Here is a 72,089-nt window from a genome sequence, read left to right on the forward strand (position 1 = left end):
AATATATCATCGTATAGCCTAGCATAAATTAGCTTAAATTGCCTTAACGCAGACAGCTCATTAAAACCAACTGTCCATTGAAACAATGCGTATAACGAGTAATCATATATTCACATATGACATATGAAGCAATCTGGAAAGATATAGATGTTTGACCTTTCGCGTAAGTGTTTGTTTCACTTCCACCAACAACCATATCAAGCATAACCATTAACTTTTATTCAGCTATGGAATGCAGCGATGGTATGGTTTATCAAAAATGTGGTTCATCATGTACGAACACATGTGTAAATCCGGAAGCCACCAGTAACTGTCCAAATACAGACTGTGTTAAAGGATGTTTCTGTCCAATTGGCACTGTGCTTAATGATGACACATGTACTGACCTGTTGGAATACGGATGCTATAAGAATGGGCAATATTATCAGGTGAACCAATTATAATTCGTAATGCATAAAATGATATTTGATTACACAGTATTAAATAAATATTTAACAAATATAATCTGGCGCTGCTTGAAATATTGTTCCAATAATAAAATAATAACAGGTATGTGTGCATGTGTATAAATTAGATTGGCGATATCATTGTTGTCCCAGATTGTACACAGATATGCAACTGTACAGAAGAAAAAAACATGGAGTCTACATCTATAGAATGTGATGAGAATGCTTCTTGTGTGATTGATGATGGCATAAAGAAATGTGTATGTGATGAACCCTATTTTGAAGGCAATAGTTTAGAATGTACTGGTGAGTGGTGCAGATTGTAAAGGTCAATATGAACTTTTCAGTCTCTTTTGCTGTTGTCATCATTGACAATTCAGCAACTGTAAGAGACCGAGTTTTAACATAGCAATTGTTGCAATAATTAGTATTACTTTGTTCACTACCAATATTCAGACACCATCATCATATCGCCTTATATTATATTTGATTTGATACTATAGAAAAGTGTACTGATCCTGGTAATCCAACCAATGGTGGTCAATATGAAGATCAGTATCTAATGGAACTGAAGTATCATTCTATTGTGATACTGGTTATGCCCTTTATGACACTGATACTGAAACATGTCTTGATGAAATAGTAAGTATGTGTACAGATGGAGAGTGGACAGAACATGTGAGGGAACAGATGTTGCATTTGATGTAGTGACAATCATGAACGTCATGGAGAAGAAATACTGACATGTGAGGATGGTGAATGGAATCACCCAATCCCTAGTTGTAATCCGACATGTGAAGATCCTGGGGCCCCAAAGAATGGACATCAAATTGGAGACCATGAATATCCAGTTTCAGATGGTAGTGTTGTGGAGTTCGGTTGTGATGATGGCTATGTGTTATTTGATATGGAGACCCTTGAATGCATGCAATATTCAAACATAACATGTGGAAGTGGAAGTTGGAGTGATGACCTACCACGTTGTAAACAACCTTGTGATGACCCTGGTACTTTAGAAAATGGGCGACAAACACCAGAGGATACTGAAGTGTATTTTGATGTGATGAGGGGTACGCTTTACATGATTCAAATACAGATGAATGTGTAGAAGAATGGCTGACCGTTTGTGAAGACGGTTCATGGACACAGCCATTACCATCTTGTAGACTAGAATGTGATGATTCAGGAACTCCAGATGATGGACAACAGGAGGAAATGCATGAATATCCAGTATGTTCTAGCACATAGGTAACATATACTTATAATGACCCATTACATGAGTTGGTGGGCTCCGATACTTTGACTTGTGAAGATGGATCATGGGACCATGGAGTTACAACCTGTGAGCCACTGTACCAGAAAATGGTCATCACGTTGGACAATGTGAATATCCTGTTGATGAAGGTGTTACAGTTTATTTTGCCTGCAATGAAGGGTATTCATTGCATAACAGCGTCACAGGAGAATGCATTTCAAACTCTAGCACTACATGTACTGATGGTTCATGGACAAATCCTCTTCCTGAATGCCGACCAAACTGTGCTAATCCTGGTGCACCACCAATCTGATTAAAATCTGATGTAGTGTACGGGCTTTAATTATTTTGGCTATAAACTTATTTTAATTTTATTTTTTATTACTTTTGTTATTAATGCCCTTTTATTTTATTATTTTACTTTGATTTTGATTTTGAGATTTTTTTAAATTCCGCCTTACCTACATCTGACCCGATGCCTATGTAACGAGATTTCAACGAGACCCACTATCGACGATTTTAGTCAACGAATCACAGACCTCCTTATATAGCGCACATGATGACGTCACCGGGCGGAGTCGGGTGGCAAACACACTCAAATGAAATGGCGGATTATACCGACGTTAGCGACCGAGAATAACACGGCTTTTCGGTAAGTTTATCATTGTCAAATGCAACGAAAGTCATTTTTATGTTAATATTGTGGCTCGAATGGTTCGACTTTAGATCGTTATTTTGCATATAGTTATTCTGGGAGTGACGATTTAGTTTCCACCGTTTCGACCGAACACCAGTATCTTTTTCCAGACGCCTGCCCTGGAGACGGGTGATGTTTTGTTGACGATCGGGCCAACATCGTCTGCGGTATTGAAGCCGTAGCTGTAAATATTCATCAAATTGTATCAACATTTTGTACATTATACAATAACTCTTTATTAAAGTAATTGAGCTGATTTGGACTGGAATAAAATATTTTTTATTGGAACACATCGCAATTGATCAGGAAATATTTTTTTGCTCCAATTTTCTGCGTCGATGCCGTGGGCCGGTGACCGTTATACAATATAAAATCAGTTTGCATTGTTTACTATAGCTGTTTACAGTGCTCTAATCATTACGATTTACTTATTTTTTGCTTCCATTCTAGATAATTATGCTCAGTGATGTAAAATTGAAGCGATGACTGAATGAACGAACCTTGGCTGGCGAAGATGTATCTGGAAGTGTACACATTTGTTGGAAGTGAAACAAATATTCAATGTAATGACAAAAATTGTAAAATGCTGTGGAATTTCTTTTGCAAATAAAAATATACTAGCAATTTTCTATTAATGGTTTATTCAAGTGGGCAAAATATAATGTACAGAAAGATTGCCCGTAGAGTATCGCTACACTGAAAAGTAAGCAACCGACAGCCTGTATAAAAGAGGGGCTGTGATTGGCTGTTACTTACGCGAGATTTGAACGGGACTTACATAGGCGTCGGATCAGATGTAGGTAGGGCGGAATTAAAAAAAATCTCAAAGTCAAAATCAAAGTAAAATAATAAAATAAAAGGGCATTAATAACAAAAGTAATAAAAATAAAATTAAAATAAGTTTATAGCCAAAATAATCAAAGCCGTACACTATGATCAGATTTTAATCAGATTGGTGCACCACAAGATGGACAACAAGTTGAAGATCATTGCTATCCTGTTTGTTCTGGAACTAATGTTACATTTGTTTGTGATGAGAAACATACCCTCATTGGTTTTCATATATCCACTTGTGTGGAGGGAGTTTGGAGTAATCCTCTACCGACCTGTTCTCCTCTGTGTTTGAATCCTGACTCGCCAGATTATGGTGGCCAAGAAGGCAGTTATAACTATCCTGTGATTGATGGAACTGAAGTCTTCTATACTTGCGATAATGGCTACCACCTCCATGATCCAGTAACATGAGTGTGTCGAATCATATTTGAGCACCTGCAGTGAACATAACTGGACAGATCCCCTGCCAGAATGCTATATGGAGTGTGAAATCCCAGGTACTCCCACTGATGGTAAGTAGGTAGAGAACTATGAGTATCCTGTATGTTCTGGAACAAATGTAACATTTGAATGTGAGGTACACTATTTTATGGATGGAGGGAGTTCTATAACTTGTAACAATGGTGAATGGAGTGATGTGATTCCAGAATGTTATAGTGGATGTGATGATCCCGGATCACCAGATAATGGACATCAGGATGATGAGTACACATATCCTGTTCCACCTGGCACTATTGTACGATTTTGCTGTGATGATGGTTACGTTATGAATGGGGAGCAAGCAATTACTTGTGGTGAAGATGGTACCTGGTTTGGTGAGCTTTCTACATGTGAACCAACGTGTAGTGATCCTGGTGCTCCAGAGAATGGTTATCAGGTAGGAGAATACGACTATCCTGTTTTAGTGAACACCACAGTCACATTCGAGTGTAATGATGGCTATGAGAGACATGGAAAAGGTTATACGCAATTTCAGGATACCATTTGGGAACCTCCAGTGGATGAAACATTTTGTGCAGGTAAAATATATTGTTACTTTATTATATAATGTTCTGCTATCAGAATTATTCGAATTAGTCATTTGTACGCACATTTGTCATTAATGTCTAATTGCATTTCTATATTTTTCAAAAAGAGATTGAAGAGTGCTGCAGTGAACCTTGTCAAAATGGCGGAACATGCATCGATGGAATAGATAAATACGACTGCCTTTGTCCTCGAGGATTTGACGGCCTCAACTGTGAACAAGGTTAGTGGTGACACGAGTAGATCTGTTATGGGCATATTAAATGGTTAGTCTTTATGATGTTCTTTGATTACAATTGATCATTGTCCTTGCCTTTATAGTTAAATAACAATTAACTATAATTAATAATTAACATATAATGTAATGACCACAATTAATATTTTTCAGAGTACAGTGTATGCTATGTTTGGGGCGATCCTCATTATATCACATATGACGGAGTGACATATGATTCCAAGGAGATTGTATTTACATTTTGTTTGAAAGTGCTACGTATGACATGACGTCATTCAGAGTACTGGCAAACAACGAAGAATTCTATGCAGGATATGAGTCTTTAAGTGTCACACAAGAGTTGATAGTAATCGTTCATGGACAGGTAAACAAACTTATTCAATGCATTACAACATTTAAGTGAAGATAACCATATATTGTTTAAAAAGACATTGTGCAAGGAATTGACACAAATATTTATCTCTACAGGAAGTTAGGCTCATGAGAGGGGGACACGTGAAAGTAAACGGCGAACAAGTTACTCTGCCACATACAGTATCACCAGAGTTTGAAGTGAGAATGACAGGACGCTATGTTTATATACATCTAAACAGGCGTGTCGATTTAAGTTCTTTCTTCAATCATTTCAACTAATCTTCATTTTGTTATTTTTCCTTCCAGAGTGTTTTTGTTGATTTTGGTCTAGTAGTTAGATGATATGGCTAGACACCTTGCGAGATTCGTACATCGTGGAGTGTGTATATCTGCAATTAGTTTGAGTTCATTCTCTCGATATCACTGATGAAAACTGTTACTGAAATGTTATTCTGGATACTTTACTTTACTTGTTTCCATTTATTTTATCTAGGTGACTGTTTAGTTGACGGAGTTCTTTATTCAAATGGGCAAAGTTGGATGATTAGCAATATATGCCAAATGTGTACATGTCTAGAGGGTGTTGCAGAATGCGCCACAGATATCATACAAACTGTAAGTAACAATTTTGAGCCGTCTGTTTAGGCGTTTCATCTTGTTTGTGAGTTCAAGTCTCTGTTGCGCGTTTATATGTTTGTAATGTGCCTGTATTATATGTACACAATACAATATCCAAATAGATAATAAATATATTGCCAACTATGATTACGATAATTTGGTTGGAGGAGTAATTCGTAAATCTGATATTATACGTTTTCCATATTTTTGTTCGATCCAGAGAATCAATGGTCATCTGATCTGTGAGAGTGACTTCGACTGTCCATTTGACAGTAATTGTTTGCTGGAGGACGTGAATTGTGTTGGCTATTCATGTAGCAGTATTTGTTCCGACAGTATCCAAGACAAATCTGCTGATGACAGACCATGTGCGGATCACCGAGGTGGTTCGTCGGATGGATGCGTTGCTGTCGACGTTGTCGTTGACTCAGTATGTATTGTCCTTAGATATTTTTGGGACGATGACATTCTATGTCCATGACTAATGTTTGTGTATACTTCCTTAATTAATTCATGAATTAATGCATATAACTTGTAATTACCATATTTGCAGTCTACTTCAATTCCCCGAATATGCGACGAGTTCGAAGATTATATTCGAAATAATGTACCAGGCATTTCGTCGTGCAGTGATGTAGATTGCTGGGAAGAAAGTTCAAGACGTCGACGAGAAACACATTCCGTATTTCGTGTTGTCATCGTAAGTAAATTAAGTACTTTAGTTTGAACACCAATACAATTTCCAAATACAAAATATATGTCGTAATGATTTGTTAATGTCGTTGTACTTAGGATGTGGGCAGGCAAACCGAACACAATATAGAATCAACCTTCCAACAAGACAAAGCAGCTGGAACTCTGCCCGGTAAGCTCTGTGCTATCCAACAAGTCACTGTCATCGTTAACGGGGGGTGGGGTGTATGGTACGAGAGCACTGTGGACTGTGTGTGTGAAGACTCACGGGAGATACCTTGCAACGAGCATGCATGTGCCGGTGAGTTATTTACATAACTATTTTCACGGTCACAATAGTTTTACTGTAAGAACTTATTACTTCTGAAGTTCATAATACTGAAAACATCCCATCTTTTCATAGATATCGCAGACATAGATATCTCAGCCATAGATATTGCAGACATGGATATCTCAGTCATAGATATTACAGACATGGATATCTCAGCTATAGATATTGCAGTCATGGATATCACAGTCATAGATATCGCAGACATAGATATCTCAGCCATATATATTGCAGTCACGGATATCTCAGCTATAGATATTGCAGTCATGGATACCTCAGCCATAGATATCGCAGACATGGATACCTCAGTCATAGATATCGCAGACATGGATATCTCAGCCATAGATATCTCAGCCATAGATATCTCAGCCATAGATATCTCAGCCATAGATACCACAGACATAGATATCTCAGCTATAGATATTGCAGACATGGATATCTCAGTCATACTTATTGCAGACATGAATATCTCAGTGTTACGTACCTGTACGGAGTCTAAGACGATTCTTAGGAATGACAGGCTTTTATAGAAAGTTTTGTAAGAATTTTTCAGATGTTGCAGCTCCACATATTGATTTACTTAAGAAAGACGTGAAATATATATGGTCCGATGCATGTCAGCGATCTTTCGAGAAAGTGAAATCTCTGTTGTGTAGCGAACCAGTGCTAATGGCTCCCGAATTTGGAAGACCATTCAGTTTGTCGACCGACGCCAGTGATATCGGTGCTGGTGTTGTCCTGTTTCGAAATGACGACGAGGATATCCAACGTCCAATAGGATCATTTTCTAAGAAATTCAATAAACATCAACGAAATTATTCTACTGTGGAGAAAGAGACGTTAGCATTGGTTATGGCTGTACAACACTTTGATGTTTATATCTCTGCCTCTGTGAAACCTGTAATAGTTTTCACCGACCATAATCCTTTAGTCTTTCTAAATAGAATGAAAAATAAAAATAGAAGATTACTTAATTGGAGTTTACAGCTACAAGAATATGATCTTGATGTAAAACACATCCGTAGCAAAGACAATGTATGTGCCGATGCATTATCTAGAGCTTTGTAAATAATTAACAATAAAAACAAACAAATAAATAAATAAATAAATAAATAAATAAATAAATAAATAAATAAATAAATAAATAAATAAATAAATAAATAAATAAATAAATAAATAAAAATAGTATAAAATAAAAATTGTATATATATTTAAAAAAATTAATTGATATAGATTGTATAAGTCTTTTGTGTACTAACTATTGTAAAAGAAAATTTGTATTCCAAATTTTCTTCTGTAGGAAGGAGGTGTTACGTACCTGTCATTTTATGAGACTTGTAGAGATTGATTTCATAGTGTTTGTATTAAATTAATATGGCTTGTGGACAAAAGGTTGAATGCTTGCTTGATGAGGGCGTGGTGATTTGCAATTTTTGTGTTTTACCGATTGAGTATAGAAATATTTAAGTTAAAATATATTGTAATTTGGTTGAGCATATATATTGTGCAGGTTTTGAATAGCTGCTAAGTTAAGAGTTGGGAACTGCGTTACGTATGACATATAAATTACCTCCAAGCTAGGGAGTAAATACGTCATGCAAGGGTCTGAACCATGATCGACCTGAGGGGTCCGATTTGACTACGTAAAACAGAGAATTGCAGAGCTTGAAAGGAGTTGCAGATCACGAGACGAGCTGCAGTGTTATGAAAGGAGTCCTCGCACGTGGTTGCTGCCCTTGCTGTACGCCGATCCGTTTTGCTGTTGAGATAACGTGGTTGTGCTCTTTTTTGTGGAGTCTTATGACTGGCTGACGAGTGAATTCAAGAATTCGGAAGATACTTATTATTTGCTAATCAAAACGTCGTTTCTCGTCGAACTGTGAGTACAATACACCTCGTCAAGACCGCAGACTCTCGCCGAATTGTTAACCCAACGAACTGGCACTGATTTAGAGACATGCTCATAGTTAAATATTTTTGTAGTGATTATTAATGAAAACGTCCACCTGTCATATTAAACTACTAGGTATTATTTGTAATGTTAACATTTATCAACCCTGGTCTATGCTCACTGTTATTACTGTCACTACTGATTGGACTAGTACAATAAATCTAATTTTGTAGCATTTTATTGTGTCATTCTTCCATTACCGGAAGTGAGGGCTCGTACCATACGTTAGTTTCAGGCGCTTGGTTCTATTTGACAACTAGACCTTGTCCCGGGGACGTAACACTCAGCCATAGATATTGCAGACATGGATATCTCAACCATATATATTGCAGACATGGATATCTCAACCATAGATATTGCAGACATGGATATCTCAGTCATAGATATTACAGACATGGATATCGCAGACATGGATATCGCAGACATAGATATCGCAGTCATGGATATCGCAGTCATAGATATCGCAGTCATGGATATCCCAGTCATATACATATCAGACATATACATCTCAGACATGTATATCTTAGCCATAGATACCACAGACATGGATATCTCAGCTATAGATATTGCAGACATGGATATTGCAGACATAGATATCGCAGACATGGATATCTCAGCTATAGATATTGCAGACATGGATATCGCAGACATGGATATCGCAGACATGGATATCGCAGACATGGATATCGCAGACATGGATATCGCAGACATGGATATCGCAGACATGGATATCGCAGTCATGGATATCGCAGTCATGGATATCTCAGTCATAGATATTGCAGTCATAGATATCCCAGTCATATACATATCAGACATATACATCTCAGACATATATATCTTAGCCATAGATACCGCAGACATGGATATCTCAGCTATAGATATTGCAGACATGGATATCTCAACCATATATATTGCAGACATGGATATCTCAGTAATAGATATTGCAGACATGTATATCTCAGCTATAGCTATTGCAGACATGGATATCAGTCATATATATCGCAGTCATAGATACCTCAGCCATAGATATCGCAGTCATGGATATATCAGCCATTGATATCACAGTAATGGATATATCAGCCATATATATCGCCATCATGGATATCTCAGCTATAGATATTTCAGTCGTGGATATCTCAGCTATAGATATTTCAGTCGTGGATATCTCAGCCATAGATATTGCAGTCATGGATATCTCAGCCATATATATCGCAGCCATATATATCGCAGCCATATATATCGCAGACATAGATATCGCAGATATGGATATCGCAGACATGGATATCTCAGCCATAGATATCGCAGACATGGATATCTCAGCCATAGATATCGCAGACATGGATATCTCAGCCATAAATATCTCAGCCATAGATATCTCAGCCATAGATATCGCAGACATGGATATCGAAGCCATAGATATCGCAGCCATAGATATCGCAGACATGGATAACTCAGCCGTAGATATCGCAGACATGGATATCTCAGCCGTAGATATCGCAGACATGGATATCTCAGCCGTAGATATCGCAGACATGAATATCTCAGCCGTAGATATCACAGACATGGATATCTCAGTCATAGATATCGCAGTCATGGATATCGCAGTCATGGATATCGCAGTCATGGATATCGCAGTCATGGATATCGCAGTCATAGATATCGCAGTCATGGATATCCCAGTCATATACATATCAGACATATACATCTCAGACATATATATCTTAGCCATAGATACCGCAGACATGGATATCTCAGCTATAGATATCGCAGACATAGATATCGCAGACATAGATATCGCAGACATAGATATCGCAGACATGGATATCTCAGCTATAGATATCGCAGACATGGATATCGCAGACATGGATATCGCAGACATGGATATCGCAGACATGGATATCGCATACATGGATATCGCAGACATGGATATCGCAGACATGGATATCGCAGACATGGATATCGCAGACATGGATATCGCAGACATGGATATCGCAGACATAGATATCGCAGTCATGGATATCGCAGTCATAGATATCGCAGTCATGGATATCCCAGTCATATACATATCAGACATATACATCTCAGACATGTATATCTTAGCCATAGATACCACAGACATGGATATCTCAGCTATAGATATTGCAGACATGGATATTGCAGACATAGATATCGCAGACATGGATATCTCAGCTATAGATATCGCAGACATGGATATCGCAGACATGGATATCGCAGACATGGATATCGCAGACATGGATATCGCAGACATGGATATCGCAGACATGGATATCGCAGACATGGATATCGCAGACATGGATATCGCAGACATGGATATCGCAGACATGGATATCGCAGACATGGATATCGCAGACATAGATGGATATCGCAGACATAGATGGATATCGCAGACATAGATATCGCAGACATGGATATCTCAGCCGTAGATATCGCAGACATGGATATCTCAGCCGTAGATATCACAGACATGGATATCTCAGTCATAGATATCGCAGTCATGGATATCGCAGCCATAGCTATCGCAGTCATGGATATATCAGCCATATATATTAGTCATGGATACCTCAGCCATAGCTATCGCAAGCATGGATACATCAGCCATAGCTATCGCAGTCATGGATATATCAGCCATAGATATCACAGTCATGGATATCTCAGCCATAGATATCGCAGACATGGATATCTCAGCCATAGATATCTCAGCCATAGATATCTCAGCCATAGATATCTCAGCCATAGATATCTCAGCCATAGATATCGAAGCCATAGATATCGCAGCCATAGATATCGCAGACATGGATATCTCAGCCGTAGATATCGCAGACATGGATATCTCAGCCGTAGATATCGCAGACATGGATATCTCAGCCGTAGATATCGCAGACATGGATATCTCAGCCGTAGATATCGCAGACATGGATATCTCAGCCGTAGATATCGCAGACATGGATATCTCAGCCGTAGATATCACAGACATGGATATCTCAGTCATAGATATCGCAGTCATAGATATCGCAGTCATGGATATCCCAGTCATATACATATCAGACATATACATCTCAGACATATATATCTTAGCCATAGATACCGCAGACATGGATATCGCAGACATGGATATCGCAGACATGGATATCGCAGACATGGATATCGCAGACATGGATATCGCAGACATGGATATCGCAGACATGGATATCGCAGACATGGATATCGCAGACATGGATATCGCAGACATAGATGGATATCGCAGACATAGATATCGCAGACATGGATATCTCAGCCGTAGATATCGCAGACATGGATATCTCAGCCGTAGATATCACAGACATGGATATCTCAGTCATAGATATCGCAGTCATGGATATCGCAGCCATAGCTATCGCAGTCATGGATATATCAGCCATATATATTAGTCATGGATACCTCAGCCATAGCTATCGCAAGCATGGATACATCAGCCATAGCTATCACAGTCATGGATATATCAGCCATAGATATCACAGTCATGGATATCTCAGCCATAGATATCGCAGACATGGATATCTCAGCCATAGATATCTCAGCCATAGATATCTCAGCCATAGATATCTCAGCCATAGATATCTCAGCCATAGATATCGAAGCCATAGATATCGCAGCCATAGATATCGCAGACATGGATATCTCAGCCGTAGATATCGCAGACATGGATATCTCAGCCGTAGATATCGCAGACATGGATATCTCAGCCGTAGATATCGCAGACATGGATATCTCAGCCGTAGATATCGCAGACATGGATATCTCAGCCGTAGATATCGCAGACATGGATATCTCAGCCGTAGATATCACAGACATGGATATCTCAGTCATAGATATCGCAGTCATAGATATCGCAGTCATGGATATCCCAGTCATATACATATCAGACATATACATCTCAGACATATATATCTTAGCCATAGATACCGCAGACATGGATATCTCAGCTATAGATACCGCAGACATGGATATCTCAGCTATAGATATTGCAGACATGGATATCGCAGACATAGATATCGCAGACATGGATATCTCAGCTATAGATATTGCGATATCGCAGACATGGATATCGCAGACATGGATATCGCAGACATGGATATCGCAGACATGGATATCGCAGACATGGATATCGCAGACATAGATATCGCAGACATAGATATCGCAGTCATGGATATCGCAGTCATATATATCGCAGTCATGGATATCCCAGTCATATACATATCAGACATATACATCTCAGACATATATATCTTAGCCATAGATACCGCAGACATGGATATCTCGGCTATAGATATTGCAGACATGGATATCGCAGACATAGATATCGCAGACATGGATATCTCAGCTATAGATATTGTAGACATGGATATCGCAGACATGGATATCGCAGACATGGATATCGCAGACATGGATATCGCAGACATGGATATCTCAGCCATAGATATCGCCGTCATGGATATCTCAGCCATAGATATCGCCGTCGTGGATATCTCAGCCATAGATATCGCCGTCATGGATATCTCAGTCATAGATATTACAGACATGGATATCTCAGCTATAGATATTGCAGTCATGGATATCACAGTCATAGATATCGCAGACATAGATATCTCAGCCATATATATTGCAGTCACGGATATCTCAGCTATAGATATTGCAGTCATGGATACCTCAGCCGTAGATATCGCAGACATGGATATCTCAGCCGTAGATATCGCAGACATGGATATCTCAGCCGTAGATATCGCAGACATGGATATCTCAGCCGTAGATATCACAGACATGGATATCTCAGTCATAGATATCGCAGTCATAGATATCGCAGTCATGGATATCCCAGTCATATACATATCAGACATATACATCTCAGACATATATATCTTAGCCATAGATACCGCAGACATGGATATCTCAGCTATAGATACCGCAGACATGGATATCTCAGCTATAGATATTGCAGACATGGATATCGCAGACATAGATATCGCAGACATGGATATCTCAGCTATAGATATTGCGATATCGCAGACATGGATATCGCAGACATGGATATCGCAGACATGGATATCGCAGACATGGATATCGCAGACATGGATATCGCAGACATAGATATCGCAGACATAGATATCGCAGTCATGGATATCGCAGTCATATATATCGCAGTCATGGATATCCCAGTCATATACATATCAGACATATACATCTCAGACATATATATCTTAGCCATAGATACCGCAGACATGGATATCTCGGCTATAGATATTGCAGACATGGATATCGCAGACATAGATATCGCAGACATGGATATCTCAGCTATAGATATTGTAGACATGGATATCGCAGACATGGATATCGCAGACATGGATATCGCAGACATGGATATCGCAGACATGGATATCTCAGCCATAGATATCGCCGTCATGGATATCTCAGCCATAGATATCGCCGTCGTGGATATCTCAGCCATAGATATCGCCGTCATGGATATCTCAGTCATAGATATTACAGACATGGATATCTCAGCTATAGATATTGCAGTCATGGATATCACAGTCATAGATATCGCAGACATAGATATCTCAGCCATATATATTGCAGTCACGGATATCTCAGCTATAGATATTGCAGTCATGGATACCTCAGCCATAGATATCGCAAACATGGATACCTCAGTCATAGATATCGCAGACATGGATATCTCAGCCATAGATATCGCCGTCATGGATATCTCAGCCTTAGATATCACAGTCGTATATACTGCAGTCATGGGTATCACTCGGCCACATGTGTCGTAGTCAGAGATAAGTATTACATTAATCACACTATTAGTGCTCGTTGTTCTTGTAGTTTGTATCATAGCCATAACGACCATTATGTGGGAAAAAGAAGACCCGGAAAACTGTACGTAACGTGGTGCAGATGCAGAGTCTTGAATCCCAAATTTAGTTTATACTACCACCTATCAGCATAATATCCAATTTGCAAAAAATCGGGAGTTAGTTTGTTTCTTTAAGATATGCGCATGCAAATCGGAGCAATAAATTTAATATTATGTTCTATTGAATTGTATCTATGTATTTATATGAACATTTTGTTATTTTACTCTATAAGATCATTTTTGTTATGATATTCGGATATTTCATGAAAACCCTAATTGTTCAATGATCACAATTCCTTAAACGCTAATTTACTGTCTGAAATTACACACAATATTGCGTGGTTTTTATCTAACAGATATGTTGCGTATATTCTAAGAACATAGATTTTCTCTAACTGATATTTTTATTGTGTTTTCTTGAAATTGTTGAACAGTTTTTTGAGTAGTAGTGATTTTGTGAACAATGTGCTTAACTTAATACTCAACGGTATGTGAATATGAAATGTTACTGTAATTGTAAATGATAGTGTTACAGATCGCTGAATTCATTTGGTGTTATTGCAATATTCAACGTTTTGACTACAGTAAGAGGTTGCCATTTTGTTTTTTACGTATTGTTTGTTTGTACATTATTATATTTATAACATACATGTAAATATACGACTCAATGCATTCCTGTATATTGTCTTTTTTAAATAATCTGTCTTTATTTGACAAGCGAGATGAACAGTCGAATTATCTTCGCTGCCCTCACAAGAAAATTGCGGTAGTCAATTCAAGTAAGGCACACTCATACAATAAAACAGTTAACCCACAGAAGGGTTTTGTTTGGGTCGGGCCAACCTGATTCGTCCTGATGTACTTTATCGAAAAACAAAAACGTAAAAGTTGTAATTCTCATTACTGTTTCGTGTTGATTAATGCAACATGTAGAAGTGTTCGTTTTGTTTTGACCCATGTGGTCAATAGAAACATGAATAGGAACTGCGCATTGGTTAATATCGCCTCAAAATAGGAAGTGCCAGAATGTAATCCCATATTCACTCCCTGTATTATAAGTCAATGTAGGCTCATACCATATACTTACTGACGAAAACACAATATATATGCGACGACTTCATCTCCAGTCATTACATTTGCATGAGAATTTGCAAGTCATAATCTGGCAAAGTTACACATTAGTACCGCACTTTCAATGTCAATAGCATCACAAGTTTTACATTGTGAGCCAAATTTCAATTAGTGGGGTTAGTATTTCTGGTCTGTAATGCGTGTCACTGAGACACAATCAACATCATCAGCATTTGCCCCATTGAAAGTAGAGTAGACCATGTGGTCTAGGGGATTAGCATATTTGTCTTGCATACTGAAGTTGGGGGCAATTTGGAATTTTTCACTTGAAATAGTTGTTTAACTGTTTTTCTTTTCGTTACTTTTAAAACACCAATGCAGTCAAATATCAAAACAGAAATTGATAAACATTGCATTGTCCTCAGCCAATGCAAATTCACTGTCACCTGGTGCATCTGCGTGATTAAAGGGATATATTCGATACGGGAATTTTATGTAAACAGTGTGTTTTACATGCGTTGTGTGCGTCGCCATGAGTACCCTATCGAACTCGAAGCGACACGACGACCACCGTCCATTAATCATACACATTTGGCGATGTAGGGCAGTGTCAGTAACACAGTAACCCAATGAGGTCAGCATAAATTTCCAGTTGATTGCCAACATTTAGTTAATTATTTAATGCAATTAAAAACAATGTGACACTGTTATTTCAAATTATTACTTAAATTTAAAACACGCCATTCTGATGAAACGTTCACGGGGATAAGTGCATCTAAGCTGGTGTTGTCGATGTCAAGAGGAATTTGACACACGGAGCTGGCGAAAACCAGATACGGTAGACTGGGAGGGCAAACGAGAGATTAGACGGGAAATTGTTTATGTTGTCCAGTTGTAAACAGCTTGCCAACGAAATACCTTGAAATGTACAATACCGCATGTATATATTGTAGTAGTTATTGATGTCAGTTAATACAAATAGTTGGAATATTGTTTACATCTGCAAATGTTAGTCATTTTTACTTAGTGTAACAAACTTCAGCCACGTCCCCAATGTACTGTTGCTCAATGCAAGATGTCAAACATGCCTACAGCAAAGTCTTGTACAGGATTTATGGGGGGGTTAAGGGGAGGGTGCATATTTTTCATGTAAGCGATTGAGGGGTAACTTTATTTTGTGCACACATAAAAGCAAGATCACTGTTTTCTGTGCATTAAATATAATGATTATAATATACAAAAAATGTAATAAAAACATTGTGTAAATTTACTAATTTTAATAAAACAAAAATGTATGTAGGTATTGTCGCTTTAATAAAACAACTCTATAACAGTCATGAACTCAACAAACACATTAATAAAATAAACGGTGTTGAAACCTATGAAAACAGTAAGTGGTATAGCAAAATCAAAAGAAAAACAATGTAAATTACGCCTCAGCAACCACTGCTTTAATTTTGTTTTGCATTTTAGTCATATATTTTATATTTAATTCTTTGTTAGCATTTTAGTGATTGTGTATTCTTGTGACCATTTGCTTTCCCCCTGGGGATTGAGTTAGAGTCAATAAAGTTATTGTTAATCAGAACCACCTCTTTCTCTAGGTTACTGTTTTCAGTATCGCCTTCTATATATTGACTGTTTCTCCATACCACTTCCCTTAGTATCCTCCTCCGTATCACTATCTTCATCAAATACTTGGGCAAGATATTTAATTTTACGATAAGCACCATTTCTAAGTTTGCTTTGTTTCTTGAGCTGTTTAATGTATTTAACATCTTGTTTTTTTAACAGTATTCACCCCTTCAAAATACAAATCATCTTCACTCGTGGTGGTATCTGCATCGTGGTGCTATCACTTCTAGCACTCATTCTGTTTTTTCTTCGTTTTTTGCAAGACGTTTATTTTGCTTGATTTTACGTTTTTTATTCTTGTCTCTCATATATATATATTTTAACAGTTTCAAACATATTTTTTTTCCATTTTTTTTTCTGAAAGTGCCCAGTAATTTCTGTACCTCTGTATTTATGCAATCAATGTTAGTTGAAAAGTCAGTATTATATTTCATTGCACATTCACTGTCTGATTTTATTTTCCCCGTGTTTGTGTACAGATACTCAGAGCTTGCCTTAATTTGGTCATTCTTATACTCAAGTATAGTTTCTAGAGATAACTTTCTTTGTTAAATTCTATTAACTGTATACTGCCAGCAGCTGCTGTTTTTTTTTTTTTTTTGCTTATTCCATTATGCCTTAATCATCCATGATGAAATAATTTTTAATTATAGCATGTTTAAAGGGGAATATTTTAATCACGGGAATTGCACTTATTTGCATGGGAGTGGCAGTCTTTTTGTTTTCGATTATAATTGTAATCTGTTAGGCATATTTACATCAAGATAAATCCGAGTAAAAACTTTCCCTTTTAACAAAACAATGTCTATGCGTATAGGGAGGGTCACTATTTGTTGTGCATGATAATTGTAGGGTCAGGTATTTGTATGCACCTAGTAGGGAGGGGGGCATTTCTTTTTCGTGTATACATTCAAAAAACATCAGCCCCCCGTAATTTCTGTCCAGTCCCTAAGCCATCCATATGTGTCATTTGGGGGGTCAATGAATGATAACCTTAATAAAATGAGTTGGTGTGGTCCTTCAAGGGATAATGACAAACCCGGGAATTCCCCCAATCTGTCCCCAAAAATCCCCCGATCAAACATAATAAAGGTATCATAAGTTCTAATCTATAAACTGCCAAAAACAATATACTAATGTATCTCCCGTGGAGTCAATTTTTAAATGAGTAATATTTTAAGTTCGTATATTGTATGTTATAGATAACAGCGACCATCAGTGAAGTGTCTCACGTTTAGTCCACTCACCCCCGCTGTCTTGTCCGAACCTCGTACTACGAAAACCGATGCGCGTCCATTCGCTTCTCGTACAGCGCCACCACGATCAATATCATGTCCGATTGGTATAGATGTATAGGATAAAGACCGGTACGAGAAAAAATAAAAAAACCTCGTAGCCGAGATAAATTCACATCAGGGAACTTGCCCTAATTTTATATCATACGCTATATATTTTATTACGCAATGTGTAATGCAAATCTTTCGGTTTGTTGAGCATTGGGAATTTGCCATCATTGTTATAACATTTACATACAAGATCCGATTAGTATTTTTGAATATGAATTTAACTCGAAATAGCATATAGCTCAATGACGGGCATCGTGTTCTAGATACCTTAATAATTGCGCAATATGTATATCAGATCGACCGCTGTGTGCCCCACCCCAGCCGAGTTCAATTGTGGTTTGTTCTCATGACAACAAAACTCGGTTTGCAAAAAAACTTCCAAGAAAAAACAACTTTCAGAACAAAGGAATTATAACAGTCGTATATAAGATATGTATGGCATAAAATCTTAAGAAAAACGTTGCGAACAGGGATATTTGGCGCGAGAAAACTAGCCAGACTTAAAAACAGGACATTTAGTGTAAACAAAAACATGCAATCGAGCATTGTGATTGATCGCGAAGCACCAGGTGGGTTTTAAGTTCCGTTTAGCGATACAAAGCTAATAATACTACTGTCTGAGTTCAATATTATTAAACAATGTCCAATCATACAATTCAACAGCGAAAAATCGTTGTCAGGGTCGTAGCAATGATAATTATGCAAAAGACAGCCTCATGACTAGCAACTAACACAAAACAAAATACCGATTGAGTTAATAATGTTTCTATAGTGTTCTCTATTTTTCCAATATATGTTCGTGATACCTGACATATCGCAATTATTTCCAACTACGGTCAAAGTTGCTGACTTGTTGTACTGGGCTTCAGCTCAAATATCACGTGTTCTAATCTTACTCTGGGCATTTGAACTCCTAAACGACGATGATACCCTGGGTATCAATCAAATTGAACTGCCAGCTCAACTAGAGCGAGCACGAAACACTCAGTGTTCGCTGTGGTATAAGCTGCGCCTTAAGTTGGCAAATTCATGTGAGTGACTACGCCATATGCTCGCTCAACAGGGAGATCCAACCCACTGTTCGTGGATCATTAACTAACGAATAGATAACGTCCACCAGAGCTTGTGCTCGACCGCAGATAGTTGACGCATTCTAATAGCCACATACTGTCATGAAAATTCGGTCACACAACCGTATCACGTAGCCCGAACATGAAATATGGTTTCTGTGCCAAACACCGTATGTACAGTTAGTTCTATATTAAATTTCGAACTTAGCACCAAAATATTTAAAAAAAAATATTTTCACAAATGAATAAGGCGACATTCTCCATGGTACCGATATTACTCGACTTGTTATTGGCTGGCAATGTAATTCATGACAGGTACGTTAGTCTTTCAGTAGCGATGATTATCAGTGATATATCACCCATATGATAAATGTGTTCGGGCTATTACGACTAAGGTTATGCTAAAACGAGCTAACAGTCACGAACGATAGCATAACATGACCAATGCATGATGTTCTCCAACTGGGTTCTTGCTTTGTTGTTAAGCGGTAAGTACACTTTTTTTAATTGTAGTAGGCCTTCAATATGCATTCCTGCTTCAACAGTGAATTGTGATCCAATCGAGAGGTTCTTTCTCTTTGTGAGTGCCCCCTCCCCCAACTAACACATATATAGTGGGTCTGCTCGGATTATGATTGAACGGTTCGACGCGATCGTACGATTAACATATTTACTTACTTATTATTTACTTACGTTGCGCGTCCAGAGAAGGAAAAGACTCGTGGTTAAGGCCCTCAAATGCCCTTGTACAGAGGGCGCCAAACAGGAAATACTAGGAAAACAAACACAATCCCTCCCCCCCCCCCGGCAACACTGCATTATTATATTTTGTCTAGACTTCAAAACTGCCATTCCAAAACAAGCTGTTGCTCAATTTCAAATTCGAACACACCATCTAATGTAATTTTCGATATTATGCAAATTAGTCATATGAAAGAACGCTTGCAATACTCCTAGGAGTACAAGGGAGATTTACAAAAATATACCTGTTTTCCTTATCAGTTTATTGCGGCGTCCATTTTTACAAAACGCTGTCCGTTGATTTTGGCACATATTAACAAAAGCTAGCTAACGTATTGTAAATTGTCATCGCCTGATTTTGATGTTACTGACTGGCTTAGCCTGCGCAGTTGTATCAAATCTGGACATGGACAGTGTCGTCGTATAGCAGGGGATACTTCCGCCTAAACCACAGCTAATGTAAAGTGGTTTCGCATCAGAAAGGCCGGCCCACATTTTAGGCATTCCAAAGTAAGTCACGCCTGGGAAGAGGTGCCAGGACCGGCCCTAATTTGTATCTTAAAATTAAAGTTAGGCCGGCCTAACTACAGTATGAACAAGTGCCAGATTGCGTAATTTGCAGTTTTCAAACCTTCTCACAATCGCAACACCGATGGCCGCGTAAGCAAAAAGAAATTGAGATTTGATATGGGCGGTTTGTACAGCTAATTTAGCTGAGAACAACAATCGTAGTGGCCGAAAGAAAAAATCTATCATGATGCGATTTGTTCCCATGTCCTAAAAACTATTTGTCTATTTTAATTCAAAGATATTGAAACATCAATGGTGACAATGTCCATCAAAATATTACCTAGCTACACACATGGAATTCTACATGCTACATATAACCCCACGAAATAACTTACCGAACAAACCAACACTGTTCTGTGTACATACATTAGTATTGGGATATTCACAGATATTATACATAATAAAATTTGCATTATAGCGTTCACAGAAAGTAACCAAAATATAAATTGAGGTATTCAATGGAAAATGTTATAGTTTGGGTTTATTTGAAAACTGTATTTCAATTTTCTGCCTCTAATAAAATGAGAATCTTGTTTATATTTGAGCTTAACCCCATGTTCATAGCCAGATGGAGAGACAGCATGATTTCATATTTTACTCTGTTTTGGAGTGTACATTCATGAGCATTTTAGACGGGTTGTGTACTGATTGAAGGTCCAGTTGGGAATGACTTATTTGTTTGTTATTTGATTATAATGCTGGACATTGCCTTTAAATGAATGTTTAATAACAAAAGAAAACTATTTTTGTTGTGCCTTTTTTTTCTTTCTAGTCCTTTACGTTTATGTATTATTATATATCTTAATTACGTAATCAGATTTATCAGCGCTTATTTTCTCTAGTGTTTTTTTGTTTTTTTATTTACAACTCTCGACTTCAAGCAAATTATTATCCATAATTGCACATTGCGATTGAGAGGCTTGACACACAAGCGCAGGGAGTTAATAAGTTGTTCTCTGATAACTAATTTGATTATTTTGTAACTCGTACGTATAACATTCGATTGAGCTCTATGCACCATTTTCTTTTCAAATATTCTAGTTTGCCTGTCTATCGTGAATGGGTCATATGACGACAAATGCCGCGTTGCAGGTGAGTGGTCAAGCTCAAAGGAATATGTTTTAAACGGTCTTCGTTGTGACACTTTGACAATTATTAACGAGGTAGACGGTACTCCAACTGTAAAACACACTTGAGTCAACACATATTGCATATTAGCAATAAACACCACTTGACATTCCTACATGCGCGTGAATGAATGGGCAATGTGCTCAGAGGGAATGACTTTCATTTGTTTCTTAACTTCTTAACTTTCAATTACGCCTTGGAGTAAACGTGAAGAAACGTTTATCGCGCATATAATTAAATGTATTGAAACACGACACATCTGTAGATCATTGTATTATATCTATATTAATGTATCCCAACAGATGAGTACACCGTACTTGGGCCACTGTCATCAACGGATGAACATAGCGAATCGACCGCAGTGTGTAACAGTAACGACCGTGCTGTAGCGTGTCAGTGTGACCAGAGTAACTGTGACGGCGCCTGGCTTGTGGGCGTCGATCAGTGCACAGCCGTGAATAGTGGCACGAATACCATCGGAACTAAGGTCAGTTCTCAACAGTTAAGTGTGTATTGTGATGTTACTGCTTGTAACATCGATTGCCTCTATCAATTGACCACAACTATTATTTTTGGAATTACACGAGACATATTTATATGGAGACCGATGCATTCAGTGTCATGTTCCATTTCATCGCTGTTAAAGCGGGGGAATCGTTACCTACGCATGCGTCAGGTGGCCATAGCGTGGTATTGTTTACAAACAAGCGTCTACCTCTTTACATTCTTAGCGTGTGTTGTTATCGTCGCTTGGGACGCGTGCGCAGGTGACGACCCTCCCGCTTTGAATAAATATATACTATAGACGCTATTCTTTGCACGGTGACCATAATTAGAAAGTAAACTCGGTGGAAAGATCCTCAATTATTTAAATTTGCAATGCCAATTGAATATGTTTTGAAACAGTCAAACAAAAATGGCATCACTGAGTTTTTACAGCGTCACCATCGCCAGGATCACGTAACTAATCAATTAATGTTATCAAAATGGCCGCCATTTTGCCCACTTCACAAACAATACACAACAGTTATTTTTTATGAACATTTTTTTTCTGTTATTGTCTTCTGGTGACACCAGGCCAATGTAACATGCGTGTCTTATACTTGTGAAGACAACTGGCGAGTTGAATTTGTGGATATTTCAGACGACGATGACACGAGTCCAAGTATCACGTGTCCGGAAGGCACAACTCTGATTGGATGTAACGTGAAAGACACGTAAGTTGTCAAACTAACTTGGAGTATTTTATCAGTAAGGGTGTAGAGATGACGATGATGACATGACTGCGTAAAACTATCGTGTCAGTGCAAACGCGTTTAAGTGACATAACTTCGTTTTTTTACACAACAGAGAAACTATCATACATGGTCTTGGATAACAATTACTAGATAGAGCGCATACGGACAGTAGTGCGATGTCCGAAAGAAGGAAATAACAGGGTCGGGTTAATACCTTCCATGGGTTAATTATATTTTATTTGCACCATCGCAGGTACACTCTGACGTCCATTTTGTACATCCAAAGGTTGAAACATAAATATATATAATTAATGATAACGATGGACTTACATAACCTTTGGTCGTTCGCCCATATGTACAGACACGTAAACAACTGTCTGTGTTTTAAAACATATTCAGTTGCTGCAGTAATTAATTCCTGCTCCTAGTAAGACTTAAACGTGATTAGAAGTGAATAACAGGGTTGCATTGCCACTAAAAAGGCATATCTATTCTTGATACACTATACATATTGTTTTTATCATGGGAATATTATTTAATTTTGCGTGAAATTTCGGTGAATATTCGTGTCACACACTCGTCATTATTTGTCACTCACACAATACCTATAACTAGTATTATTGATGTTTATTTAAACAAACAAAACAGCGCTGTTACAGTGTGACAATTTCGCAAGGAAGGTGTCAAAAAGGCGATTAATCTTTTATTATTTTTATGTGAAACAAGTTTGCCTGGGCTCATGTCCACACGTAGACAACGCTGTACTAATATAGGCGTACTGCGTATGTTCAACTATATGACACTTTGTAATATCAATTGAGTACATCCATTTTAACATGGTTTATGTATTTTCAAACTTAGTGGGAGTGATTTATTGACGCCTGGACATTTTTTTTTTCGGAGCACTAATTTTTATTTTTGTTTTGTGAAATCATTACACGCAATAAGTTGAGACCCGTGTTCAAGGTCACGTGTATTTAAAAAGAAACATTGGTTGCACACATTTTATATATTGTTCCAAATGTAAAAGTATGGCACTCTTTGTTTTTTGACATACTGGGACGCCTTGTGTTTCTTTTTCTTATAGCCTTTGTTAACATTTGTAATAACACAATTTAACAATAAATTAATATTAGTGATAGTGAGTAGTTGATTTTGTTTGTGCATTTTGAAGTAAATCCGATGGAAATTATCACGAAAAAGGTCGAGGTACAGTGTCTGATAACATCTGTCATCACAGTCCGTGTGCCGACTCTATCCAGAAGTGTTCGGTGTTCGCCAGGTGTCAAGGTAATTATAAATTAAATGCATGTCTGAAGTGAGGGATAAGAAAGTTCGTCGATACGAAGCACTGTGCAGTCAACAATTGAATGATATAGTTATCGTACCTTAATTTAAAACTAGTTTTATCTATAATACCGGTCAAATTGTTTTCTAGCGACGTATGTTTGTCAGACCGTCGCCATGTCTGTTCACTTGTATGTGTACAGTTAAAGACATAACAAAATACATTGGGCGTACATAAGTCATACCTCAATGGGACGTCCGACATATAATTCTCCCATTATTGAACAAAAACATAAACAAAATGTTCAAAGCTGTCCGTGATGATTATTTAAATACAAGATAATCATGGCTTCAACTAAATGTATGTCATTGTAACATTAGTTAATTCATCTCCTATATTGTTTCCTAGTCGTTTACCAGAACGTTTTTCAAGAGGGTGCAATTAAAGAAAGATGCATAGACTACATCACGATCACTTGGCTAGTGGAAGGCGATCCACTCTCTTCGCCAGGATATGTTATTTTCATATCACCACCGACTGTGGAAGGAAACTTCACGTTTATAATTGAGCAAGAAGACCTGAGTACCCTCTTCGATCCAGCATCTGGCTTTCTTGAGTACACATTATCTACAGTGGAACAGGGAGTTACGTATGAAATTGCGGTTGTTCTGCTAGATGGGATAGGAGGGGCTCTCGATAGTATTCTACTCGTGAGTGGTGAGTATATAGAAAGCTGATTTTGCTAAGTGATGAGGATTTAAAAGCATTTTTAAACCGTTGTTAACTACTTGAATTGTGTACTTAGCTACAATCATTGTTGTTATTAACCAACTCTTAGATGACATATGCGTACAAGCACTGGATCCATGTCTCAATGGTGGCACGTGTTGTGATGATGGCGAGGAGTATATATGCTACTGTACTGAGGGTTATGAAGGAAATGAATGTCAAAACGATGTTGATCCATGTGATCCAGATCCCTGTCTAAATGGAGGAATATGTATTGAACAGGAAACAGGATATCTGTGCAGCTGTCCTGAGGGTTCTGAAGGCGACCACTGTGAAGAATGTAAGATATTCCCAAATTGACTAACTAATTTTCTGAACGGATAGATTAACCAAATTGTATCACACATATCCAAATATTTAATAAAATGTACATGTAAAGTACATTATTAATATGTAAGAGTAAAGGTATTCTGAATATTGTAACATTTGATTTATAAATAATACCTTGTTTTAATTGCAGTGGTACTGGTAGAAATTGATTATTTAACGATCGACACTTATCCTACGTGTACAACTGTTCTTATCACATGGGAAGCACAAGATGCGGGTCTCACACCCGAACGTTATGAAGTATGGGGATATCCACTGGGACCCCCATCTCCTGAATTATTGTGTGGATGTGAACACCCAACTACCCAGTGTTTGGCCGAGGGATTGGAACGTAGTTCAACATATTTATTTGTGGTGAAAAGTATAGCTGGCGATGAAGAGGTAGATAGCGTTGAAACGACATTCAGAACAACAGGTAACTGAAATTTTCGACGTTTTATGTAATTCAGATTTCTTTCTGGCAACAATACACATCATTTAATTTTGCTCAAAATTAAAGGCTTGGCCAGTTAAATTTTAATCATATATATTTGCAGACACCCCTGGTTTTACAACATGCACCGACAATCCCGATTCTGTGTACGCTGATGGTGTACCTGGTGCGGCTGTCTATTGGGAGGAACCGGTAACAGAATGTACTACAGAATCTTCAATTATTTCTTCTACACATTATTCTGGAGATTACTTTCCCATTGGTATAACAACAGTGGAATACACTATAGTTGAGAATGCTGTACTTACGGATAAGTGCAAGTTTAATGTCACTGTTAAAGGTAATGGTAGGGATGTAAACATATATATAACTTAAAACAAAGGCTAGGTTTTCTAGTAATGTTATGATGCCTCAACAACAGCATAGACACACATCGATATGCGATGCTAATAGTTGTATCTCATATATTTGTAATTACTACGTGTTACTGCGACTGGTTGGATAGCCAGAATATTGCTAAATATGTATAACAATTGGTATATAATTATCTTTTACATCGACGAAACTTGTGTTAACATGTAACCCTATTTTGTGTCCATTAGAAAGGGGATTATGTATTGCATATGGCGATCCCCATTATATTATGTTCAGTGGTGCATCGTACGACTATCAAGGTGCATGTACCTACTTGCTGGTCGGAATCAGTTCCTCTGCTTCACCAAATTTCAACGTCACCGCTTTGAATGTGCCATTTGAAGCAAACACGGACGTCACTGTCATCAAAGAAGTGAACATGACAACTATTCACACTGTAAGTATAAATATCAATGTTCACCTTAATTTTTTTTTTACTAAAACCATATATTCATAACTGATGCAAGCAATATTTTTCATTTTAGGAAATTTCGCTAAAAGAAGGAGGTGAGGTAAGGGTGGACGGAATAACTGTACGTTTACCAATGACTCCAGAGCCAGGGTTGCATATCATGAGGAGTGGTACATCTGTGGTGAGTCACCTTGACAATTGACAATGGAAAATAATTCTCGCAATCTGACTTTATTTGCAGACACAATTTTTCATTACAGTCAATAATTATTATCTTTTGTGTTATAGGTCATAACTACTGACAACGGTGTGTACATCAGCTATGATGGTTATCACTATGCTGTCATAAAAATACCAGCTGATCCCTATAAATTCAAATCAAATGGATTATGTGGATTGTTTGGTGGAGACGGTTACATCAAGCCAGGAGGTGAAGAGGTAATTGTAAATCTCTAATATTGTCAGTTTGTGTTGCTGTTGATTGAAATTAATGTTTGTTATATTTATAAGATAGATTAGGTATGATTTTTGTTCTATTTTCCAGGCTGATGATATCAACGACTTTGGTGATAGCTGGGCCACTCATGAAGTATGTGACCCAACTTCTACTACTATTCCTGAATGTCCAACTGGGTATGGAACAGACACATGTGAAATCATTATCGACCCTGACGGTACGTTAGTTTTTCTCTCATCGTGATATTGATGAATTCTCACATGGGATTTTTTTCTATATGATGTTATACGATTCTATTATATTCTAGGCCCCTTTGGTGACTGCCATGACGTGATAGATCCGACTATGTACTATGATTCGTGTCTTTACGATTACTGTGCTACCAACGAGTACTGCCCTGTGATTGAAGCATATTCCAACGACTGTTCAGATAAAGGAGTTGAAGTGGGTGACTGGAGAGATGAAGAATTCTGTCGTAAGAAAATAAAAAATACTGTAATACATTGCAATAATAGAATTTATATGTATATGTTAAGTAAGATTCCCATAGCATGTAAAAACCCCATATTACAGATTTATATTTTATTGTGCAGCCTTGGAATGTGGCAACAACATGATTTATCGTAAATGTGGTAACCCATGTGTGGATACGTGTGTAGAACCCGAAGCTAGCGACCATTGTCTGATCACAGACTGTGTTGAAGGATGTTTCTGTCCTAATGGTACTGTACTCAATGATGACAAATGCACTGACCCTTTGCAATGTGGATGTAGAGCGAATGGACGATATTATCAGGTGAAGTTATTTACAATTCATAACTTGTGTTTATGTGTATAGCCATCGTGATGATTATTGTGATTAATACAATGTTGTGACGTAGTCAGTATTGTAAAAAAATATAACAACATTGCATTGAATTCGTGGGTGATGATGCGTTATTTGTGTGTCTTTATATCTGTGCCATATGTTAATGTATGTAATTGTGTGCATAGATTGGTGACACCATTGTTGTCCCGGGCTGTACAGAGGTATGCGAGTGTACAGAAGATCATAGCTTGATTTGCACACCCATGACATGTGATGAGAATGCTTCTTGTGTCATTGTGGATGGCATACGGGGATGTACCTGTGATGCACCTAATTATGAAGGCAATGGGTTGAACTGCAGCGGTGAGTTGATTAATTTGTATAGCGGAGATGTAAGTTACCTAAATCTATTCGAAAATCTGGTGGATCACCATGAAATATTTGTATCTGATTCTGGGCATTCTTTGTAATATCCAAAAATTAGTATTGTCATTTTAATTAACTTAAAGCACTTTATACACAGAAAAGTGTGCTGATCCTGGTAGTCCAACCAATGGTGGTCAAAATGAAGATCATGAATACCCAGTATCTGATGGAACTGAAGTATCATTCTATTGTGATACTGGTTATGCCCTTTATGACACTGATACCGAAACATGTCTTGATGAAGTAGTAAGTATGTGTATAGATGGAGAGTGGACAGAACCTGTGCCAACATGTCAACCTACTTGTGAAGACCCTGGACAACCAGAGAATGGAGGACAAGATGATGAATACGAGTATCCTGTATGTGAGGGAACAGTGATTGGTTATGTTTGTGATGACCTTTACGAAGTGATAGGTTCACCATCAAGTACTTGTGAAGATGGACAATGGACAACCCCACCACCAGAATGTCGTGCTGGCGGATGTGATGATCCCGGGTCACCAGATAATGGACACCAAGTTGATGAGTACACATATCCAGTTCCATCTGGCACTATCGTACGATTTTGCTGTGATGATGGCTATGTTGTGAATGGAGAACAAGCAATTATTTGTGGCAAAGATGGTACATGGTTTGGTGAGCTTCCTACATGTGAACCAACGTGTAGTGATCCTGGTGCTCCAGAGAATGGTTATCAGGTAGAAGAATACGACTATCCTGTTTTAACGAACACCACAGTCACATTTGAGTGTAATGATGGCTATGAGAGACATGGCAAAGGTTATACGCAATGTCAGGATACTATTTGGGAACCTCCGGTGGATGACACTTATTGCACGGGTGAGTGTATTTTAATGTGTAAACTTTCAGTCATGTGGGACATACCTGTATATACAGTTCTTGGATTTCTTTTTTATTGTTTCTTCAAAGAGCTTGAGGAGTGTTGCAGTGATCCTTGTCAAAATGGCGGAACGTGTATAGATGGTACGGATAGATATGACTGCCTTTGTCCTCGAGGATTTGATGGTCACAACTGTGAACAAGGTTAGTTAAACTTCCCAAAGAAGAACCAGGGTAAACATCATCTCATCACTGTAAGTTCACATTCATTACATGCTATTTAGATCCGGGACAGTTACTGTGGTGCACTGAGGTGTTTTACTGTGGGCACCATATCTTTGAATTCCATGTTGCATATTTATATGTTTGTAATGTGTATGTGATTATCAGTAAAACACATTTCTTTCACTTATTATTCCCACATTATTTTTTCAGAATACAGTGTATGTTATGTCTGGGGTGATCCACATTATATCACATATGACGGGGTCAAGTATGACTTCCAGGGAGACTGTATTTACATCTTATCAGAAAGTGCTACCTATGAGATGACGTCATTTAGAGTCCTGGCAAACAATGAAGCATTCCAAGCAAGAGACGAAACGCTAAGTGTCACACAAGAATTGATAGTGATAGTTTATGGACAGGTGAAAAGAAATATCTTTTCGTTTTATTGTGCCAATATTTTTCATTCTCTCACATTATTACAATTATTCTTATGACATGTGATTTAGCATTATACTCGTACAGTGTAACCCAGACTTGTCTGTCTGAAATACATCTCTAGGCTAGAAGAAAAGCAAAAGGCATTTCATCAGGAACCAATATAGTTCCATGCACACTTGGTGTAATAACTGACAAAAATTGCTTTGCAAAACACGCCCTAGCCCACAGTAGTAATCACAGCTCATTTGTCACTGAACTCATCTCCAGGAGACAGATACAATATATCGCCAAACCATAGTCCCATGGCAAAAATGTCCAGATAATTAGATAGATATAGATATATTTATGCCCCTACTAAATCTCACAGCAGAGAGATATATCACCAATAAAAAAACTTGTATGCTCTGCTTAAACAGGCGGCTTAAACGAACTATAGAATTCAATTTGCCAGTATACCTATTTCGCTATACGACTATTGTTACCAGATCTATGGTTAGGTATGTTATTCCCACTTAACTTAAATGAACTGTGAACTATAACCACTGATTGTATTGCGCTTTCAATATGACCACTGCTATTTATCTTTCATTAGGAAGTTCGTCTTATGAGAGGAAGGAACGTGAAAGTAAATGGAGAGCAAGTTACTTTGCCATATACTGTATCACCAGAGATTGAAGTGAGAGTCACTGGAAGCTACATCGTAAGTATAAAACAAATCATTCGGCTATGTCTGTGTGTGTGTGGGGGGGGGGGGGGGTGTTGCAGAATGTTTGTCATATTTTCTTGTATTCAACTGAAATTGATATTTTTTCATTTCAGAGTGTCTTTGTTGATTTCGGCCTAATAGTTAGGTGGGACGGCTACCACCATGGTGATGTCAAAGCACCAGGAATGTACAAAGGTGGTTTGAGAGGTCTATGTGGTAACTTCAATGATTATCCAGAAGATGATTTCACTGACACTGAGGGTAGACTAGTAAGTAATGGTCAGGTCAATTCAGGTCAGGACGTGGCGTATTGATCATATTTCCAACCATATATGTATAATGACTGCTTTACTGCCTGTCACATTTATAGACAAGTCATAAATGTCATTGACAACCTGTTATTTCTAGATACCATCTGAAATGGAACACTCCCATCGTGCAGCAATGTTTGGTAATACCTGGGTAGCTAACGACGAAGAATGTGATTCCCATGCAGGTGGCTGTAATCCATGTGCCGAAGATATCGACGTAGCAACCGAAGCTCATGAATTGTGTTCAGTGTTCACAGATAAAAATGGTGGGTTACAAAACTATTTTAGCACGAGGATCTTAAAATATCACAGATTGTTCCAGATTGTTCAAAGATGTGTCTAGTCGTTGTTGCATAATGTTTTGTGTGTATTATTCCTTCCAGGACCATTTGCCGTGTGCCACGATGCCATTGACCCGGAAGATTTCTTCTCAGCGTGTATGTTTGATCTATGTGCTAAATTACCAGATCTGGGTGGATTGTGCATGAACGCTGAAGTATATGCACAAGTCTGTCTTGACATCGGAATTCAGGTTGATTGGAGACGTGATGACCTATGTCGTATGTATATTCACTATTGCTTAACATAACACCTCTTTCCTATATATATATATATATAGTGGATATACTAAATTAATATACACGGAGATAGTACATGCTTCATTTCAGTGTTTGACTGTGACGGACATTGACCGAGAATTATATTTATTTTAGCTGTATCATGTCATGACTATAGTGTGTATACTCATGCAACGTCGCCGTGTTCCGATACTTGCGTTGATCAGACTCCACATTACCGATGTCCCGATAGGCGCTTGGTGGATGGATGTGTCTGTCAGGAAGGTTTCTTATTAAACTTGGGCGAATGTGTTCCAGATAACCAGTGTCCATGTGAATGTGGCGACCAGTATCTTCAGGTAGGATTGATATTCATCGTATGTATGTTGCGTGACTTCTGAATTATATATTTAATTATTGAACTACGAATATCCTGCAAATTATTTCTACGCTTTATTCTCTGATGTGTAGTTTCAAGATACTGTAACTTGCATTTTAACAATGGGTGGTTCACTGCAAATGCGTGATAATTCAATAATTCATGTTGTTATCCACGCTTTATTCTCTGATGTGTAGTTTGGAGAGACTATAACCTTGGAAAAATGCGACGAAGATTGCACTTGTCGGGAAGATGGTGTCGTTGATTGTGTGGCCATTAGATGTGATCCCAGTGCATACTGTGGAGAAAAAGACGGGGTCCATGGATGTCATTGTAACGATGGCTATCAAGGAAATGGCAAACGTTGTATAGGTAAACTCATTTAGTTATGTTTGAGTATTTGGCAAATAATTATATAGAAACATGACAGTATCAAGGACTGGGAAAGCGATTTAAATATGGTTATGCACACATAGATTGTGTTACTAGTTAGATTAACATATATTTCAGGGACTTTTAAATTGTAAGGTTACTTTATTTACTTTATTTCGCATATTCTAGTTCGACACCGATATTTCAGACTTAGAGCGAATATTTCGTGTATTTTTATACTAACCAGGAGTTTTGTATTTCCTATTTTTACATTGTGAAATCTTTACACATTTATGAATTGTCATGGGCTAAATAGAACCACTAGTTTGTTTTACTAAATTGTGTATGGAAAGGAGATCACTGTGATTCTGGTTATCTACGAATATTATTATCGATTGTTTAAATTACGAAAATTCTCTCTGTTTAAAATACTATTATTATTTCAACAATGAATTATATTCGCAGATACAGATGAATGTCTGAGTGACCCATGTCACAATGGAGGGACCTGTATTGATGAAGTAGATGGATATCAGTGTGAATGTTCAGATGGATGGGAAGGAGATAATTGTGATTCTGGTGAGCTGGAAATATTACCATCGATTTTTTAAATTACCAGAGTTCTGTCATTTTAAAACATTATTATCAATTCAACAATGAATTATATTCACAGATATAGATGAATGTCAGAGTAACCCATGTCACAATGGAGGAACGTGTATCGATGGAGTGAATGGATATCATTGTGAATGTGCAGATGGATGGGAAGGAGACAATTGTGATTCTGGTGGGCTGGAAATATTTTTATTGATTCCTTAAATTAGAAAATATTGTCAGTTGAAAATATTATTATTGTAAGAAGATTTGTATCCTCAATATTACAAATATATACCATTGCACCAACTTCGGATTTCAATATGTTAGTATATTAACGTTATATCACCAGAACAAATATATCAGTTGTATTAATATATTAGTCTTGTTCTTTGACAGACAAAGATGAATGTCTCAGTGATCCTTGTCATAATGGTGGGACATGTGTTGATGACATGAACGGATACACTTGTCAATGTCCGAATGGATTCGGTGGCGACCAGTGTGATTTAGGTGAGACATTGGAAGACACACAGCATTTACAACAAGATTAATTTGCACATTGATTGAATAACTCAGTATGTGTTGATGTTTCCAGGATTACATTGCAGAAGTGAGCCTTGTCTTAATGGAGCTACGTGTGAAGAACACTCCTTCGGGTATTATTGCTCCTGTCAACCAGGTTTTGAAGGCCTACACTGTGAAATAGGTAAGCTTATTTGAATTTGCGGAGTCATGTGTTAGAGTGACTATCAGAGTGTCCCATATCATATTCAAGTAATAAGATTTAAGGTTATAACTAGCATTCGATTAAACATTATATACAAACATAACAGTATTGAAGACTGGGTAAGTAATTTGAAGGTTGTTATGTATACATAATTTGGTTAGTTAGATTAACGTATATTTAAGAGACTTTTAAATTGTGAGGTTACTTTATTTGCTATACATAACTGTACATGCTTTTCGCATATTCTAGTTCGACACCAATATTTCAGACCTAGATCGAATATTACCTGTATTTTTATACTAACCAGGTTTTGTATTTCCTATTTTTACATTGTGAAATCTTTACACGTTTATGAATCGTCCGACTCATTGGCTAAATAGAACCACTAGTTTGTTTTACTATATTGTTTAGACAGATGGGGAGGAGATTGTTGTGATTCTGGTTAGCTGCAAATGTTATTATCGATTGTTTGAGTTACCAAAATTCGGTCAGTTTAAAATAATATTTTTAATTCAATAATGAATTATATTCACAGATACAGATGAATGTCAGAGTTACCCCTGTCACAATGGTGGGACCTGTATTGATGAAGTGAACGGATATCGGTGTGATTGTGCAGATGGATGGGAAGGAGACAATTGTGATTATGGTGAGCTTGAAATATTGTTATCGATTGTTTAACTTACCAAAATTCTGTCAGTTTAAAACATTATTATCAATTGAATAATGAATTATAGTCTCAGATAAAGATGAATGTCAGAGTGACCCATGTCACAATGGAGGGACTTGTATTGATGAAGTGAACGGATATCAGTGCAATTGTGCAGATGGATGGGAAGGAGACAATTGTGATTCGGGTGAGCTTAAATATGTTTATCGATTGTTTAAATTAGAAAATTCTGTCACTTGAAAATATTATTATTGTAAGAAGATTTGTCTCCTTAATATTACAAATATTCACCATTCCACAATCTCTCTACAACTTTGGACTTCCGTGTGTCAGTATATTAACGTTATATCACCAGAAAAAATATATCAGTTGTATTTATACACCCGTCTTGTAATAACGGTGGAACATGTGTTATAACATGGATGGATGTGGTGGCGACCAGTGTGATTTAGTATTTTTCTTCAGATACAGATTTTTAATTTATCAAATGTCATCATATATGGACATTATTGTCAATTCAACTCGACAATAAATTATATTCACAGATATAGATGAATGTCAGAGTAACCCATGTCACAATGGAGGGACCTGTATTGATGAAGTGAATGGATATCATTGTGATTGTGCAGATGGATGGGAAGGAGACAATTGTGATTCTGGTGAGCTAATAACATCTTTGATTAATGTTTGTATTATGAAGTTTGACAATGTTTCATTTATGATATTACATACACATGTGCTCTATGTAAAATAGAGTTAAAACCAATCATGTATCACAAGATGTGTTTAAATATTATAATTGTTGCATTATATATTATTTCATAAAGGAATACATTAATATAAGTGCCAATATTATTTTAGGGTACTACTGTTCTAGCAACCCATGTCAAAATGGTGCAAATTGCAGGGACATAACGTTGGGATATGAATGTATCTGTTTACCAGGATATACAGGGTTAAATTGTGAAACAGATGAGCATTTCAAAACATAATATTATACGAATATAGAATGATATCATAGTATTGGATATTAATGTATACGCCTTTGTATATATTATTTTGATATTTAAAATGTATTTATTATATTATTCAGCAATTTGTGTCATAACGGATGTACTTGCTTGGATGAATTGAATGGATATACTACTACTTGAATGTGAAGATGAATGTGCAGGCTGAAAATATTATTATAATATTTTCACGCATTAAATTTTCCTTATTAGGCGTTTAAGAAACAACAGATTATTGTAAAGACATAATAGCATTGCATATTTCTGTTTTTATGTTTCATTAAAGTATAAAATTTATTGTCACATGACGAGCCCAACTTGCTTTCTCTACAATTGAAAGAATTGTGATTCTGGTTAGCTGCAAATATTTATATTTATTTGTTGATGGTTTAAAAAATCAAATTCTATCAATTAAAAAATATAATTATCCATTGAGTATTGAATTATATTCTCAGAAATAGATGAATGTCAGAGTGACCCATGTCACAATGGAGGGACCTGTATTGATGAAATGGACGGATATCATTGTGATTGTGCAGATGGATATGAAGGAGACAATTGTGATTCTGGTGAGTAGGAAATGTTATCTTCAATTGTTTAAATTACTAACATTCTGTCAGTTGAGAATATTGTTATCAATTAAATATTGTCTTATATTCATAGACACAGATGAATGTCAGAGTGACCCCTGTCACAATGGAGGGACCTGTATTGATGAGGTGAACGGATATCAGTGTGAATGTGCAGATGGGTGGGAAGGAGAAAATTGTGATTATGGTGAGCTTGAAATATTGTTATCGATTGTTTAACTTACCAAAATTCTGTCAGTTTAAAACATTATTATCAATTGAATAATGAATTATAGTCTCAGATACAGATGAATGTCAGAGTGACCCCTGTCACAATGGAGGGACCTGTATTGATGAAGTGAACGGATATCAGTGCAATTGTGCAGATGGATGGGAAGGAAACAATTGTGATTCGGGTGAGCTGAAATATGTTTATCGATTGTTTAAATTAGAAAATTCTGTCACTTGAAAATATTATTATTATAAGAAGATTTGTCTCCTTAATATTACACATATTTACCATTGCACAATCTCTCTACAACAACTTCGGACTTCCGTGTGTCAGTATATTAACGTTATATCACCAGAACAAATATATCAGTTGTATTTATACACCACTATTTCTTTACTATGAATTTAGTATTTTTCTTCAGAATCAGATTTTTAAATTATCAAATTTATCATATAAGAACATTATTGTCAATTCAACTCAATAATAAATTATATTCACAGATATAGATGAATGTCAGAGCGACCCCTGTCACAATGGAGGGACCTGTATTGATGAAGTGAATGGATATCATTGTGATTGTGAAGATGGATGGGAAGGAGACGATTGTGATTCTGGTGAGCTAATAACATCTTTGATTAATGTTTATATTATGTAGTTTGACAATGTTTCATTTATGATATTACATACACATGTGCTCATTGTAAAAATAGAGTTAAAACCAATCATGTATCACAAGATATGTTTAAATGTTATAATTGTTGTATAATATATTATTTCATAAAGAAAAACATTAATATAAGTGTCAATATTATTTTAGGTTACTACTGTTCTAGCAACCCATGTCCAAATGGTGCAAGTTGCAGGGACATAACGTTGGGATATGAATGTATCTGTTTGTCAGGATATACAGGCTCAAACTGTGAAACAGGTGAGCTGTTCAAAACATAATATTATTCGAATAGAGAATGATATCAAAGTATTGGATATCAATGTATACGCCTTCGTATATATCGTATATATCATTATATCATTATAATATTTTCACGCATTAAATTTTCATTATTAGGCGTTTAAGAAACAACTGATTATTGTAAAGACATAATAGCATTGCATATTTCTGTTTTTTTTTATTAAAGTATAAAATTTATTGTCACATGACGAGCCTTACTTGCTTTCTCTACAATCGAAAGAATTGTGATTCTGGTTAGCTGCAAATATTTATATTTATTTTTTGATGGTTTAAAAAATCAAATTTTATCAATTAAAAATATAATTATCCATTGAGTATTGAATTATATTCTTAGATATAGATGAATGTCAGAGTGACCCATGTCACAATGGAGGGACCTGTATTGATGAAGTGGACGGATATCATTGTGATTGTGCAGATGGATATGAAGGAGACAATTGTGATTCTGGTGAGTAGGACATGTTATCGTCAATTGTTTAAATTACAAACATTCTGTCAGTTGAGATTATTATTATTAATTAAATATTGTCTTATATTCACAGATATAGATGAATGTCAAAGTGACCCCTGTCACAATGGAGGGGCCTGTATTGATGAAGTAAACGGATATCATTGTGATTGTGCAGATGGATGGGAAGGAGACCATTGTGATTCTGGTAAGTAGGTCATGTCATCGTCGATTGTTTAAATTACTAGCATTCTGTCAGTTGAGAATAGTATTATCAATTAAATATTGCCTTATATTCTCAGATATAGATGAATGTCAGAGTGATCCATGTCACAATGGAGGAACCTGTATTGATGAAATGGACGGATATCATTGTGATTGCGCAGATGGATATGAAGGAGACAATTGTAATTCTGGTGAGTAGAAAATGTTATCGTCAATTGTTTAAATTACAAACATTCTGTCAGTTGAAAATATTATTATTAATTAAATATTGTCTTGTATTCACAGATATAGATGAATGTCAGAGTAACCCATGTCACAATGGAGGTACCTGTATTGATGAAGTGAATGGATATCATTGTGATTGTGCAGATGGATGGGAAGGAGACAATTGTGATTCTGGTGAGCTAATAACATCTTTGATTAATGTTTGTATTATGAAGTTTGACAATGTTTCATTTATGATATTACATACACATGTGCTCTATGTAAAATAGAGTTAAAACCAATCATGTTTCTAAAGATGTGTTTAAATGTTATAATTGTTGGATTATATATTATTTCATAAATGAAAAAAATAATATAAGTACCAGTATTATTTTAGGATACTACTGTTCTAGCAACCCATGTCCAAATGGTGCAAGTTGCAGGGACATATCGTTGGGATATGAATGTATCTGTTTACCAGGATATACAGGGTTAAATTGTGAAACAGATGAGCATTTGAAAACATAATAGTATTCGAATAGAGAATGATATCATAGTATTGAATATTAATATATACCAATGTTTACATCTTAGTAAATATCACTTTGATATTTCACATTTCAAATTTATTATTATTAGTAGTAGTATTATTATTAGTATTATTAGTAGTATTAGTATTATTATTAGTATTATTATTATTCAGATATAGATGAATGTGCTAGTGACCCCTGTCATAATGGCGGAACTTGTGTTGATGGAGTCGATGGATACATATGCCAGTGTGACGGTGCCTGGGGAGGTGTCCACTGTGATTTAGGTAGAGTATATTAGACTTTTTACAGAAAATATGCACACAATTAATCACACGATGATTGCCATATGATTGCCTTGCATAACGGGGGTATTTGCTTGGATTAATTGAATGCATATACTAGTAATTGAATGTGCAGATGGATGTACAGGCTGAAAATATTATCATTTGTTACGCATTATATTGTTATTATCAGCTGATGTTAAGGAGCAATTAATTAATCAATACCCATTGTGCAATTCTGTTCATAATACAGTGGCTTATATTTTTGACAAAAATCAGATAAGAACAAGAACCTATATTATGTTTCGTCACACAGATATCTTTAGTTTCTTTTTTTACAATGAATATTAACTATCACAGTAGATTTGTTTTCATGACACAACATTTCTCTTTCCTTCCTTATTCAGCACATCCTTGTAAATCCAACGGTACAATCTACCCAAATGGTACTACAGTGCAGTATGGAAATTCCTGTGATGACTGTGTTTGTTTCAATGGAATGGTTGAATGTACTTATGTGAGTGTCTAATTTTGTTCAGTCATGTTCCCATTAGTCGTTCTCATGTTAGTGTACAAACTCGTAATGTGTATGATATAATGTTTTCAGTACTGGGGCGAGCCCACCATGTGCACTAGTGACAGCGACTGCCCAATTGGTCTGACGTGTCAAGCCCAGGAATCGGAATGTCTTCAGGACACCATTTGTGATGATGTACTTATCTGCAAGGGTGAAGAGGCCGCTCAACAGAGTGTTGAAGATGGTGCACCGTGCGCTGGACATTATTCTGGCACTATATCTGAGTGTGGTGTTATGGATATACAATACGATCTCTCTGAAATTTGGGTATGTATATTTTACTGTGCTAGCTGCTCAATAAAAAACAATACATGAAATGAAATTAGTTCCACAATTTGTATTATTACAAATGTGTAATCTTTCGTTCTAACTGATACTTGTATTTCCCCTCTTAGTCGACTACGGTTACGGCATTGTGCGGAGATCTAATGAAGTACCTCGAGCAAACTATAGAGAATTTTCCGAATTGCACCCGGATGAATTGTTTTAACTATGAAGATATCCAGGAAACGCAGCGTAGAAAACGATCTGATGTATTAGACACACGCACTCAGCTTGTAAGTATAATACACATATCTTAAATTTAAAAATACTGAATATTATTTACATGCATCAGTATCACATGCCAATATTCACCCACTTTATTCACTAATATTAGGAAATTAAAATGAGCGACGATGACGGTGACACAACCATGGCAACGCTCGCACTAATGAATAAAGTAGAGGAAACTTTACTGACAGGCAAGAAAGAAGGCACTTTACCTGGCGGTCTTTCAGCAATGGAACAGGTCGTAGTTATTGTGGACGGTGGTTGGAGTGATCCAACATTGACGGAATGTTCACATACATGTGGAGGAGGACATACAATTATGGAGCGAAGTTGTACAAATCCACCTCCAGCTCACGGTGGCGCAGATTGCGAAGGTCGATCGTTCGTCCGTCTAGACTGTAATGAGCAAAGCTGCCCAGGTATAAAACCGTAGAATGTCGTAATTACTCTTAATAATGGTCAAAATTCAAGAAATAAATTTTAATTCAATTTATTGTTACTGATTATTATGTGTCGTTATATTTCAGGAGAAGAACTAAAGACACCAGTTAAGGGTAAGTAACATAGTGATTTATTTTTTAGTTATAAAAATATCTATTAAAAGACATATTTGAATCTTGTTTTCTTATATATTAACTAATCCGGCCAAATATAATAATATAAGTTTGCTTGTGATTATTGTAATCTGTTTGTTTATTAGACGATAATGAAGCACTTTGGAATATTCTACTTGTGGTGGCTATTTTACTATTATTAATACTAGTGTTAGTGATTCTGGTAATCTTGGTCAGACAACGCAATAGTGGAACGGGTAAGACGAAATCCAACGAAAGCAATCACAACGTCCTAGATGACCTAACTGTTTCCGAAACGTGGTCCAGCAATCGTCCTAGATCCCCCGAGCGTGATTATTATACTAGAACGATGGAAGCAGCTCAAGGCCGAGGTGACATCCCAGTGTCCGAATACTCACATCACGAGTCTTTGTCTGGTTGGCCATACGATCCCAACAGCAACGATGATACGCCCCGCGGTTCACTGTCGCGGCCGGTGGTAATGGCCGGAGAAGAGTATATGGAACAACCTAGCCAACGCTTGTTACGTATGTGGATACCTAAGGCAGAGGACAATATTTATAGCCCTTCTCCTACAGTTGATTCTCAACCAAGATCTGAGGATGATGAAGAGGAATTGCCAATATTCTGAGATTCTACTGTAGTTATTAACATGTAACAGAATTAAAACGACAATATCAACTCGATTTTGACTCTGGAGTTAAAATGATGCCCCTTATCTATATAACAACTTCTAAATCAACATTTGTCAACCTAATTTCCACTTTAATTATTCACTCTGGGTTTTAATTTTGCTCATTTCGCTGACTGGAAAATGCGCTGAATTGAAACCCAGTAAATATGTAAAATTTAGCATAGAACACATTATCTAAATGATAAAACCGTGAAATTAAAACCCACTGAATATGCCTGAAATGGTAAATCAGCGAAAATTAACCCCAGTGAAAATTAGTCGTTGCTGGAGTTATACTTATATTCATGCCTGCGAACAGATCTACTATCTTAATATAATGTTTATCAAAATACATGTATATCGTATTTCACATTGGAACATTATTTTACGTGTGTTGTTACTCCTTTGTGTAGACAGGCTCTTACTGAATTTAGAATCTCAGCACGCAATATTTATATCGAGTCCGGTCATTGAAATAACATATCAAGTCAAATGGAAAGAAATCTGAACTGTGTTGAAAATGGACTTCATTTACTACTGGTATGCAGTATTTACAGCGACTTGCGGTCTGTATATATTGATACATTTTACATAAATTCAACCCTCTTTCATAAATTCCAATAACAATATATCAAGGTATTTAAAATAAGAAAGGGAGACATGTGATATGTAATGATTTATTGAACCTGTGTAACAATTATATATATCCGCAATATGTATTAATTTGTACGAGAATTAATTTTATATAATATTTCTACTTTTCTTTCATTTCATGTATATTTGACAATAGCTGGAAAATTAACTTTCATTATATGGCAAAAAGTTCATTGATTATTTGTCTTATTCAGTAATAAAATCAACGCATTTGTTTCCAGTATTTGGAATTTGTATTTGGAGAAACATAAAGGCCGCCACGTACTGACCGACTATACACACTCTGACCATCGTCACTCGTCGTAACACGCCCAGTCATGGCGACTTGAATTGAAGTATATGTTGTACACTTTTTCACGACTGCACATGCACTGTTTTAAGTTGAGATGGCGTCAGATTATGTTCGGATTTAAAGACGTATTAAACATCTTGAGCTGCAGATGTGATGAGATGTGACCCTTATGATTGCGTATCTGCTGTCAGTTGTTTGTATCATGTCTGTATTTCTTCAATCATAGATAAATGAGACTTAACGTGGCGTAGAAAGTAAATGACAGCAAGACGAGTCCCAAAAAACGTGAGTGAGGAATGGTAATCATCACTAGTTGGTATTTTTGAACCATTTTTCTCATGCAGTATTTAAAAAAAATCAATGGTTGAATTATAAAAAAAAAATAAAATACACTTACTATTAGTCTCAACAATCAATTATCTTAAATTGACAGTTATTTTACCTCTACCGGTATGTTAACGTGAACTAATAGCTACTTTAGGGCCGAAAGTCTCTCCAAATGCGGCCTCTAATTCCCGCTAACGTACGAGCAGGAGTATGATAACGAAGTTAACATAACAAATTTTATGAGTTTTATAGGATTTTTTAGCCCCCATCGCGATTTGTGTTTTGTCGCATATATTAATATGTAACCTTTTGTGTATAGAAGGACAATGGCCTGAGCGAAAAGGTTGAACGGACAGTAAGAGAAGTGGGACTGTGAATCTGGGCTCATTCGCTAGAGTGAGAAAACGCCCACACAGACGCCAATATGAAATTCGGAGCAACTATGTTGCTGCTCAAAAAAAAACCTATTTTGAAAATATTTACAAATAAGAATTCACTTCGGAAATGTTATTGAAAAATGTTTTGAAATAGGTTCGAATAGATTTATATTCTATTTCTACGGGCTCTGCGCTGTAGATGAGATGCTGTAGAACACCGGCCGAGGAGTTGGTGAAAACAGCAAAGACGAGATGAAAATACCCGGATGTTGGCCACAGAGAATACTAATAAATACCAAAAGCATTGGTAATACGACGTGTTATCATGCATATATTGTCTCACTGACAAATATTTATCACTCAGACTTTACGTTATCGGGTGAAGGTGCGTAGTTATGCTAGAAAATCGACGTCCCTTGACACATATTGAAAATAAACAATGCGAACTGCAACTGACACGGCGATCATATCGGCTTTCGCTTTGTAAATTGCTTAGTACTATCTACGCTTTGTAACATATTCTGTAGGTTTGACTCACAAACCCATCCGAGAATGGTAATAATAACATTATATACATAGATAACTATATATCGTTATAGCTATAGTTATAGTTATTATCTACTACGCATTTTCACATCAGGATTGTATTTTCAACATGATATAACGTACTTCAGTATAAATAAAGATAACATTGATACTATTCATCATATTAGTGCAATAGACGTGATTAAAAAGTTAAGTCTTACTAGTTTAGTTGGAGTTAGTATACTTTGATATTCTTGTAGAATCATGTCCAGTTTCAATAACAATCTATGAGTGTATGCAATGATAATTTGGGAAATAAACTGTAATTGTATTCGTATACATGAGGTGTAGTTAGACTTGCTTGCAGTCTGTTCTGATTCCGATGAAAAATTCTTGAAAAATAAATATAAATTGCGTAAACGAGGGTGAACGCGAAAGTCATTGGTACTTCGCGGTCACATGACTTTCGCGTTCACCTCTCGTTTACGCAATTTATATTTATTTTTCAAATATTTTTCATCGGAATCACAACAGCCTGCAAGCAAGTCTAAAGGTGTAGTATGAAATGTGTCGCTTTTTGTCAGTAAATATTGGCTAGTTTTGTTCTATAGCACCGCCCTCGTGCGTTATGTTATAAACGATATCCAATCAATGACATGTACTATCGTATTTATTAAACGAGTGTAGTCATTTACATGTGTACCGTGCCTATTTATCACGTGGATGCATTTCCATTTGTTTCGCCAGCAGAAACTAGCATTGGTCTGTATGTGCCCGCGTTACGAATCTTAGCGCGTTCACTTCATTTGCATGCAGCGCGTTCTATTCATTTACATACAGTGCCTTCTATTTCGTTGCTTACAGCAACAACGTTCTTCAAATGTACGTTGGGAAGTTTTCGCCTGCTGTAGAACTCAAACAATTTCTCTATTTCCTGGTGGATTATGCGTGTTCCCTTGTTGGATTGTCATGTGTTGTCAGTGCGCCCTCACAAAGATGTAACAAATGTCCGAACACAAACTATGACACTGTAATTCCATAAACCATTGAGGAACGATACACTTAATATACATAGATATGATAGACAAATAAGCACTGTTTTCACTTCATGTAATCAAGTTATTGTTTACAGATTACTATAAATCTTAGTCATCGTGGCTAGAAACTCCCACACTGGCACAATAGATGAAATATTTCACTTAATACATGAAATGCCATCAATATCATCACATATATATTGACATGAACGACTCACGTGTATACAGCTGTGACTTCAAAATGTTGTCAAAAATTCATAAGAAATTATGGTTCAATATGCCTTACTCACCATAATATGTGAAATTCCGACAATCAACACAACTTAAACATCGCTAGGTAATCACTTGACTGCTTTAGGTAGGCAAATATGCGCAAACACTGCAAAGCTTTGGGCACTTATTCACTGTGATCCGCCCTAACTTTCTGTTTTTGACTTCTATAAATAGCCGCATTTCTAAATATAGACTCGAGAGGGCGACATACTCCGATCTAGCTCCTTGGATTCTCAAGTCTATATACAAAACAGCTAGCAATGCATTGTTCCATCTAATTATAAGTAAAGTTATTCAATAAGGAAAATGCCCTACTAAAATTGCACTAAAACTGGTGTTCATAACAGTCAATCGGTAAGCACTAAAAATAATAGTTATTAATACCCAATAGAATTTCTATTCGTCACATTCATTTCATTATATTTTGAAGAAGAATGTTGGCAACTGTAAAAACTATATAAAGCTAGAAATTTGCAATCATATATTTATGATATAACCTCATAGTTGACCTTGATTTACATGAATCGTTTCTAGATATTGTTATTGCACATCTTTTCCGTATTTACTTTAATTTCTGATAAACAATATATATTATCTAATCGATACATAAACGATGTAGTTAGTCCCTATTTCTAAATGTAGCAATATCTGCCTTAATATGCTTACTGCAAAGCACACTGGGTTTAATATGAATCTATAAATAAAAATTGAACCAGCATTTAGAAACAACCTCATGTGCAAACAGTCGAGGAGTATCGGCTTAAAAGAATGCGTTTTCATTGTTGTTTGTGAGAATTTTTTTTTTCTTAACTATCGATTTTGGGCACGCACTCAGTGGATGAGAGTGAATTGGATATAGGTGGCGCTTCAGTGATGTAAATAGGTGCAAGGGACGCCATTCAAGTTGTAGTTATGAACTGTGGTCGTCAATGAATAAAAACTATTGTTTGTTGTTATATAGGCGTTTACTATACTCTAAATGACAAACGATAATAAAGTCAAGTACAGTTGTTTGAACAACATTGCTTACACTTACCCACGTCATTTTGATTACCGCCAGAGCCTTGTATTAATCCGAGCCCCGGTAATTACGAGTGTATGCCAATTACAACCTAAGAAAGTATCATGGGAGTATATTTTCAACACATGCATATGTGAAACGGTGGAGTATCGACAGTAGAACTGTTGTTGAAATAAACCGAATACAAATATATGATTGCGCTCGCCACGTATGCTAATTTCGTTAACGGTGCCATGTTCTATTTCACGCGACCGCCTTGCGTACGCTTTACGGTGATTCATTTGTTCAATTTCTTCGGAATATTTTTTTTTAAATTTCCTGCGATTTTTTTCGAGGAACTGAATAATAATAATTCCGAAAATATAACTCCGGAGTCGGAAGAAAACATTCAGGCAACACGTACAATGAAAAACCCTCGTCAGTATGTGAAGTAGGGCTGTGATGATATGAGTTTTGCATGTGATAATTAGCTATATCATTCCCTGTCAGCCATGTAAGAGCTCTGTGTCAGAGATTAGTTCAATATACAAACCTCAAGAAGCCTCAACTATAATAGTTATTAAACGTATAAATAACAAACCATTTATATTGTCTCCGTCATAAATAAATAGAAACATAATTTTACAGTACGTCAATAGAACGATGACGCTCGAAAATGAATCGATCATAACAATCGACGTCTGTACCCGGGATAGGTCACTCTGATTCATCTCTGTCGTTGTATGGGGAAGCATTGACGTATAGTCTGTCTGCGTAATCTGCTAGAAGTAACAAAATAAGTTTATGAAACGTTGCATTGTCAAGCCAGCCCTGGGAATTACGGTGCAAAATGACAACTTACCCTTGACCCTTAGAAAAAAAATGTGAATGCGTTGCTACTGCCTCTTTCGAACTTTCTGCTTTATGTGGTTTCATTTAAATGTCACAGCTATTGCCGCAATAAAACACTAAATTACATTTGTTTATTTTAAGTTAAAGTGCATAGATATGTTCGGTATGGGTGATTTGGTTACAATATATTTTAGCAATACGCATATACACATATATAACATTCGCGAGGTTGTTAGTAGAGCCACGACTATACGCGATTTAGGTGTTTTATTAACGAGTTAACTGTATTTTAGAGATCATATAAACACTTGTGTAAACAAAGTGTTTAAAATGTTAGCTTTTCTAAAGCACACGTGCAAATCTTTTGATCCATCCGTCCATCTTATTAAAACTTTGTGTTCAACGTTAGTGAAGAGAAACCTTGAGTATTGTTCTCAGGTGTGGTATCCTTCACAAACATTTCTTGTAAATAAAATTAAACGAGTTCAAAAGAAATTTATCAATTTTGTATGTACAAGGTAGAATATATATTATATTCTTCAACAGAGAGTGTATCCCATTATTAAGCAAGCCTGTAATTTGTTTTTTTTGCCTGTTGTCTTAATAAAATAACAAAAATAACTACAAGGACGTGGCCGAATCGAAAAAAGGGTTGTAAAACTTAAGCTCTAATTATCATACATTTGTGTACATTTGAAAAATAAAAAGTAACGAAAATGCACATCATAACAAACGAAAAAATACGAAATGCGCCGTATTCAACACCCCACCATAACTTTAAAATATCCACCCTAGCTGAAAACGCGAATACCAGTAATAGTTGCTCTCAAATATAATTGATCAAATCAGTAAATATTCACAACAAATACATATGTGTTCCTAATGTTTTAAAATCAGTACGTTCATCGCTGAAAATCATTGTACAAATATCCTCCCATCCAAACCACCACACATCGACACATGGATGACTTGAAAAAAAGGTATCAGAATGTCTGTGATGCAAGTTATTATAAAGTGAAGACGGTCTTATTTTGGTGAAAAACTTCCAAGACAAATTGGTGCCATGCCTAGTAAATATTGTTGTTTTTAGAATCCATTATATTAAGTTACTATAATCTAGAACAGTAACAAAAAGAACGCATATAATATTTTAAAAGCACCATTTGGAGCAAATTATTTAAAGCCACAAAGACGCAACAACCAAGCAAAAAATCACTCATCTCAACAATTGTAACCATGGTTAAATCACCAAAGAAGGCAGCAAAATTATGCTATCGCCATTCAAACATATTCTAGCAGAACTCACAAGCATCTAATCTCGTTACTACAACTGTTTTCTGTACTCACTCGAATGAATGTAAAACACGCATAGCAAATAAGTACTCGGTAAACCACCCACCGTGTATGAATACTAGTAACGAACTGCTAAGTGGGGGCGCTATTTACACATAAAGAGTATTCTTCAAAAATATATTCATCTATGTCTATATCATAATAAACTGTGCTTGAAACCATTTTGATTTGTCGAATTGTCGAATGACTTCCGTACAGCAGACAATTAATGAATCTAGAGTTGAAAAGGTTCAAAAATGATACAACTACGGTACTAAAACATTGACATTACACAATACACAAAAATGCAAATTATATATGTATATTTTTTTTGAAGATGGAAGATTTTGAAAATAGCGAAGACCAACACGGTGAGTATATGATGCACGCCGGCTTTTAATATAAATGTGTTGAAATTGATTCTGGAATCTACCAGTTTCAGATGTTACCAGAAAAGCAATCAGTCCAATACTGAAGATAACCATTCACTGCAAATATGTTATAGTTTTTTTTTAAATGCCAATCCAGACAAAGCTATATCCTTGCAGTCACTACAAAAGGATTGTAGTGTGTGCTTGGCTTACTGATTTAATATAAGCAAATTTGTTGTCTGTTTTTTTCAACGGGGAGATGTAAAACTTGTGTTTTGCTCTATAAAATGCTACTCAAACAACCCCTTTCTCTGATTTTAGCGTTATAATTGCCCACCAACACTACAGCAGTTTATGGCAGTCGTTGGCGTTGCATCTGTACTAGGATCGATTGAGCAATTGGGGGTAATATTTGGCAGCAAAGTCAATTCAATTGATTTAGCCGGTACGTGTACAAAATAATTAAAAGCAAAAACGTAAGAGGTCAGGTAGTCACTTATATATGCCAGAGGGTATTAGGGTTTCATTTTTAAGCTAACCACGGCTAGATATGGTATACATATTACTGCGATAATGTTAACAATGTTATGTTTAAACGTTAGGTTTGCCGTGCTGCTGCAATTATTTAATATTTTATTGAATTTTTTCTACAGGTTTCAATTCTACGGTTACTACCGCAACAGTGAATATCTCTACGATCTTCCACTACGCATAATACTGGTACAACTCCATTATGAACAAGTCAGAGTTTCCCTGAAACAACACTGTTCATTACTACCTTGCATACAATGACATATATACCTCTATCGGATATGCCACTGTCTAGTGCTGGTTTGACAAGTGCCACAGCTACGATTCCAACAATTGATTTTACTGCTGCAGAAGCAACAATATTCCTTCACACAGTACAACACGTGCCCACATACCAACGACTATTACTCCAACGACAACGTCCGGTATAAGCTCAATGGATTCACCGTTACCAAGCAGTAGCAGCGAAATTACGCTATTAACTTTAACAACAATCCTACATAACACCCTCATTGACAGTCCTGCTTTGCCCTCAACTAGAATATCTAGTCCGACGCATACTTACGAGTGAACAACCGTTACAGCAACCCCATCAACCCGTATAGGACACACCACAGAATGCACAAAGTACAAAGCTGTTCTCAACTGTGTGTCAAATGATAACCTAATATACAAACGTTCCTCTGTCAACACCTCTACGAATTACTTTATCCGAAACACCGTTGAAAAGTGCTTGTACTCCAGAAATGACATCTCATAGGAGTGTATATACGATCAATGAAATGACACCGAGCATTACACAGAGTATTACAGAAAGGTATGTGGACCTGCAGCCGTATTTGTCAATCTTGACCGATAGATCCAACTGACCGCCGAGTCCTCGTTGAGAGTGAGTACCTACGACACGTGTTTGTGTCCCTCAAATAGTGTACCGTTTTATTCGGTAATCGCGTTTATTGATCTGTGTAACCATGGTTTTGGGAACTGTCGAAGCTATGGTGGAAGTGAATCACAAAAGGGTCAACATCAACGTGAAATTTGGCCGCCATTTGGCACACTCTGTCTAGAAAAAAAAACTGCATTAAGAAGTATATTATTAAGTAAATCAATTTTTCATCACATAATACTACACAAGTGGCCGATGGTCAACAGAGATGTTGGCTTTTTCTACATTGGTATCTTCTAGAGCATTCAGCGGGACCCAGAAACTCACAACTGAAAGTCTTAGTGTGGATGCATCTACAACAGCAACAATAGCATCAAAAAGTACTCTCTCCGAAACAACATCACAAAGTACTGATGTTCCAGAAGTGACATCTCAAAAAACTAATCAAATGAAGCCGAGCACATTTAAAACTTTGTTTTCAACATATTTCCACACAACTGATCGTCAAACAACAACCAAGTTGTTGACTTTATCTACAAGGACATCCACTGGCGCTTTCACTGACACCCAGACACCCACAACTGAAATACAGATGTGTCAGCACTAGGGACAGCGTCTGCAGAGTGTTCGGCGATTGAGCTGAATAACACGATGCCGGGTATGTAATTTCATATTTAGTTAAATTAAGCATTTGGTATGATAATTAAACAAGGATTCGAAAAGTTGGTATATAAGTAAACGTAGATAAACTAAAGATAGGATGTTTATTTAATATATATATAAATATATATATTCGACTTAACAACACGGGCGAAGTAAGTTCCTCGACTGTTTTGCAGTCGGTAAGCAGATATGGCAGTAGGATACGTACATTTACTTACCTGGTATAAACGATACTTTTTTTATTACAGGAACATTCGTATGTGGTTCTCGTTCGGCCAGCATTGATTCAGTGATTTTGTTGTATTATATTGTCCTTTGAACACACAATATATAAAGAATGGCATGTAAATTCTAATTCAAAATTTCATTTCAAAATTATATAAGTAAGAAATTGCCTCAACTGATTTATGCACATGCTTCTTACACGTATTATTCGTAATGGATAACATCTCTGCAATGAATTCGAAAAAAAAAACATTCTGAAATCTGAAATACGGTATTTTTCTAACTTAATATACATCACTTACTTCATATTTGTTTAAGTGAAACTTTAATCCTTTCAAGTGAAAATAGAATTTCAAGAATACTAATGCTGACAGAAAATGTGTAACATGTAAGTCGTAAAATGTGGTTGTCAATGAGAAACATGGATTTGAATATAACTTTCAACGAACACTGGTCTCATTCTTAAATAGATCAGAGAAACGAATAAATATGTACTTGTGACGCTAAAGAACGCTATCCAAAACTACATGTAGTACAGAATAATTACAATTAATGTAAGTAAGCTTTCTTAAAAAAATATCAAATGCTAATTCCGAAAGTGTCTTTTAATTCAGTTTTTTGTCACTTCTGATAGATTGCATAATTATGTATCATATGTTTTGTTTTGCTCAATCATTGTGTCATCATTCAGGTACTGATTCCAGTTGTTACCATGGTAGTATTTTAAGGGGAACTCATAAGACGATATTAGCCAGATAGATATTGACAACCCGTGTGAACAAACTTTACTTGGTGTTTCAAGTGCCAATCAAAAAAAGAAAGTAGTATACGCCAACATTTCATATTTTTATTATAATATCAATTGTAAAAAATATTTAGGTTAGAATCCATGAACAATAAAACCCACGACTACCACACAACTATCTACGCATAATGGCTCAACCCCCTTAAAAAGATTCTCATCGATTACTTTGCAATACACGAGTCTCATCTAAATGAACTAGGTATCACAACATCCCCTGGAGGTCCTTTTATTACTTGAAAAGATGCATTAAATTGATATTTTATAATATGTTTATGTACTTCATTGGATATTTACCAACCAAATTAAACATATTAGGCTGAATTGAGGATTTAGTTGAAAAAAGGATAGATTCACATACAATACATTCAAAACTTGCGTGCAGCATAGTAATGTACAAAGAGATTAGATGACATATCTAACAAAATCAGAATAGAAATCACAATAATCAGTCATATTTTTCGTAATGAATGGAATAAAGACACTGTATCACATTGTTGAAATTTATGTCGTAATAATGGCTCTATAATATTATACAAAAAAATTTACCTATAATAAATTATATTCTAATGATTTGGATATATTAGTAGATACAATGATATCAATAAATCTTATTGCCTCATACCTTTTCAGAGGTTGCATAGAATAGATAAAAATAATACTAACAAATTATGTCATTTTCTGTAATCAAGAAATACGTTCAACATAATTCGTATTGTTGTCTTTACGTGGTGGAGTACGGCGGGGGTGCATGTGGATACGTCGTCATGGCAATGTTTTGTTGACCTTCATACACAACACTGTAATCTGCTTCTGGTCTTGTGATGGTTACTGGAGATATACGAAGGGTGCTTTCTTCTTTTTTCTTTTGAGTGCAACTATAGTACACAACATATATAATCGCTGCAACAATCCCAATTAAGGCAAATACAACGAGCAGGATAAGCCAGCCACGTATTTCTGTTGGCACAAATATGAAATGACAATATCTAAAATGGACTCTAGTTACCTTTTACTCGTACGTAAGTTAATATATATATTTCACGTACACCTTTATTTTAACAACTTGGAATATTACGTCACTTCCGTCACTTCGTATGCATTGAATATGTCTGCAATGGTTGGTGTCCTACGTATTGTCCACTACTTCCTGTTTTGGACATAAAAAACTGCATGATACATTAATAATAAATACTGACCTGAGCAGTCGTCTTCGTCGTAAGCGTTATTGCAGTTATTTTTATCGTCGCAAACTAAGGAGTCGTCAATACAGCGATCATTTCCTGAACACTTGAACTCGTACGTGTCGTTGCATGCTAAATCGTAATCTAAAATTAATTGATAATTTGTATTACATAGATTCGCATGAATAACAATATAATATAATTAACAATAATACAGCTAATAACAGAATTCAAAGCTGCTAAAGTCGTCCTTACTACGTCGTTCTTTACTTACCATAATGAAAGGCTGTGAAGACTAAACTAAACCCCCTATCTACGCGGGAATCATCTGTCACCATCCGAATGTATATAAAATTTCCAGATGAATAGATGTCCCGGGGTTCCCAGTTGGCGCAAATCGTATTCAACAGTGTGCCATTAGTGTCACATATCTCTATGTAGTCATAACAACCCCGATTAAAAAGGTCAACCCACGAAAACTGTAATCATAAAATTAATACACTATTAGCTGCATACAGGTAACTTGGTTATTAGAGTAGTGTTCAAACATATTGCTTCGCACGTGTAAATGCAAAGTGTACCCATTCACGTTCAAGAAGCACTGCCAAAACTTGTTTGTGTTTTTGTTATTGCTTTACTATATAAACAGCTGGCAAATTGTTTATAGATTTCAAGAGTTCTTAGTTATAGCGCTCTCATTCTGTTCGTGGTTTATAATAGCAATGCGGTAATGCTTGTCATTTCGATTTTTGAAATTTTGATAGATAGTTCTAGAGTCCAAATATCAAAGAGTGATTCACAACCATGCTGACACACAATCATCTTAGTACTTTTTACATACTCAATGTCGTAAAAATGCTGTGACAATCAGGTAATCAGTGAACTGGGTTTAATTTGCAAACATATACACCAAGGTTTTATACTTACATCTATAGTTACTATCTGATAATCGTACGGTGCCTGTATGGTCACAAGGCAATCCATGTTGTTGTCATAGTTTTTAGTGGATTGGGAGTACATTCGGTCGCCATGGACCCTGATAGTTTCTCCACAATGGTCGTCCAAGTACACTTTTTGAGAAAACAAATGATGAATTAATTATTATTAGTGGGCTACAACCCAATCAACAATACGTGTAACTAAGGCAGAATATACAGCTGAAATGTCGCATAAGGAAATTCGAAATTAGTCTAAAAAATATTCGTAACTACTGACGTTATATATATATATATATATATATATATATATATATATATATATATATATATATATATATATATATATATATATATATATCAACACTTTGCAAGTCGTACCATGTCGACTAATAGTATCCTAAACTCAATCTCTGTCTGATACATTTCCGAATGTTAATTTCAAGAGCCGCACATACTAGTAGTTATACCATTACATGTATGCTAATGAAGTAATTAGTTCTTGTCAATCTGGTTTCATTCTGATGCACACATCTGGTAAGCAACAGTCTTCATGAATTCACTGATAGATAAGATCAAGCCCTCCCCCCAAATGGCTGGTGTAGTTTCCATGATTCGTTTTTGTACATTCGATACATTGAGCCACATATTGTTTCATGTATTGTTCGAACGTCGGAACGTTTTTGATTTTTTGTTTAATATATATTCGAAAAAGCAAACTGATCCTATTTGTTTTACTAAATGCAGTTCTGCTGGCATATCTCGGGCATGCTTCGACCAGTTACACTCAAACATCGTATTGCACATGCATTTCATTGGAGCTTCGATTCAAGTTGAATGGCGGCCGGTTTGATATTAAAAATGCACAAAAATCGAACATTTTTGAACCTTTGTGGACATAGATTTCGGTCATAAGTGAACAGTTACACACTTTGAGTATTCAAAATGGCCGTGTGACGAAACATTTTTTCTACCGAATGTTGTTTTTCAGAGTCGTGTTCTCTGACATCACTTGGTTAATTGTAATCAAACTGTACATGGATATTAACATGCACTTGGTTTCAGTTGTAATTAAAAATAAATAATTTTGACCCATTTCAGTTGTGTTTGAACAATTAGGATCCATATCTAGACACACATTTTATTATAGATCCCCGTGTGTTTGTTATGATATTTTCAGTCACTTATTATTATTGTAATCTTTTGGATAGCGGGAGTCAATATTAGGTATGTTTAATTTATGTTAATGATTTATCAACTTGTCTCAAGGAGGATGCACCTAACACGTAGTTGGTGACACAGCTATTTACACAAGCCGTGGTGACCTATTTATAGTTATTCTGTGGCGACATAATAACGTAACCAATATTAGTTTTTTGGTTATAAACAAATGTCTCAGTTAAAATATAGCCAAGGCAAATATACTATTTATTGCGTCAAAGCAAGCAGCTAGATCGAATATCGTTCACTAAAATGGAAATTAGAATTGATATTTCGGAAAATGTTCTGGTTACAATGTTTTAATTATTTAGGTAATCAAATATCTCAACGTATTTGTCATTACATCCATATAAATGCCGCGCCACGCCAAGATTATGTTATATAACTCGTTTGTGAAATCAACGTTTGAATTTTGCAATATTATATAAAGCATTTGCCCCAAGTATTGTATCAACAGATTGCTGAACGTCATTTTCCCGTACTTGTTGCCATCACTGTATTATCATTGTAATATATGATGGCACATATGTACACACAGCCATCCGGGGATCATATGGTTTACATAGCAAAACAAAAATGTTAAAAACGCATTTTGTCAGCTCCCAGTTGTCGAAAAAGTATTAGAATGAAAATTGCATTTGTTCACGGGCATCTGTAAATCAAGGTAAAAGCCTACGCATAATCTTTGCGAAAAATGGTGATAAATCACCACCGACATTTTTATTTGTTGGGGGGGGGTAAATTATGAAGTGTGGATATATTGTTTCCTGGCAACAGTAAACAACATTATGCCATGTTGCAGGTTACAGTCCTATATTTTCAGAATATAATTATTCCAAAACATCGTCTGTTTATTTTCAACAAAGAGCAGACAGTAAGATTAATGAAATTTATGTTTTGCAGACGCGATAGGTTGAAACGTGAAAGGTTTGAGAGGTCGGTCATAAGTATCTCATTTTTGGGTGTTGACAATTTGAAAATTAAAAAATGGCCGCCATTCAACAATGTATATAGCCATCGTTTTCCCAGACACTTGGCCGATGACAACAAACTTGTTTTGAAGTTAACATCTTTAATATATTGGATATAAAAACAAAACAATTTCAAAATAGATAAATTTTGGGTATTTAATTAATGAATAGGCTTCTATCTAATTGGCGAACTTGGCAAAGCACCGATATGATTTGACTCCATTAGCGCATGCGCATTTGTTCATTTCACAGTCATACGGTTGATTGTAATTTACTGCTGTAGTTTACATACATATCTATATTAGCGTCTGGTTACATGATAATCGACATAGGGTTAAAAAAGGTTACAGAAAAACATTGAATCAGTCTCACAGAGAAGTCGTTGGCAATTCAAATTAGACATACAATTATGGGCACATTAAGCGTGAAATTCATTAAAATAACTGAAGCAAGCAATATGGGAGGGTGGGACTAGTTGTGTTATTGTTCTTGGTGCTATGCGGGTAAAATTTCCCACAAATTCTCCGTTTGGTGTTAGCACCAATGCAAATAACATTCTTCGCAAACATTGATAAGAGATACAAGCCAGCAATGTTTACTTCTCAACGTCCCAGGAGCATACACAAACAACAATGACTCATAATCATCTTGTAGAGTTCAACTTCGGTCGTTTTCTGTGCCTGGTACGCTCCTACCATAAAATAATTGTTTTTATTAATATGTGGTTGTATACTCACATGTCGCTTCTCCAGTTGAACCAAGAGCTGCTACAAGTAATACTGTTCCCAGGTATGCACAGTTTAAAGTCATATTTTAGATTTATCCTACTTCACTATCGCGAATCTATTGAAAACTTCCACGTGTAATAATTCCTTTTCGTTGAACGCTAACAAACAAGTTCGTATAGATGACAGACTGACAATTATACGTATTTTAACGGTTTGTACGATCCGTTTTCATCGATAATAATTTACATCTGTTGCGTGGTATCGAATAGGACCGTTTCGATGACACCTTATGAGTGGTACGTATCGTATATTTGCGAACACTCGTCACGATCGTTACGGGCCCAACTAAATATTAACTTGACGTAGGGTAAACAAACATGGCGTGACGTATACCAATCTCTGAGTCAATAGAGATCACCGCTATACGACTACAAAGTCACAGGTTTGTCGGTTTTGAATAATAAGTTTGTTTAGAAAATGAAGTTTGTTAACCACATCCATCCTGAACATATTTTATCAATACGGTTTACGTCGGCGATCCGAACACGTGTTGAGTGTTTATTCGTACGCTTGTAGTTTGAGCTGTTTTATTTGTTTACTTACGTATTATACGTTTCAATAATGCGATAACTCGGTCAGACGTTCTAAGTTGCTAATGACCGATTGGCTGAGGTCTACGCACGGAAGCAGAATATACGTGATGCTGTCCTCACGTGCCGAGTTGATACATTACTGATGCCTGTGCCAAATTACAGTTCAATACAATGGAGACTGATGTCTCTCCTGGCTTTTTTTGTGGTAATTGCAAGTTTAGGCGAAATCCGATCATTTAATACCATTTCTTTTTAAGGCAGGACAGACTGAAATTTCATTTAAACTGCACACAACGTTGTATCTGGGTATCGAACCAACAATTCCTAATGCGAATTAAATACAATAACCAATTTACACACAGTTGGGTATTCGTTAACTTTATATTGATTATAAAATAGTAAAATAATGTAGCATATTTATATAATGTCACCTGTGACCAGGACTGGACCATGGAATCGCGAACAAGCTTAAGGGGGCCAATTAGTCGATTTGATTTCTTACTCACGATCTCATGATCACTTCTGGCATCTACTGATAAAGGTGGCACGATGGGTGATAGTGACTGGATTTGTATGTGAGCATGGATTTGGTTGAACTAAATTTAAATGACTTATGGGAGCTAAGGCGTATGTTTAGAATTATTAGAAATGTTAGGCTTATTGTACTACATTGGGAATTGCAGAGACCATAGTCCCAAATAATCACATGCAAATATATATATGTATGTATTTGGGTTGTATTATACACACAAGACTTTCAATCGGAAATGTGTTTAAACTGGAATAAGTATTCTATGTATCTAAACTAACATTTTGTATAACAATGAAATTCACATTACATTATTATTTTCCTAAACATGATTTAAGTTTAATTTTTGATTTTTTTACAAAGTTGATTTCAATAGATTCAACTCGTTTCATTCATTCTATTGATCAGTGTGGTCATCGTGTATGCATATAATAGGAAATGTAAAATAAACAAATAATTACTACATTTTGTGCAAAATCATTGGTTAATATACACCAATTTATAAATGTACTTTTTGTATTTTCGTCTTTCTTTAGCGTGCCTGTTACACAGTGTGACAGGATACATACCAAACCAAAGTGATGTTACCATGGCAACGGTTGAACCGCATGACATATTACAGTTTTGACACAAAACACATCAGCCGTGCCAACTAAGCGTCTCAGCGCATTATATCCAATACAACAGCATACTGGACGGCCATTCCCTGGAAGTGCGCTGCGGTCAGTTTATCAACTGCAATTATTTAAAGATTTAAAAACTTTTCAATGTATTTATAGAGACACATTGGCAACTTATTACTAGATTTATGAGCAGTCTTTGTGTATCTTAACAGTAAATAGACGAGCAGTAGGTGACAGTTGAATGGAGAAAATTAATCTATTACGTTGCGTTGCAACTGTAAGGTCTGAAGAATTAGAAACGGCGAATCATCAAATACGATTTAAAATGATTTGTCTGGTGTAATTTTAGGAGAGAACTAGATGATGAGAATATATTTTGATCAGACGTTTTGGGACATAAAACACACGAGTCTTAGCGAGTGTGTATAATGGGTGTATAATGAGTCAAAATCAAGTTATATTTTGTTCATACTCTTCATAAATTATTCTGACAGTTCATTAAATGAACAAATCTGAAAAATTCAGGAGGTAGTAACTGCTGGAGTATCCTAATTTGGTGGAGATATCACACATAATCTTTAGGTTAAAGATCAAATTTCTGGCACGATTTCTTTAGAATACAAGTTTTCAGCAAAAAATCTACTGCCAGGAAGATGCAAGTATGGTAACGTTGTCATGTCTTGATATATTTTACAACACAAAATACATTTTACGACCTTTTTAAGAACAATAGTTTGGCAATAGATGTGAGTTTTGTCTCTAGTCCGATGGTGAAATTGACAACTTTTGTAACGTTCCAGTAAAGAGATAGGAAAACGTGACTTAAATTGCATTCTTGTGTCTGTGTGTCTACATTCATTTATTTTACATATGCTCGTGTAATGGACATCAGGGAGTTGTATATGTCATCACAAAGTAAAGAGTCATGTCAAAGGCTCGATTGCGTTTTCTAAAGATGGTTGTTGATTGTACACTTACTGAAGTTCCGGAGTTCACCACAGAGCTTCAATTGCCTTTACACTGACAATCTTGTACTTTATACACAACTGTCAGATTCTATGTTAACGAATACATATATATAATTATTTACTCTGATTGGAACTAAAATTCCCTTTGCTAACTCACTTCTGTGTGTTTTCAGTTACACAGTTTTACCAACGACCAGTGCTCTGTGACCACTTACTACAAAACATTGAATTTAAATGGCTTGACAGGACATCACAGCATCCTATGACACGCAGTTGTTCCAGTAAGCGCCCTCTTTAGTTGGCAGCGTAGTGTTCAACAATACCTATTACGGTGCACGCGCCTTGGATTCGGGTAATTTGCAAGATGGGTTTGGAACTAAAATATATCAACGATGTATAATTAAATATGGTAGTCCGTGGTGTTGTCAAATTTTTTTAGAGGACTGGAAGTACATTCGGTTGCCATGGACACTTATAGTTTTTCCACAATTTCGAGAAAACAATTGACAAATACAATATTGTGGGTGAGTAAAAACATTGTTTAATTCAACTATAAGCACCTCCATGTCCAGTAAGCATAACTGGTATAGATTACACTGTTTAATGTAAACTGATGTGTCAGCAAATTTACTTAAGAATCATTCTGTTAATTCCCACTGATTATCACTGACGTTAGTAAATCTACAAGTATTTCAATAATAGCTAAGTCGATTATTTTTTTCAATTATCTTTCAAATCATTGTGCAACTTCTATTTCTTTGTCTGGTTCTACCTCAGACACAATACTACTCATGGCGGCACTATTGTACTGTGACCAGGTGAATTTACTTGAAATTAACAAAACGTCTTCATGTTCAGATAAACTTAGAAAAGAAAAATTCACTGATAATAGCTACCAAAAATATAGACAGACGTGTCTGTGTTGTTTTTACAGGTTTCCTACGATGCTTATGCTCAGGTTGTTTATGCTAGTTTCGGAAACGCCAAAAAAGATGTAAAATTAGTCCATACAGAATGATTACATGATGCTTACCACCAATAGCGGCAGTTTTAATTCAATTGAGTAGGAAGGTAAGAATCCATTCATATGAAAATGATGTTAAATTCCCCATTTAATTTTTAACTGAGGAAATCGAGTGAAAACTAACAGTTATTTTTGTTGGTCACTTCCAAAGATGACCTCAGTCAAAATAAAAATTGTTATATGACTTATTCAAATGTTAATTGGATGCCATGTGTGCATTTTATTGAGTTAGACAAAAAATGAAAACACAAAACATTTTTGCAAACCTGCTCATACGCACTCTCAAACGCGGATGTTTTTTTATCTAGGCAATGACATTTGTTGTAGCCCAATTTCGTGAGCCATGGAACTTCTATTTTACACGTTCCAAATAAAAAATATCAGTTTGTTTTTAAATTCCCACATTTCCGAATCAGGCATAATACAATAACAACTTATTCAAACAATAATTCTCGCAATATATGTTTGTCGTATATGTTAATATCATTATTAGTGAATGTTACTATTTTACATATTTGTGTTATGGCTACCTACTTATTTTATTATGAACAAATGTCCATCAAAAGTAAAGAAATTTGTTTGTGAATTCATGCACTATTTTAACTAAAGTATCATATTTTTTTCATCTACCGTTTGAACAAAATTACCACAAAATAGTTTATTGATTGTCTATGCTAATTGCATGTTTAGTTAGACAAGTTCATATTAGCCGCTATTTCCAAGAAGCACCGTTAAACACCCAATTTAGCTAGTTAATGCACGACATTAACAATGTGAGGAAATAAAAATACAAATTCTACATATGGTGCTGAACTTGAATGCTCTCTATGGAGCGTTGAAACTCGTGTCTTAGATGATGAACGATATACTGCTAATACATCAGAATCCACTATAACAATGGTATAACAATCCATACAGACAATCAGCCAGCGTTCCATTTATACCAGAATAGCCAAGTCTTTTATTTGTGAGTGAGATTTTAAAATCACGTGGGACATTTTTTTTTTAAACAATTCTAAGGTTAAGTTGAGTGGGCTTCTTCATCACTTTGAAGAAACTGAGCTGGATAAATTTAAACTACACTCTCCTCATTGAATTATTGCACTGGTATATCATAATAAATGTCATTGGTTTATTTAAAGCCTGGGGAACTTGCACCATGGTCCTCATTCAATCGTTTCGTATATAGGGGGTGCTAACGGGTACGACGTCACGTCTTGCTGAAATCCGTACGGAAGAGCGTTATTTCCCTGCGTCTCGTTGGTCACTGGCGGAATAGTGGAATCTCCTGTCGTCTGATTGGTCGTCGACTGAACAGCGTAATCTCCTTGCGCCTGATTGGTCGTTGACTGAAGAGCGTAATCTCCCTGCGTCTGATTGGTCGTTGGCTGAAGCGCGTAATCTCCTTGAGCCTGGTTGGTCATTGGCTGAAGCGCGTAACCTCCTTGCGTCGGGCTGGTCATTGGCGGAATAGTGTAACCTCCTTGAGGCTGAAGAGCGTAAGAATCATTGGACACTGGCGGTTGGCCATGAATTACGTTGGTGTTTGCTTTGCGTTGTTTCTTCTTTTTCATATGAGAGCGCACAGCAACAATAATCACCAGGATAACAGCGATGACAGTGAACACAACAAATATAATAAGCCCTACATTTACTTCGTCTGTTGAAAAAGACAATTAAAAATTGAGTTAGTAAAGTGGGAGGCTTCGTTTACAGTGCCACGGGCGTCTCTTCCCGTCTTGTTCTATATGGATTCTATGCGACGTACTCGACGTTGATAAAACGTATTGCTTGATTACGTGTAACTCTTTCGCGGGCTGTGTGACGACTATGGCGTTCTAAACAAATTGTAAGTGTATTTATCATGCATGCATCTCCTTATCCTATTGTTATATCTGCTAACGTACAATATTAATAATTTAATATTGATAGTTTTTTCGCTGCATGTCTTGATATACATTTCTAATCTAGAATTATCAGTAAACTTTTGCGAATAATATGAGGTTATTACGAGGATACCTCAAGAGGTATCCTCGTAATAACGTTATTATTATACATTTTTTCCTTCCAAGGATACATCATGGAAATGCCGAATCAGCGAAATTCTTGTGTGTGGAGTCCGGCCAAACCCTGGAGCCAGCCATGTTTGTCTTTATTATTAAAGGATTTGTGTATTATAAAACTGTTAAATCCGTGAGCAAGTTAGCAGCATTGTTGCGCATACTAGTCTAGTGGGATTTCATGGAAATGAGCATGTTAGGGGGATTTTGGGGTAAAAGTCGGGAACCAGACTTTTTAGCATAATTCGGGTGTGCTGAATCCGACAAGCCCGGTTTCCAAGCGAAATTTTAGTTTTTTAACGGTATAATTTGCATAAACAAAATGGCCGCCAAATTTTCAATTTTCTGCCATATCTAGGTAAATGTGCAAACAATCATGACATAAAAAGAGGCCGTACCATTGTTTTCAGGTTCATTTACTTCGTCTGTTGAAAAATAAAATTAAAAATTTAGTTAGTGAAGTGGGAACCTTCGTTTACAGTGCCACGGCCGTCTCTTCCCGTCTTGTTTTATATGGATTATATGCGACGTACTCGACGTTGATAACACGTATTGCTTGATTACGTGGAACTCTTTCGTGTGACGACCATGGCGTCCTAAACAAACTGTAAGTCATGCACTCTCCTTATCCTATTGTTATATCTGATAACGTACAAATATTAATAATTTAATATTGATAGTTTTTTAGCTGCATGTCTTGTAATACATTTTTAATCTAGAATTATCAGTAAACTTTTGCGAATAATATGAGGTTATTACGAGGATACCTCAAGAGGTATCCTCGTAATAACGTTATTATTATACATGTTTTCCTTCCAAGGATACATCGTGGAAATGCCGAATCAGCGAAATTCTTTGTGTGGAGTACGGTCAAACCCTGGCGGCAGCCATGTTTGTTTTTATTATTAGAGGATCTGTGTATTATAAAAACTGTTAAATCTGTGAGCAAGTTGACAGCATTGTTGCGCATACCATGGCATTTCACGATAGCCTCAAATCCCTATTAAAATACAATGCTTCGAGGAAAAAAATTGCCACAGGCAAGAGCCACAGCGTTGGGAAGCGGCCGACAAAAACACAGTGGAGCCTGGACTCCACAGTAATAATGTGAGGAGTTAAAAAAAAGGACTAACGTGGACAGCCGTCTTCATCCGAATCGGTATTGCAATTATTGTTTCCATCACAGACCAACGAGCTGTCAATACATCGATCATTGGAACACAGAAACTTCGATGTGTCGTTGCATGGTAATTCTGCGGCTGTAATATAAAAATAAACAAATTGTATTTTGACTTAAAGCGGCGGAGTCGTCACCTGCGCATGCGTCAGATGGCCATAGCGTGTTATTGTTTACAAACATAAGTCTACCCATGAACCTTTGTGTTTTTAGCTTGAGTTGTTATCATCGCTTGGGATCCAATTCCCGCTTTAACTAACCGCGTGTAAAAGTTACTTTTTCGATACTCTGACCTATTTGCCCTGCCCCATCCACTCGTGCTGTATTAAATTTAAATCGACGAACATAAAATTCACCGCAACTCCATTACAGACAGTTTATTCACTTTTATATCACAATTTCAGACAAACTAACTTAAGTATAAGGCTCGCTAGCTCTTAATCACTAAAAATTAACCAGTCGCGTATTTCGTCTTCGTACTACTGTGTCCATATCTCTACTTACCATCATGTATGGCGGTGAAGACTAAACTGAACCCCCTATCACTGTATCTATTATCAGTTACCATGTGAATATCTATACTTTCTCCTGATGAGTACATGTCCTCGGGGTTCGCTTTGCCACAAAACTTCTCCATCAACGATCCATCAGTGTCGTACACTTTTATGTAGTCATTGCAATACCGATTGTAAAGATCTATCCAATCCCACTGTGATAAACGAAAGCATGATAAATGTATCAATAATTACATATGCACGCGTGCGTTTGTGTGCGCACGCAACGCTAGGCAATGAACTGATTGAACTTTAAGGCCGGCGTACACGAGTGCTATTGTCGGAAAATTGAGCTTGATTACAATTTAAGATTCTGACTGAGATTTAGCCAGCCAATGAGATTGTTTTAATTTCAACCAATCAGCTCGTTTATCTTCACACCAATTATGTCCAAGGACATATTCATTGTAACCATTCACGAACAAGGCCAATATTTACTTTGAGAATATAAATAGGAGACGAAACGTTTTTTCTTTAGTTCGTTTTCTTCGCTCGTTCGTTCATGGTTCGTTCATTGTTCGTTCAATAAAGTCATCTATTGTAGTCCATACGCGGTTTATTCTTCCATTCCTGAACTTGAACCTACTCTTCTTAATAATTCCCACAGCTATCAGCTCGGGAAAAACTCATTCGTGGCTGTTTGCTTAAGCAAATATCTTCCGCGTACGCGCAACTTTACGCAAGATTTTAGTCACTCGTGGCGAAATGGTAAATATTTATTGTGTTAGATAAATTTCGCCACGAGTGGCAGAATGCTTCCGTGTGCAATGTAATGAAATCTACCTGCTTACGCGCACTCGTAAATGCGCATGCGTCGCGAATGTTTACTTAACAACAAAATAGCTGCACCCACGGAATGGAGTGAGACCGATTCATCATCCTAATATGACGAGATATAGCTGTTGCTTTTGCGCCGTCGTCGTCGGCGATTAAGAGCGGCATGTCGCAGGAGATTGACAAGATCATGGGTTATGAGAAGGCATGGCCAAGGAGCCTACTGCAGTCTCATAGAGGAGTTTGATGCCGAAGATCATGAAAATTTCGAATTCCGAGACCGTGAGTACGCGTAAGCAGATAAAAAAAAAAGGTCTTCATGCCGAAATATTTTTTTAAAAATTGCGGGAAATAGTCAGTTTTTAACTAGTTTTCGTAACTCTCTAATGTCAGTTTAGTCGAAGTATTAAAAACACGATAATCAAAAGCGCGTCCTGCGGATCCTAGAAAACTGCGGTTTTGGGAACGCAGATAAAAATGGGATTTTGTTCAGGGGGCCTTCAGACTACAGTTAACTGGCGTAATAATCAAATAAATGCAACCAATCTACCGATATTTACTCTGTGTACTATAAGGAACTAGTTAGATGACGGTTTCGGTTTCAAATAACCCGGGAACGTTTTCTATTTTGTGTGTGTGTGTGTGTGTGCGTGTAATTAAGGTTTCGCATGCAAGGGATTTTTCAAACACTAAAATTCCCTACGAATTCGGCCGAATTTTGTTAGCGGTTGATCTAATGTCACCCCTGCGGATCGTTTGGCCGTGAAAGTTTGTTATTTTTTTCCTAATTCGCAGTAAACATCCGATTCGGTAGATTGGTCGCATTTATTTAATTATGTCTTGTACGTCAGCTGTCTGTGCATCAGACCGTTATGACGGTTACAGATAGCGGATGCTAAGGACAGACGATTATTTGTAACATCAATTCTATATACCGTATGAGTGACCAATACTACGACCCGGGGCTCAAATGTCGAGCGAATGTACTATTACATAAATATTACAAAAACATTAAAAAACATGATAATATAATATAACATAGGTTGTAGGGCATTTCATGTTAGCGTTCGAAAACTGCGTATCCGTTAAAGATGTTTTTCTTCAACCACACATAAAGTAAATTATATCTCCCATACTTACATCTAAAGTTACTATCTGATACTCGTACGGCGCCTTTATAGTCACACGACAGTTCATATGGTCGCGATAGTTCTTAGACGACTGTGATTCTAGGTGGTCGCCATGAACACTGATAGTCTCTCCACAATATTCGTCCAAATACACTTCCAAGAAAACAGAATGATTAACAAGATATTTTGAATGAGCTCCAAAGTGTCTGCCCCCCCCCCACTCCCTATATTTAGGGGGCCTATGCTTGTTCCCTCATTTTTTGACCCCCCCCCTATCTAGGGAAAAGAAGAAAATTTAAACCCCCCTTTCACGGGCTTTTCCGATGAATTTCACCCCCTATCTAGGGAACTTTTCAGTCTAGAACTCCTTTTAAACCCCCCTTTTTTGTATATCTCGGGAAGTGTTTTGAAATACACCCCCTATTTTGAGAATCTCGGGAAAACAAGCAAGCAAAAAATACCCCCTTTTCTACGATTTTCTCGGGAAAATGTTCCCGAGACAGATCGTCAAAAAGTACCCTCTTTCCCGAGAAAATGGGAACGCGCATGCGGCCCCCTATGGATCCTGAGTGGGGGGGGGGGGAGTGTCTGCTTGATTCGTACAATTAATGACATATAATACACTGCTTTGTCGTTTCAAACCTTCGTTTCCTGTCAATATTATATACAACTTAGAGTTCAGTTATAAATACGCCCACGGAAGGGGCAACAAGATGACGACAGCCTTGTTCTAGGAAAACTTTGGTCTGAAAAAATGACCGAAAAACGTTAAACTTCGGACAAAAATCTCGAAAACGTTGATTGACCCAATTCGTGGAAAAACTGGTTCATTTGGATGGCACATCACGTATATATTTCTTATGTGAGTGCCCGGGTATCGGGGACCAATTCAAATATCAGTTGGCCAATATTTTATTTTAGTACAAATTTTTTCCAAACATACACCACGAGGTTAATATATTTAGAAATGCTAATTTTAATTCAAAGCTCAATCTATTTAGTAAATAAATTATCATCAAATTGTGATGTTGACGTCAGATTTCTTTAACATAACATAACATCATTGGTGGCGGATTTGGCGAATTTTGCCTTCGTTACACAAACTCGTGCATTCCTCACAACACACCTGAGTGGTTAATAATGTTCTGTGTCATCGGTTTCCCATTACGTCTGTGTAATCTGTGCTGAATTAATTATTCACCCATTTCATTATTTAAACGAAGCATATTTTTTTAAATCGGCGTTATGATATTCAACGTTACATTTTGTTTGAAAAGACGATTTGCGAATCATTGTTGTTGTCGGTGTTGGGAATCGTGTGTTGTGTTTCCGTGACTATGACAACAGAGGATTGCTGTGCGCCATATAACTGTTCTTTTCATAAATTAAACAATAAGATAATTATTAAAAAAAAGCATTAATGGCTGATTTGGTCGCTACATACAATATTGCATAGACCGTGACAGTTGGTAACTGTTGTCCTGACGGTAATTATTCAAAAAGTACTGGTAAAGCTGTGTGCCTGGTACGTGTACAAGTGCGATAACGAATGCATCAATGGAGATAGCGTTATTGAATTAAATTTCATGTTCCTACTCAGTTGCTTCTCTAGTTTGACCAAGAGCTGCTACACGGAAGGACACTCCCATAGTCAAGGTTGTAGGTATAATGTCAAGGTTATGGATTGTTTTGGACCTCAATAACCGACGATTCTTTCCTACTCGCCTTAATATAGTTAGACAAATATTCGCTGTTTTTGTTTCCAAATTGTTCCTAACTTTCACGGGGATAATCATCAACAAATAAAAGCTTGGCAAACTGACAACAGGGCAGGAGAATTGGACAAATTTAGAAGTCATATAGCAGATAAATAAAATAATATGTCACCTATATTGGGGCATAAGGCTGTAAATAAAGCCCTTCCTTGCGATGCAATGATATGAGATGATATGAACAACGGCAAGGTTTACATAGTTAGTGAGGTTGGCGTCTGTTCTCAGTGACAAGGCGCTTTTCCATGGTCGTCAATTCGAAACTTGCGTGTTATCTGTGTATATATCTGTAATTTCTTTGTAACTGTCCATCATAGATCCTCGGAGTGCACTTGACAATACAGTCATGACATATAGCGTTTGTCTCGGTCATAGCTCTGTGTCTGACACAGGTACGTACGTCCATAACATCTTATCGAGTGCACCGGCTCAAATACAAAATTTAAATTATTTTTTGGTCATACTTACATGTCGCTTCTCCTATTGAACCAAGAGCTGATAGAATGAATAATGTCCCCAAATATGAACAGTTAAAAGTCATACTGTATGTATATTCCGCCTTTTTACCAACGAGTGAGTAGATGAATAGTTATACCATAATATTCAAAACGCTCAAATGTACTAATTTTCCGACATTAAAAAGACGATTCGTGTAGATGCCAGCCCGAGAGTGGTACGTATTGTAGTAGCCTGTGCGATTAGTGTGTTCACCCACTCCTTCGCTTGCTAAGAGTAATGAATTGAGTATATCCGCAATCAAATATTAACCTGTCGGTATAACATTAATGTGTAACTAATCATGACTCGACCTTTACTCGCGATTCCCTCGCGTGAGTACCACCACGGGACAGAAGCCGGTGTCAGGGCGTAGCCTATTTATACCTTGGACTGGCAAGGTCATTTTAATTCCACCATCTTCGCTTATTATCGTAGAAAACGATCAACATTCACACTGTCGTCAATTCACTGCTCGCACTGCTAATCACTTTGCCGGTTATAAATGTATTTAATGACCAGTTATTTGTAAATCACCAAATCCGTTTGGAACCACCACCTCTTAGTTGTAGTTATTCCACTTACTTGACGATGTTTTATATTGTTTATCTGTTTTGGTTTTAATTGTTTTGTTCCCAATCACCATTATCAAAAACGGATATATAATTCGATACTGGTTCACGTTATCCATTACATCATGTATATATATATCACCTGCTTGTCCAACTCAGTACACGTCAGTTTCATTCCATTCATTCGATACGTGTGCATACCACTTAATGTGAAAATAAACAAATTCTCTATCGATTATAATAATGATAATGATATTTATTTCAGACTGTAGACCACGGGCGTACAGAGATATTAATTATGTGTTAGTTAGGAAAATAAAAATGAATCTGTATACATCTGATTTGTCTATATTGTTACCAGTATTTGTCTATTGTGAGGTTTTGGGCCTTGATGACGTGCAATTAACGTCTTCTGTCATGTGACCATAGTAAATATTATAATCTAGGCAAGTGAACTATAATGCACAAACACGTGACATTTTAACTATTTGGTGGTATAATCAAATCAACTTTGGATAATTTGTACAGTGATTGAATTTCGAAGAGATAATTGGAAACGCAGTTATACAATGGTCGAGCCATAATCTCTAAAATCTAAGCTGGGGTGCAGAAGTTTTTTGTTTCGATTTGAAGATGAACAAGTTTTTCTTGACATTGGCATTGACTTTATTGATGTTTTACAAATCAGTTTCTGTGAACGTTAAGTTCTTGTGCTGACATTTGATAAGCATCGATGTTCCATATACATGACAATAATCAAAATAAAAATGATCAATAATGCCATATTGTCTATCTATTAGAGCCTGGGAACAGTTACAATGTGGTCATCTTTTTACGTCACTGTGTTGTAAGCTGGAGGTGAAAATGGATACATTGTCATATCTTTCTGGAATCCATATTGAAGTGTGTTGTCTTCTTGCGCCACGTTGTTTACTGGTGCTCCGTTAGTGTTTGAGTTGGCGTTGCGCTGCTTTTTCTTTCGAGTGTAATGAGAATAGACAGAAACAATAATAAACAGGGAAACTGCAATGACAGTAAGCACGACAAACACGACAAGCGATACGTTCACGTCATCTGTTGACACAAAATGGAGATAGAAATGTTGGAGTTGATTCTTATCTTGTTTGCAAGTGAAACGATATTGTATGTGTGTTACTTAAAGGGCGACAGTCGTCGTGCTGCGTCCTGTTCGATATAGGACTTTTAACGACGTATACAACGCGTGTAAAATACATTGTTTATTTACATGAAATTAGAACACGCGCTGCGCGACGATCACCGCGCTTTAAGTCTATTAATATGAATTTACAATATTGTTATATAATAAAGTACCCAGATTGTGATAAAACAGTAATCTTTTACAACCATTAATTCAGCCGTAATTGTCGTAATTGTATAGTACCGTGACGAAATATTGGGCAATTCACGACATATATGTTTACGATGATGTATTTATGACAATTGCCCATTGGTTCAATATAAATGATTTATCATGTGTTAAGTGAGAATTGGCAAAAATATTTTGTTTTATATATTATAAATATTTATACGCTGTTTGTATACATTTTCTACACACTAAATAAGGTACTATAATAAATTAACACGCACGATTTTTGTAGTAAATATTCTGCGTTTTTTGTAAACACTGAATATCATTACGGGGACCGTTTGAATCGTAAATGTTATCGTAACAGTAGTTATTTCTCTTTGATAATGTTTACAGTAAATTATGATGTGTACATTGCGTGTATGTATGTTATGTTCCATTGCAAGAATACATTTTTGTTTAGATGTCTCGTATACAACTAGATACTCATCTTTATTCCCTCTATATATTAAACTATTTCTCATAGACATCACAAACTAAGTCATTACATTGCTTCCCATGTTTCGTGGTTGCAAAAATTGTAAATTGTAATTTTAATAGGGCAAATTATTCACACAAATTGTTACGCAATCTTTCATGTAGACACATTAAATAACAATGAACAATGTGTGTTATTCTGTAGAAATGAATAATGTTAACAAATTTATTAATGAAATAATTGGCTCCCACTGTATAAATTGTTTACTTGTGTACAGATTACCGAACACAATTATATAAACACATTCGACTTTTACCCTGAGAAAACAAAGACAAGCATGCTCAAAACGTTCTGCGGGTATTTGGCGAATTTGTGTGTGAAAAATAGTTTGGTTACAATATATTGTTATCTGAGTTTTGTGAACATCACCCTGAAACAAAAACGCATTTTTAATGATATGCATCTACTTTAATATCATGTTCTTCGTCATTGACGAAAATATATCTGTTGTATCATTGTTATCAAATCAATTTATATATGAGTCGAATAAAACACAGACCTGAACAGTTGTGTTCATCGGAAGCGTCGTTGCAGTTATTGTTATTATTGCAAGTCAATGAATCGTCAATACATCGATCATTAGAACACAAGAACTGAGATGTACCATTGCATGGTGACACTGAACCTGAAATGAAGGATCAGTAAATTTCATTATGTACATCAATGACCCGCGGTAGTAACTTTATTTCAGTTACAAATTGGGCGTGGTTTTGTAAAAGTTGGCGAGGTTTCTTTAATATGGGCGTGGGCATTTGTGTAACTCGGTGTTTTCGTAACTCGATGTTTACTTAACTCGATGTTCGTAAATATAACCCGATGTACGTGACTCGAACAATTCGGCACCACCCTCACAGCTGGTGATAATAATTACCATATTGCTATTCATCTGAACAGTTCACTAAATTACTTTAACATGATAGCAGAACAAATTACAAATAATGCAAATTTCCCTCAGTAATTTTAATTAATTGCGTCATCAATGTAAAAGGTCCCGTTCTACTTACCGTCGTGAAAGGCGGTGAAAACTAAACGGAACCCCTTATCATTGCCGGAATTATCAGTTACCATATAAATATATATGATATTTCCTGATGAGAATATATCTGGTGGTTCCCCGTCGCCGCAGAACTTTTTAATCAGTGAGCCATCGGTGTCATTAATTTCTATGAAGTCATCACAGTTCCAACTGTAAAGATCTATCCAAGCAAACTATGATAATAAAATACATGTTTTATTAGTATCAATCATGCTTCCATGTGCGAGTCGAACACATGAACTTTAAACGACGCCTTAGAATGACGCGTTTCAGTGGGTTTGGTGTTTTAATTGTGTATATTTCACAACGATGAGGCATGTGTTAGCGTCTTCTTCAGTTAAATGCATATAACCCGGGTTACATTTGCTCACATCCATACCAGATATCAAGTTGTCGTTAAGTAGATAAATAAGTTATACTTACATCTAAAGTTATTCTCTGATAATCGTACGGGGACTGTATTGTCACAAGGCAGTCCATGTTGTTGTCATAATTTATAGAATACTGGGAGTATAGCAGGTCGCCATGGATACTGATAGTTTCTCCACA

General features: G+C 36.4%; 2 protein-coding genes and 1 long non-coding RNA gene across 3 annotated transcripts; 2 read left to right on the forward strand and 1 right to left on the reverse strand.

Annotated features, from left to right (window-relative positions):
• The first annotated feature begins 14,346 nt into the window (after positions 1–14,346).
• LOC100377838 (uncharacterized) lies at positions 14,347–41,140 on the forward strand. The gene is made up of 40 exons (XM_085503949.1): positions 14,347–14,374; positions 21,826–21,876; positions 22,215–22,399; positions 22,990–23,129; positions 24,325–24,440; positions 24,847–25,155; positions 25,277–25,507; positions 25,688–25,972; positions 26,094–26,330; positions 26,593–26,801; positions 26,890–26,997; positions 27,105–27,254; positions 27,361–27,490; positions 27,581–27,748; positions 27,867–28,069; positions 28,267–28,444; positions 28,605–29,348; positions 29,439–29,552; positions 29,784–29,995; positions 30,607–30,714; positions 30,834–30,989; positions 31,129–31,297; positions 31,415–31,591; positions 31,745–31,947; positions 32,165–32,339; positions 33,532–33,642; positions 34,407–34,520; positions 35,799–35,912; positions 36,215–36,328; positions 36,645–36,758; positions 37,449–37,562; positions 37,657–37,770; positions 37,865–37,978; positions 38,073–38,186; positions 38,695–38,808; positions 39,213–39,322; positions 39,413–39,653; positions 40,138–40,353; positions 40,462–40,488; positions 40,635–41,140. The coding sequence occupies exons 1-40, from the start codon at positions 14,347–14,349 to the stop codon at positions 41,138–41,140; spliced, it is 7,023 nt and encodes a 2,340-aa protein (XP_085360075.1).
• LOC146738359 (uncharacterized) lies at positions 39,812–40,136 on the forward strand. The gene is made up of 2 exons (XR_014930359.1): positions 39,812–39,939; positions 40,041–40,136. It is a non-coding gene; the product is annotated as an uncharacterized LOC146738359 (long non-coding RNA).
• Positions 41,141–52,053: 10,913 nt separating the features above from the next.
• On the reverse strand, positions 52,054–56,450 carry LOC102806678 (uncharacterized). The gene is made up of 5 exons (XM_085503950.1): positions 56,378–56,450; positions 53,441–53,583; positions 52,788–52,992; positions 52,529–52,657; positions 52,054–52,289 (listed from the first exon to the last, which is right to left on the reverse strand). The coding sequence occupies exons 1-5, from the start codon at positions 56,448–56,450 to the stop codon at positions 52,054–52,056; spliced, it is 786 nt and encodes a 261-aa protein (XP_085360076.1).
• Between the last annotated feature and the right edge of the window lie 15,639 nt (positions 56,451–72,089).

The sequence above is a fragment of the Saccoglossus kowalevskii genome, chromosome 9, assembly GCF_978046115.1.
Source record: "Saccoglossus kowalevskii chromosome 9, keSacKowa6.1, whole genome shotgun sequence".
Lineage (NCBI taxonomy): Eukaryota > Metazoa > Hemichordata > Enteropneusta > Harrimaniidae > Saccoglossus > Saccoglossus kowalevskii.

Bases quoted from the DNA above. Each gene is read 5' to 3' on its own strand.
- LOC100377838 (XM_085503949.1), top strand. From the start codon at position 14,347: ATGTGGGAAAAAGAAGACCCGGAAAACT. The intron at 24,441-24,846 runs GTAATTATAAAT...ATTGTTTCCTAG, and splicing joins GGTGTTCGCCAGGTGTCAAG to TCGTTTACCAGAACGTTTTT. The intron at 26,802-26,889 runs GTAAGTATAAAT...TTTTCATTTTAG, and splicing joins ACATGACAACTATTCACACT to GAAATTTCGCTAAAAGAAGG.
- LOC102806678 (XM_085503950.1), bottom strand. From the start codon at position 56,450: ATGACTTTAAACTGTGCATACCTGGGAACAGTATTACTTGTAGCAGCT. The intron at 53,584-56,377 runs GTGAGTATACAA...TTTCTCAAAAAG, and splicing joins TTCAACTGGAGAAGCGACAT to TGTACTTGGACGACCATTGT. The intron at 52,290-52,528 runs GTCAGTATTTAT...TTGTGCCAACAG, and splicing joins CGACGAAGACGACTGCTCAG to AAATACGTGGCTGGCTTATC.